The following is a 55717-nucleotide window of genomic DNA, read 5'->3' as shown; positions in this document are numbered from 1 at the left end:
AGCCATAAGAAGATCATGTCCACCCTTGCTGGCCAGCGATTTCTTGTGATGGTGAGGGCAGCTGGACAGAATGGAGCCTAGTGTCCTGACACAGAGTTGTTGTTAGCCATTGTAGCTCCAACTGTGTTGTTCGTGGACGATCCATGGCTCCGACCATCCTTCCGATCTAAAGTCATTCTTCGATGGTGAGCTATCAGCAACCCACTTGAGTTCGGGATTCGAGTCGGATGTGATCTCTTGGACTTGTTGAGGACGGTTGACACAACTTACGTATAAACACGGGTACTTCTTACTTTATTTTCTTTTAGTACTTTGAACTTGGTGCATGAACTATTTTTGGATAAGGACTATTTTACCTTGACTCCACTCTTATTTTTCCTGCGCTTGATACTTCCACGTGATCTTTGAGATATTTGTTTCCAAATCTATACAGTTTCTTGTTGTTGTCCATGATAAGTAGCAGATATTAGATATCATGTTTATATGCTTTGACTGTTGTTTATTTATGTACTATATCGAGTATGCTGGTTTCATGTAGCATACCTAATTTCTGCTTATGTTTGTATGATGATTGTTGCATTTGGCGCATCATATCATGACATGCATGTCAACGACCAATTCTCCCTTATGGTCGAGAGAGTCATTGACCAAGGCCGCATCCTCAGCCATTCGAGAAAGTGGTAGCTGGAGTTGATGTCGCTTGTCCTGTCGTGCCGCACTCAGCCACTCATGGGTAGTGGTAACTGGAGTTACGAGCAGCAGGGACCCCCGTCGCAGATGTAGATAGTTAGCTACTATGCAACTATCCCCTCGGCCACTCGTGAGAGTGGTAGCTGGAGTGGTGTACAGTATGTCACTGACCCGACCTCTCGACCATATAGGGGTCATGGTGCAGAGAGGTCGGCGGGAGTGATCATCCGTGCATATGTTGTTATTATACTTGCTTTGGCTGTTGCTGTTTACATATGCTGTTATTGCTTACTTACTATTATTGTTCACTTATGCTGATATGCTTCCTTATGTTGAGATATGCTCTCATTGTAGGTGGTTAAATATTGGTTTATTTATTGAAAATGTTTATATACCTTACATGTTACCTCTGTAGCTATGAGCAGTACTGTAGCAGATTAGTATTACTTCTGACTTTCTATTACTAGCCTAGGATATGGTTTCAGGTATGAGTATTTATTATGGTTTTATTTTAGTATCTGCTACTTCCCTTATAAGATTGTATTTCTTTTGACATTCTCTATTTGTTTATATATGTTCAAGCACTATCTTTCCTTACCCGCTGAGTTCCAATACTCACCACCTCGCAAACTAGTTTTCTTTCGCCAGGTAGCAGTAGATGATTCATGGATGCTTGGAGGGATGCCGGCTGCCAGTCCTGGGTCCTGCATTATATCAGTTTTATGTTTCCGCTTTACTTTTTTTTAGTATACAGCGATTTTGGTATTGTATGAATTGGTCTATGTTTGGAGTTTGGTTCGTGGTGTTTTGCTTTCGTGCTCTTGTGGTTGTGTAAGCCTAATTGGCTAGTAAACTTTAGTTGTGGATTGTGGGTTTTCTCTTCATTTTTCCGCTGTGTTTTTTATACAGCCGTATGGGTTAAATATTAACTGCGTGGTTGTTTATTCATTTATATCCAGTCGAGTAGACTGCGTATATTAACTGCATGGTTATGTTGTTTCTATTTTATATATGTTCCAGCCGTGTAGGCTGATGAATATGTTATTATGTTGTGTATGTTTGTATCTATTGTTTCATATTGTCACCGGTATAGGGGAGATGCTGCCGGATTTTTGTCTAGCAGAGACTCCTCTGGGGCATGACACAGGATCCTATCTTAGTGACTGTTAGGTCACCTGTAGATGTTGGACCTATGCTGGCATCTTGGTTTGCATAGGATGGTGGGGTGCCAAAAGCACATGACTTCTGTTGGGACCTTGAAGCTGCTAGAGGGGGGTGAATAGCTCGTCACTCAAATCGTCGCTTCCTACGCTTATTAGTGCATAGCAGAAATACAAAACTAAACTGACAAATATAAAGCTAAACCTAGAGGCAATGACCAAAACAATCACACCTCTAACACATTTATATAATATGGTTCAGAGATCACTTACTCCTACTCCACGGCTGTTCATAAGGTGGATGATCCCAATCCGCCGGTTGATAATTCCTGAAGAACTTCTGGGTAGCTCGCGTAGTTCCTTGTAGGTAGAGAAACCTCACCACAACTCGTACAAGAACACACTAGATCACTTGAGCACTTGGAGACTCTAATTAGAGTTAACCACCACTAATTTCGTCACCTTACTTAGGCATTCCGAGCTCCATTAAATAAAGCTCGAATGGAAACATCGAAGCAATGTTTCCGCCACCAGTCGACTGCCATACTTACCAGTCAACTGGCCTTTGTGGATTTCGACTGTTACAAACTAATGGCTCAATACAAGTCGACTGATAAAACATTAATCGATTGCAACAGTAATGCTACAATAATGTTATAGTAACCTAGAATTTTATCCTAAGTACAACCTCTCATGCACTTGTCCTTGCCCGCACAACCAAGACATAACCTTCTAGCCTCCTCCATCAGTCTTGTGTCTCTCGAATGCCTCCTCATCCTTCACGCCTTACCTTCTAGAGCTTCCATCAGCCTTGTCATTATTGTCGGATCTTCCTTTGCCAAGAGGCCATACCTTTGGGACTTCATCCATTGCCAAGTCACACTTGGACTTACGTTGTTGAGACTACATGTCAGAGTGAAAAATGAGGAATATGAGAGGGTACATAAGGATTATGGATTTAGAACGAGAAATGAAGAAGGGAAAACTATATTAAATTTTATGATAACATATGACCTTATATTAGCTAATATATTTTTTAAAAAAATAGAATAATACTTAGTCACGTTCAAAAGTAAAAATAATAAATCGTAAATTGACTTTCTTATGATTAGGAAGAAGGATAGAAAGATTTGTAAAGATTACAAGGACATCCCTAGAGAAAACTTAACTACCCAGCATATGTTAGTAGTGTTTGATATACGCCTCAAGAATAATATCAATAGAAAGAAAGTATATACGACTCCTATAATTAAGTGATGGAAGTTAAAGGATGAGAAACAAAATATATTTAAGGAGAAGATAGAAGTATGTATAAGCATTAGGTGAAATATACGTTAACTATAATACGACATGGGATAAGATAGTATCAAAGTTTAAAATAGTAACTAAGAGTGTACTCGGTGAATCAAAGGAATATGCACAACTAAGTAAGAAATCTTGGCAGTGGAATGAGAAAGTATAAGAGAAAGTGAAGGAAAAATAAACAGTTGATAAGAAATTATATATTTGTAAGAACGAGAAAAACTTAAAAAAATATACAATAGTCAAGAAAGAGGCTAAGAAAGTAGTGAATGAAGGAAAGAATAAAAATTTTGAATGATTATATCAAAAATTAGATGCAAAAGAAGGGAAAGGAGAAATTTATTGAATAGCTAAAGTGAGAGAAAGGAAGACAAGAGATCTTATCAAAATAAAATGTATTACTAGTAAACGATGGAAAAATAAAATAGTGATGGAAAAGGTATTTTTCATCAATTTTTAACGAAGGTTTAGGTAAATAACTTAACTTAGGCAATTTAAGTGGGTCAAATGAGTATAGAAATTAAAATTTTTATCATAGAATTCATATTCAAAAGCAGAACAAGTTTTAAATAAGATGCACAATGAAAAAACCGCTAGACCATATAATATTTTGATAGATGTATGAAAGTACCTAGGGAAACAAGGCATTGAATGATATAAAATTATTTAATATGATATTGAAAAAGAAAAAATATCTGATTAATGAAGGATTAGCACATACTCTAGTTCCTTTATATAAGAACAAGGGAGACATACAAAATTATGTAACTTATAGGGATATTCAACTAATGAGTTATATCATAAAATTTTAGGAAAAAGAAATAGAAAAAAATATTAAGGAAGAAGACAGCGGTAACTGAAAATCAATTTAGATTATGTAGGACTGATGACACGTGAGAGGGGGGTGAATCACGTGTATTTAAAAACTTTTCTTTTGTTTTGAAATTGAGTAATTAGTGGAATTAAAAATAAACTAAGATGAGAAAAGACATGATCGATTTACTTGGTTCAGAGCCTTCGGCGACTCCTACTCCAAGACCCAGGTTCCTCCGACTTATCGATGGACAATCCACTAAATTCTCTACCAATAAACTTCCAGTAGAGTATCGAATACAAGAGTAGAGAAATAGAAAATGGAACAATTCTACACTTTTCTTTTGCTAGTATAAGAGATATGTAATAAATGAAATCATTAACAACACTTATAAAAATAGAATTTGATCGAGCTCGTGTGTTGGTGTTGGTCTGCCGATAACAGTTAGATGTCATAGATTTGTAGCACGACAGCAATACAGTGAAATCAAAGTAGCAGAATGGTTGTATGAGCTTGTATAGAAGTTGTCTACAAGTGGCTAGTCAAACTCTACTTTTAAAGAGTGTAGAGGGCTCCTTCAACCTCATTCGACGCACCTCCAACCTTAAATATAATCTCGTAAAGCTTGAATTCTTATCATCACCAAAGTCCTCGGTCTTTATCCTCAGGAGGGAACCTCCTAGCACTCTGAGGCGTCTCCAATGCACTCTGAGGTGCCTCCAACGCACTCTAGGGCACCTTCTCGTAGCAAACTTCGATCCCCAAAATTTTCTACATGAGAGCATCTCCTCCCTAGCCAGGATGCCTTCATTCAAGCTCCAAGGCACCTCCCTGTAGCTCTGAGGCGCCTCAGATAGTATTCATCCGAGGTGAACTTTTGTCATTTAACCCTGCAAGTTCATGTTAGCCTAATAACAAAAAATAACTTGTAAAATAGCATTAATATATTTATAAAATAGCATTATTGATTAGATTTTGTCTTCCCAAGACCAGAATTTAGTTATGTTCTCAGCATAAATATCTGAAATGGCTCTAAGCTGGATCATGCCTATAGTTCTATCGGAATTCGTCCTCACTGGATCACTCTCCTCCAGTGACTTACCTTTACTTATCATTCACAAACACTTGACTTGCCTCTTGACCCACCAGGTCTTTCCACCAGTTGTCAGATCCGCAGACCCAATTGGACTTCATCTAGCTGTCAGATCCCATAGGCCCAACTGAACTTTCTTCCAGATATCAGGTCACACCTTTGTTGGTACCCTAAGGTTGTTTTAATATAATCAAACAAGTTAAGTTAGGACCTGTTGTGTTTACCCCTGTATCTAAGTGTATAGGAGCTTAGGAGCACAGGAAGTTGAGCAAAAGACGCAGCTAGCGAGAAGGACGGCACAAGAGAGAACCGACGGGCTCGGTGCATCCGAGGGACAAGGTGTTACGGAAGAGTACACGGGCGGACGAGAAGAAGGCGCAAGGCATTTCTGAGGGACGAGAAGCCGGAGCGAAAGCTTGCTCGAGGAGAAGACTGAAAGTTAGGTTCGGGTGAGGCCTATTCCTGATGGCCAAAATTATCCAAGCGAGCAAAGCCAGAGTGGAAGACCCGGACCGAGGCGAGCAGCACCGGAGCAGAGGGTCCAGACCGAAAAAAGACAACATTATTGACTTTAAAGGTCCAGACGCTCGGAATGCGGTATTATCTAGATCGCGTTTGACCATGATCCATTGCAAAGGGGATAAAGTTTTATCCCCTTCCAAGCACCCTGACCAAGGCTATAAATACAGCCTTGGTCCAGAAGCTGAATAACAACAAGAAATTTGAGTTCCAACACTTGTGCGCTTCACTTTGTTAGTTTAGCTTCTTCTTTTTGTGCTTTCACTGCTGTAAGAGGCTTCTCCACCTGAAGGAGATACTTAGTGTGATTCATTTCCTTGGATTAACAACCTCTCCGGTTGTAACCAAGTAAAATCTGTGAGCCTCGTCTTTTATTTTATATCTTTATTTATTTTATGCAAGTGTTTTTTTAAATCCGAGAAGAGTTTGTTTTTTTTATTGTGCAGGGTTATTCAACCCCCCTTCTAGTCGGTCAACGGGTCCCAACAAGTGGTATCAGAGCTAGGACGCTTCAGGAAGACTAACCGCTGATCGAAGCATAGAATTAATGGCTAGACCGAGCATATTGTTAGGATCGATGATCGCGGCTAGAGAGGGGGGGTGTGAATAGCCGTCCCAAATTCTTCGCGTTTCTTCCTACGATTAGGGTTAGTGCAGCGGAAATGAAACCGTAGAAACGAAAAAGAAGAAGACAAACCTCAAACTTGATGGATGTAACGAGGTTCGGAGATATACTCCTACTCCTCGGCGTGTCCGTAAGGTAGACGAGCCCTATCAATCCGTCGGTGGATGAGTCCCCGGAGAACCGGCTAATAAGTACTCCTTGTGGGTGGAGAAACCTCGCCACAATAACTTGCAACAGCAATATGGAAATACAAAGAAGAGCAAGAATAAAATACACAATGAATGTACAAATACTCGCTTGCCTTCTCGTCGACTGAAGTCCCGGATGAAGCACCAACTTCACGGACGAATGCCAACAAGCAACTCAGTAGAAGAAGCTCACCCGAAGCTTCGGAGCTTAGCAAAGCTCAAGAGCACAGCAGTGAAGAAGCAGAAGCTTCGGACCAGAAGAAGAGTGAGAACGTTACTTCACTGTAGAAGCCCTCAGCCCTCTTATACCTACATCCACCTGCGAAGAAGAAGCCAGAAGACAGAAGACCGTTGGCTCACAACAGATAGTTCTGGACCGATCAGGCTGAAGCCTGATCGGTCCAGGAACCTCTGATCGGTCCTGGTGACCGATTAGAGCTTCCTCTGATCGGTCCAGGGACCGATCAGCATGCATTCCCTTCCTTTTCTTCCGAACTTCTGGCCTTCTGATCGTTGTTTCCTGATCGGTCTGCAGAACGATCAGATAACACTTAGTAGGCTATTGTTTGGTTACTGATCGGTCACCAGACCGATCCAGATATCCAGTGTATCACTGGATCGATCCACTGATCGATCCAGAGCTTGGTTTTTGCCCAAACCAAGTTCCAAACCTTCCAAACCAACATCCGGTCAACCTTGACCTGTTGGCACATCATGCTTAGCATCCGGTCACTCCCTTGACCCGCTAAGACTCCCCACTAAGTGTCCGGTCAATCCCTTTGACCCACTTGGACTTTTCTCTTCGTGCCAAGTATCCGGTCACTCCCTTGACCTACTTGACCTTCACAACACCAGATGTCTGATCACCCTTGATCCATCTGGATTTTCCCTTGCCCGGCTTCACTCACCAGGACTTTCACCTAGCTTCACTCACTAGGATTTTCACCTGGCTTTACTCACCAGGATTTCTAATCTGCCCGGCTTCACTCACCAGGACTTTCCCACTGCCTGGCTTCACTCACCAGGACTTTCCCACTGCTTGGCTTCACTCACCAGGACTTTCACCTAGTTTCACTCACTAGGATTTTCACAACTGCCTGGCTTCACTCACCAGGACTTTCCCACTGCCTGGTTTCACTCACCAGGACTTTCTCCAACTGCCTGGCTTCACTCACCAGGACTTTCACTTTCACCTAGCTTCACTCACTAGGATTTTCACCTGGCTTCACTCACCAGGATTTCCCGACTGCTTGGCTTCACTCACCAGGACTTTCCGAACTACCTAACATCCCAGTTAGGACTTCCCAGTCAAGTATCCGGTCAACCTTGACCTACTTGACTCTTCTTCATCCAACCTGATCAGACCCTGATCAGTATCTCTCCGCATGGACAACTGCACCTGCATTGTCCATGTCTACATGTCTTTCTGTATTGTCAAACATCGAAACCATGACCAAGGTTTACGCTTGGTCAACTAGGTCAACCTTGATCTACTGGAAATTGCACCAACAATCTCCCCCTTTTTGATGTTTGACAATACCTTTAAGTTAGGCTAATCCAATAGCCTCAACTTTCCTCATGCCACTAGGTAATGAAACATAAGTTACAACCTTACATTCTCCTTCTAAGAAGGCAACTTCCTTCTTAGATAATGAAGGCCTAACTTAAACCCTTCATTCTCCCCCTATTGGCACACATCAACAAACTCTCCCCCTGAAGAGTAAGTTACCGTTGTTCACAACTTCACTCGTTGTAGTCAACAAACTCTCCCACTAACTCCAATGTTCTTCCTTGAACATTCTCTAGACATTCTCCATTTTCCCCCTTTTTGACACACATCAAAAAGAGTGAATCAAGGTCAAGAGTTTCTTCCTAATGAAAGTCCCATACCTTTCATTGAAACCCTTAATTTCCCCCTTGATACTAATGTCAATAGTTAACTTAGTGATAATCCCATATCACTCAAGTCTTTAGGAGTAAAAACTCTCCCTAAAAGTCAACTCCCCTTGACTAATAGGTAAAATTCCCCCTAACGGTCAACTCCCCCTTGACCATTGCACTAACAATGTCTTGGAGAGTTCCAAGCCTTGAGAAACCTAAAACACCACTTCCCAAGCTGAAATTTCAGACAAACAGTCGAAATTCAGCAGGTTGGCACGCCCTGATCGGTCACCAGACCGATCAGGGATTCCCTGGATCAGTCACGGTGACCGATCCAGGCACCCCTGGACCGATCAGAATCCCCTCTGATCGGTCCACAACTCTGATTTCTGATTTCTTCTCCCGAAATTCAGAAACCTCTAGAAAATCACAGAAAATTCTAAAAATTGTAAAATTTTGAGGATACACTCCTCATAACATATACTATCATGGAAAAATAGTTTTCTATGAAAATAAGTTCCATTTTCAAATCTTGATACAAAGTTCAAAAGTCTTTAAAATAGCTCAAAGTTACTTATCTTTGTATCAACTTGTTCAATGATGAATGCTATCACTAGAAAAGCTTCATCAAGGTTTTTCAAATCAATTTCAAAATGATTTTAAACCATTTAATTTAGGACCACAATCTTAGGGCTAAATGTACATGACTTGTACACAAGCTTTCCCTATGATCCCCAATCTCGAATTAGGCTCATCTAGGTACAAGAACTATGCACCTTGATCCTAACTCATGATCCTAATATCTCACACACATCTAAGGTGTATCAAACACATCCAAGTCAACTTTGATGTGAGATATGGGTTTAGGTCATCTTAGGCTAAGTTCTCATGCATTTTCTAAACATCAATTTGATCTCCATATCAAATTGTGTTTTTAACCTTAAATCAATTTCATTGATTATAAATGCAAGAAATGATGACATGACATATAATGATATCATAAGTAAAAACATGTGTCAATGTCATGATGTCATGGCATATGAAACTTAAATAAGGCATGACATCTAAATAATCTAAGCATTATCATGACATTTCAAATGATACTAAATTAAATATGATGTCATGACATGGCATATGGCAAACAATATATGGCAAATAACATGTAAAGGTATAGAACATACCTAATTCTAGCCTTAATTTCCATTTTTGATAGTTTTGATCATAAAATCCATATTCCTAAGTGTATTAGACCTAAAATCATATACTAAGAATTTTTATATCACTATGCGCCAATTAGATTGACCCTAGAAAACTCTTCAATTGTGATTGGCACATCCTAAACACCTTAGGAATAATTTTCCATTTCATTTCCAAGGTTTGATTACACCTTGAAAATTCCTAAAGTGCCACCTTTTGCCATGATTAGGTTAACTACCTATTCAAGTAAGGTTGGCATACCCTAACTCATCTAGCGTGATGAAATCACGCTCCTAGGAACCCAATACCTATTGGAACTCATTGGGTTCACTAAATATTCACTAGGGATGTCTTCCCTAGCAACCCTCCTAATGACCCTCCTAGGCTTTAAAGCCTTGGTCATTTGGGACTCATCAAGATTCACTCTAGGGGTGACTCCCCTTGTGACTTTGGTGATGGTCTTCCTTGCCCTAGATTTTGTTCCATAATCAAATGGAACATTATGATAAGTGTGCTTGACCACTTGGGACTTAGGTTTGTGACCCAAACCTTTCTTGTCCTTGGACATTGGTTTTTGACCCTTAAACCCTAGAGATGACTTCTCCAAGTTCTTAAGAGCCTTTTCCAAAGTATCAAGTCTGGACCTCAAGACTTGATTCTCCTTCTCTAATACCTCAATTTTTAATTTTTCATTTTTCTTTGAGGTATTCCTAGGCATATGTCTAGTTGATTTGGAACTCCTACCTAGGTTTTCCTTAACCTTAGATGGGTTAATTCTAGGGTTGGCTTTCCTACTGTTATCCTTATCTAAGCTCACATGTTTGGCACCTAAGCATGTGTATCGATTGTTGGGTTTTTCGGGCCGCGAAAACCGCTTTTCGCGTCGCGAAAACCCCGAATCGCCCAAGCCACGGATCTCGTGCAAGGTAAAACTTTTGAAAAATACGAGTACGAGTTTAAAACACGATCGACTCTTAGATCTACGAGGGAAAAACATTTACCCTTGATGCGTGCCCTTCGCAATCCCGCAACGTCCAAAGGTAGCCGGATCTCGAGACCATCAAGCGAACGGTCCTCTAGCGGTATCCACACGAACAAGGAGTGGTCTTCTACCACTCAAAGATGGAGAGGAGAACCCACAAGTGTGCTAGCACTTTCTAGGGCTCTCGAATTGGATCTAAAAGGTGAGAAAGGAGAGAAGGGAAAAGGAACTCACACACTCTTCTTGGTACTCTCCTTTTGTGACCTTCACACCACCTAGTTGCTTGGAATCAACTCTCTCTTCTTCTCCACCATGAAGCCACGACCATCAGCAAGCTAGAGAGAGGGAGAAGCACCCAAGGAAGAAGAAGCATTGAACACCATTCAATTACCACCAAATGAAACCCTTTCCTCACTTAGTGTGGCCGGCCACCACATGTGTAACCCCCACATTAATGTGGCCGGCCACATTAAGAGGATTAATGGTGTGTAACCTCCATGAGGTGGCACACCATTATATAAGGGGATGATGTGGCATGTCATGTAGGATGAGTCATCCTCATGATGTGGCAATTCATCAAGTCAAAACTTGATGTGTCAACCTCTATTTGGTCAAGTCAAACTTGACCAATGCTCTTCCTTGTTGAGTTAAATCCAAGCTTTGATTCAAGTCAATTTCAATTTAATGAATCTCAATTCATTAATATAAATTGACTCATGAATCAAATTTAAATTAGACTCATTCAACAATTGAATCTAATTGAGTCTAACTCAATAAGTCTAATTTGAATCCAATCTTTGATTCATCATATGAATCTAATCCTATTGGTTCATCATATGAACCTAATCTCCATGCACATGTTCTTTGTGTGTGACCCAATAGGTTCTTGTAACGTTGGCAATGTTATAAACTCCTTTAAAAACATAAGCAATGAGCGGCATCTAGCAATACATCATTGCTACCCAAGTTACAAGAAATGTTGAGATCCAACATCACCTTGTGACTACTAATTGTGACTCCTCACAATATATGACAAGTGTCCTTCTATCCTAGACATCTAGATTGATCATTGTGAGGCATAGACCGTGTCATCCTCTGACCAATCTAAATCTTGAACTCCGAGTAGACTCACTCAATCAAATGAGCTCAATATCTCATATTGACTCATTTGGGTATGGTCATACACTTCGTGGTCTCACTCTATCAAGAATATCGATGTCTCTCCCGTCATATAGGAGGGATAGATCCCATCTACATCACTCACATCCCTCTGCATAATTTGTTATATACCCAGTAATCGCCTTTATAGTCCACCCAGTTACGGGTGACGTTTGACGAAACTAAAGTACATAACTCCTTATGTAGGGATCCATGGTGACTTCAGGTCTAAGGACTAATAGTCATACTAATAGCCACATGAGAAAGTATATGACACTCATATAACGATCCATGATACTTTCTCATGGCGGGTCATTCAGTATACATTCTCTAATGTATACCCATGTGTCAGCTTGATATCTCTATATCCATGACTTGTGAGATCAAGTCATCGAGCTGACCTACATGCTAGTCTTATTGTATTAACATTGTCCCTGAATGTTAATACTCGACTAGGAATGATTTAGAGTAGTGTTCCCTATATCATCTCACTATCGATTCAACTAATCGATTGATATAGGTATGAACGTTCTACTCAAGGACGTTACTATACTTATTTTATCTGACACTAATACAAATAAGCATAATAACCAAAAACCAATACCTTTATTAATATATAAAAAAATATGATATACATGAGTCCATACAATCATCAAATGATTGGCTCTAGGGCTCTAACTAACAATCTCCCACTAGCACTAGTGCCAATCAGTATAGGCTCTAAGGCCTAATGACCTAGTGTGACCATCATGCTTTCTCTGTGCCAAAGCCTTGGTCAAGGGATCTGCGATGTTAGCCTCTGTAGGTACTCTGCAAATCTTCACATCTCCTCTATCGATAATCTCCCGAATGAGATGGAAGCACCGTAGTATGTGCTTGGTCCGCTGATGTGAGTGAGGTTCCTTCGCCTGTGCTATAGCTCCATTGTTGTCACAATAGAGCTCAACTGGGTCAGCGATACTAGGAACCACCCCAAGTTCAGTGATGAACTTGCGGATCCAAACTGCCTCCTTTGCTGCCTCTGATGCTTTAGAATCAGCTACTGTATCCTACTTCGAACTCTTCCAGCTGACAGCACCACCATTAATGCAAAATACGAACCCCGACTGCGATCTATAGTCATCCTGGTCGGTCTGGAAACTAGCATCACTGTAACCCTTTACAGCTAGCTCATCATTGTCTCCATATATCAAGAAATATTTTTTAGTCCTTCTTAAGTACTTAAGAATATTCTTGACCGCTATCCAGTGACTTTCACCTGGATCAGACTGGTATCTGCTCGTCATGCTCAAAGCATACGAGACATCAGGTCGAGTACATAGCATGGCGTACATGATCGATCCTATGGCTGAGGCATAAGGGATCTGATCCATGCGGTCTCTCTCCTCTCTAGAAGAGGGACTTTGAGTCTTCGAAAGACTCACGCCATGTGACATCGGCAGAAATCCTTTCTTGGAGTTCTGCATGGCAAACCTTAGGAGTACCTTGTCAATGTATGTACTCTGACTTAGGCCAAGCAATCTCTTAGATCTATCTCTATAGATCTGTATCCCTAGAATGCGGGATGCCTCACCTAAGTCCTTCATTGAGAAGCAACTCCCTAGCCAGGTCTTGACAGACTGAAGCAAAGGGATGTCCTTCCCAATGAGTAGTATGTCATCCACATACAATATGAGGAAGACAACTATGTCCCCTACAACCTTCTTGTAGACACAAGGCTCATCTTCGTTCTTGATGAAATCAAACTGTTTGATCGCATCATCGAATCGAAGATTCCAGCTCCGAGAAGCTTGCTTTAGTCCATAAATGGACCTATGCAGCTTGCATACTCTACTAGTATGCTGTGGATCTACAAAATCCTCAGGTTGTGTCATGTACACATCCTCGAGTAGGTTTCCATTTAGAAACACGGTTTTGACATCCATCTACCATATCTCATAGTCATGGTAGGCTGCAATAGCAAGCATGATCCGAATGGACTTAAACATCGCTACTGGAGAAAATGTTTCATCATAGTCAATACCATGAATTTGCTTGAAACCTTTAGCTACCAAGCGACCCTTATAGATAAGTCCATCCATGTCAGTCTTTCTCTTAAAGACCCACTTACACCCAATGGGTTTTACCCCTTCAGGTGGATCAACCAAAGTCCATACTTGGTTGGTGTACATGGAATCCATTTCGGATCTCATGGCTTCTAGCCATTTCTCGGAATCTGGTCTCATCACAGCTTCCTGATAGGTGGTAGGCTCATCTTCTATGAGCACAATGTCATCATGGTCAGACAAGAGAAAAAAGTATCTCTCAGGCTGACGATGTACCCTATCAGACCTGCGAAGAGGTATGTCTACTTGAACCGGTTGTTGTTCCTCAACTCCTTGTGGAACAACATCATCCACAACACTTTGTGGTTCCGGTTTTCCTTCTTCATCCATTGGAGGAGCGAAACCTACTTGGACACAACTCCAATTCTCAAGATTAGTCATAAGAAAATATTTCATTCTTACCTTCCAAAACGCGAAGTCGTCGCGATCGTAGAAAGGTGGAATCGTGATGTCTTCTCCAAGTAAATCCATTCTCTAGCTTGTGCTCCCTCGGGTGTTAATCCGGCGAAGAGCAACCTCGCTCTGATACCACTTGTTAGGATCGATGATCGCGGCTAGAGAGGGGGGGTGTGAATAGCCGTCCCAAATTCTTCGTGTTTCTTCCTACGATTAGGGTTAGTGCAGCGGAAATGAAACCGTAGAAACGAAAAGGAAGAAGACAAACCTCAAACTCGATGGATGTAGCGAGGTTCGGAGATATACTCCTACTCCTCGGCGTGTCCGTAAGGTGGACGAGCCCTATCAATCCGTCGGTGGATGAGTCCCCGGAGAACCGGCTAATAAGTACTCCTTGTGGGTGGAGAAACCTCACCACAATAACTTGCAACAGCAATATGGAAATACAAAGAAGAGCAAGAACAAAATACACAATGAATGTACAAATACTCGCTTGCCTTCTCATCGACTGAAGTTCCGGATGAAGTACCAACTTCACGGACGAATGCCAACAAGCAACTCAGTAGAAGAAGCTCACCCGAAGCTTCGGAGCTCAGCAAAGCTCAAGAGCACAGCAGTGAAGAAGCAGAAGCTTCGGACCAGAAGAAGAGTGAGAGCGTTACTTCACTGTAGAAGCCCTCAACCCTCTTATACCTGCATCCACCTGCAAAGAAGAAGCCAGAAGACAGAAGACCGTTGGCTCACAACGGATAGTTCTGGACCGATCAGGCTGAAGCCTGATCGGTCCAGGGACCGATCAGCATGCATTCCCTTCCTTTTCTTCCGAACTTCTGGTCTTTTGATCGTTGTTTCCTGATCGGTCTGCAGAACGATCAGATAACACTCAGTAGGCTACTGTTTGGTTACTGATCGGTCATCAGACCGATCCAGATATCCAGTGTATCACTGGATCGATCCACTGATCGATCCAGAGCTTGGTTTTTGCCCAAACCAAGTTCCAAACCTTCCAAACCAACATCCGGTCAACCTTGACCTGTTGGCACATCATGCTTAGCATCCGGTCACTCCCTTGACCCGCTAAGACTCCCCACCAAGTGTCTGGTCAATCCCTTTGACCCACTTGGACTTTTCTCTTCGTGCCAAGTATCCGGTCACTCCCTTGACCTACTTGACCTTCACAACACCAGATGTCTGATCACCCTTGATCCATCTGGATTTTCCCTTGCCCAGCTTCACTCACCAGGACTTTCACCTAGCTTCACTCACTAGGGTTTTCACCTGGCTTTACTCACCAGGATTTCTAATCTGCCCGGCTTCACTCACCAGGACTTTCCAACTGCCTGGCTTCACTCACCAGGACTTTCCCACTGCCTGGCTTCACTCACCAGGACTTTCACCTAGTTTCACTCACTAGGGTTTTCACAACTGCCTGGCTTCACTCACCAGGACTTTCCCACTGCCTGGTTTCGCTCACCAGGACTTTCTCCAACTGCCTGGCTTCACTCACCAGGACTTTCACTTTCACCTAGCTTCACTCACTAGGATTTTCACCTGGTTTCACTCACCAGGATTTCCCGACTGCCTGGCTTCACTCACCAGGACTTTCCGAACTACCTAACATCCCAGTTAGGACTTCCCAGTCAAGTATCCGGTCAACCTTGACCTACTTGACTCTTCTTCATCCAACCTGATCAGACCCTGATCAGTATCTCTCCGCATAGACAACTGCACCTGCATTGTCCATGTCTACATGTCTTTCTGTATTGTCAAACATCGAAACCATGACCAAGGTTTACGCTTGGTCAACTAGGTCAACCTTGATCTACTGGAAATTGCACCAACACATATACCCATCAAAGTTCGAGGGGGAGTTCGCTAGCTGAAAAAAGCGAATGCATGTATTTTTTAAAACTGACTTTGAATTACTTTTAATAATGAAGTTCGGTTTTGTAGCACCCGAGGGTAAGGAAGAATACTAGTGGACAAAAAAGGAGTAGGCCGGCTATGTGGCAAACGACAAAGCAGAATTCCATCTGCTGAGCGTCCTTCCTCCACAAGAATTCAACCAGGTCGGAACCTATAACTCAGCAAAGAAGCTTTGGGAGAAGTTCTTTGAGCTACACGAAGGGACGTCCGAAGCCAATCTCGCAAAACGGGACCTACTTCGCAACCAGCTCACCAATCTACGATTAAAGAACACAAAATAATTGCACATCTTCACTCGAGGATAAAAGGAGCTAATCACCAGACTTTCAAATCTCAGAGAAAAGGTAAGCAACCGAGATTCGCTAAGGTACGCTTTTAATGTCTTCCCTAGAAATACAAAATGGGCATCACTAGTAGATGCATTCTATATCTCTAAGGACTTAAAATCTATTACCTTAGAATAATTATTTTCAACTTTTGAAGTGCATGAATCGAGATGTGTAGGTACGAAATAGCCGAAGCACAACATCGCCTTCAAGGCAACGAGAGACGAACATGAGTCAGAATCCTCTCTTGACGACGAAGAAATGGTTATGATGGAAAGACGTTTTCATAAAAAAATTTAAATCAAGAAAAACTAACCATCCGCATAGCAAAAAGAAATGGACAATCAGATGCTATACTACTGCAATGAAGAAGGGCACGTTAAGGACAACTGCCCTAAGCTAAGGAAAAGGATAAAGACAAAGGAAAGAAGCCTGTCCAAATGAACAAGTACAAGACTTTGAAGGCAACGTGGGATGAAACATCGTCCAAATTGGAAGTTGAGGCTTTCTCCGGGCTTGTATTGATGGCATGTCATCTAGACGAATACGAAGAAAGCTCTTCTAAAATGAGCATCAAGAGCATCGATGAAGGGGGAGCAACATCGAAAGAAAGCAGTAATTCAAGGGGAGACACAGACAACGAGATCGACAAGGTAAGTCAGGTACGAACTCTTCCTCTCGATAAAATGTTTAAATTCATAAAATTATTATCTAAAGATTGTTGTAAATTAGAAAAAGAAATTAAAGAACTAAAAGTAATTCTGGCAAAATCCTGCTCATTAGAAGATTTTGATAAATTAAAGCTAGAAAATGATAATCTACAAAAAGAAATAAAAGACTTGAGAAATCATACGTGCACATATAACACAAATTTTAGAAGATATAATTTAAACTGGTATTTTAAATATCATAAAGGGCAAATTAGAAATATTTCAAAGAAATATATCCCTAAGAAATTTCTAATTAACCCAGTTGGAAGGAACCTTTATTGGGTTCCAAAGTCTTGTCTTAATTAAAAGTTTAATTGGACTTATAACTTTCAGAGAGTATATTAAACATTTAATTTCTTATGCGGCTTTGTCTAGAAGTGGTTGATGATCCAATAACCAAGAAGGTCTAGTGCCTTGCCACAACCTGGAAGCCAAATATTGAAATAAAATGTTTAATTGACTAACTAATAAAACATTAAAATTGAAATTAGATAATGTTTTGAATAGTTATTCAATTTTTTTTGGAAAACTCTAAATTTTTCTATGCAAAAATGTTTGAACTTCTTTTTTTCTTAAAGCTTTTTTTTTTGTGCTTTATCGAAAACATGTTTTAACTTAGAAAATTTTCCTTAAAATTTTTTATAAGTTTTTTTTTACTTTACCAAACTTTCTATAAAAATTAATTCTTAAAAATTTGTTTAACTTAGGAATTTTTTCATTTTTACTTAGAAAATGTTTTAGCGCTATCAATATTTCCAAAATCAGAGTTTACTTAGAAATTTTATTTTTTTGAAAATTTTGTTTGGAAATTCAGAGTTTTATAAGAGTTACCCTTAAAAAAAAAAATTTTGTACCCTATTTTCATGTGATCAAAGGGGGAAAAGGAGAGAATTAAGTCTAGGAGGTGATAACTTAAATTTTTAATATTTTTAGGTAACTTAAATTTTTAAGATTTTTTCTTTTTACACTTTATTGCAAGATTTATTGTTGTAAATTTATAGTTCTTTTTTACCCTATCTTAACTTGGGTTGCTCACATCAAAAAGGGAGAGATTGTTAGTACCCTAAGGTTGTTTTGATGTGATCAAATAAGTTAAGTTATATCCTGTTATGTTTAACCCTGTGTCTAAGTGTGCAGGAGCTTAGGAGCACAAGAAGTCGAGCAAAAGACGCAGCTAGCGAGAAAGACGACACAGAAGAGAGCCGACAGGCTCGGTGCGTCCTAAGGATGAGGTGCTTCGAAAGAGTGCGCAGGCGGATGAGAAGGAGGCGCGAGGCATTTTCGAGGGACGAGAAATCGGAGCGAAAGCTTGCTCAAGGAGAAGATCGAAAATTGGGTTCGGGTGAGCCCTATTCCGGATGGCCGAAATCACCCAAGCGAGCGAAGTCGAAGCGGAAAACCCGGACTGAGGCGAGCAAGAAAAGTCAACATTGTTGACTTTAAAGGTCCGGGCACCTGGAATGCGGTATTATCCAGATCACGTTTGACCGCGATCCGCTGCGAAGGGGATAAAGTTTTATTCCCTTCTAGGCGCTTGGAACCCTTCTAGGTGCCCCGACCTAAGTTATAAATACAGCCTTGGTCCAGAAGCTGAATAACAACAAGCAATTTGAGTTCCAACACTTGTGCTCTTCGCTTTGTTAGTTTAACTTCTTCTTTTCGTGCTTTCACTGTTGTAAAAGACTTCTCCGCCTGAAGGAGATACTTAGTGCAATTCATTTCCTTGGATTAACAATCTCCCCGGTTGTAACCAAGTAAAATTTGTGAGCCTCATCTTTTAGTTTATCTCTTTATTTATTTTATGCAAGTGTTTTTTTAAGTCCAAGAAGGGTTCATTTTTTTTATTGTGCAGGGCTATTCAACCCCCCCTTCTAGCCGGCCAACGAGTCCCAACAACCTTGACCTATTTAGACTTCGTGTTAGTTATCAGGTCCTAAGACTTAACTGGGCTTCAGCCTGGTGTTAGGTCCTCTAGACCCATCAATTCATATACACTTGGTAAAGAGGTTAACTCACACAGAATCTAACTTTAACCATTTATCATTCATCAAAACCAAGGTTTGATTATTAATGTCAACTGTACTAATAGGTTCATGCTTGGAAGATCAACAATAAAAATTATATATCTTCGTAGACAACTAATTAAAAAATATTAAGAGCAAAAATAAGATCTACACATAGTATTCATTGACTTAGAATAAACTTATGATAAAGTTCTAAGAGAAATTATATGGCAAAATCTAAAAAAGAGAAGTATTATCGTAACATCTATTAAACTAATTAAGAATATGTACAAAGATATAATGACCAGAGTAAAGGTTTCGAACAGAGTAATTAATGCATTTCCAATAAAGATAGGGTTATATTAATGATCAGCCTTAAGTTTCTATCTTTTTATACTAATTATGGATGAATTCACTGTACACATTCAAGATACAGTACCGTGGTGCATGTTATTTGCATATGATATTATTTTAGTAGATAAAATATGTGAAAAAGTAAATGTTAAATTAGAAAGTCTATTAGAAAATTGATCTATTAGAAAGTCTAAAGGTACAAAATTGATCTATTAGAAAGTCTAACTATATATGCAAATTAAAACTGATCTATAGTGCAGCACTACAGAAATCAAGGGTGGTCCGTAGTTGAGTGAGAATTGTCGTCGAAATCCAACGAATTAGTGGGAAATGAAGAATCTTAGGCATTGCGCGTGGAGGTGTGGGGGTGTGGGGTGGGAGAAGGGGGAGGAGGAGGAATTCTTGAATTTAGTGGAATTGCTACTAATGTCTGGACCTTGATTGTACGATGATGGTCCTTGAAATCTCACAAATTAATGCTGCCTCAGGGTGGAAAGTAATTAACGTGCGATCCGAGAATGGGTGGGTGGTCCTTAATCGAACGAAAGTTGTCCTTGAAATCCTAGGAATTGGCGTTACTAATTCTCTCTGTAATACTGATCCGATCCAGTTTTAAAACCTTCTCAACGACTTTTTATCAAACGAGTGCGGCATCCACCTTTTTTTTTTTTTTTTTTTTTTAGTGGGAGCTAAAAAAATCCACTTTCTGTACGCCGGCCACCTTTATTATTTTTCCCAATAGAACCTGATTAATCATTTTTTTTCAAGTAATTAATTAATTGAAAGATTCGAGGCTTAATTTCTTTGCATTTCCCTCGCCACTCGATCGCCTAGCCTTCTATATAAGTCAAGGAACCCTCTTCCTGTAGCTCAAACTCGATCATTTGATCAATATAATAGACATGTCTAATTTTACAATGATCCACATGTTAAGAGTTGATAAGTTTTTTGTCCGAGTCTTCTGTAGATAAAAGTTTGTCCGGGTTTTTAGTGTTGTCCGAGTTTTTTGATTTAATTGTTTGCTGCGTGGTTGAACGTGGAGTTGAATAGGTTCATTGTAAAAGCCTATATATAGGTTTGGTTTTTTGATATCAAGTGAAGTTTTTTTTCCATTCTGTTTCTTCGTTCTTCTCCTCCTCTAGAGTAACAGTGGTATCAGAGCTTTGCACGAGGAATCATAACACCGGCACCGGCGTCACAAATTGGAGACCAGAGGCGATCGTCAGCGAGCAGACACGAGGAATCATAACACCGGCACTCGGTATCAAAACTTTTAAACAGTTTTTTGCACTTCGACGGTGGTGATTTATTAAATTGCTCCTATTTTGTGTGATAAATTATCTTCTTCAATGGCATTTGAAAATAATTTTGTGCAACCTGCGATTCCACGCTTTGATGGTCACTATGACCATTGGAGCATGCTCATGGAGAATTTTTTAAGGTCCAAAGAATATTGGACGGTTGTGATTTCTGGAGTAGCAGAATCGATAGAAGGTGTTGCGCTAACAGATGCGCAATTGAAAGCAGATGCGCAATTAAAAGATCTTAAAGCAAAGAATTATCTTTTCCAAGCTATTGATCGCTCAATCTTGGAAACCATTCTCTGCAAGAATACCGCAAAAGATATCTGGGATGCTATGAAAAAGAAGTACCAAGGTACAACAAGAGCTAAGAGGCAGCAGCTTCAAGCACTTCGTTCAGAGTTTGAAATGCTCCGAATGAAATCAGGAGAATCAGTTGCAGAATATTTTTCAAGAACGATGGCAATCGTCAACAAAATGCGAATCCTTGGCGACAAGACAGAGGATGTTCTCATCATTGAAAAAATTCTTCGATCTATGACACCAAAATTTAATTTTGTTGTCTGCGCCATTGAAGAAGCAAACGATATAAGTCTACTTTCAATTGATGAATTACAAAGTTCATTATTGGTTCATGAGCAGAAAATCAATCAAAATGAAAAAGAGGAGCAAGCATTGAAGGCTTTATCAGAAAATCACTCTACAAATTATAGAAGTGATAGAGGACGAGGAAGAGGCAGAGGTCGAGGAAGAGGAGGTAGAAATAACAACGATCGTGGAAACCAACAACACAATCAACATCAAGAGAATTATTTTCAAAAAGGAGGGCGTGGAGGTCATTATTCAACGACGAATAGAACAAAGTCAACAGACAAGTCCAATGTTGAATGTTACCGATGTCATAGGTATGGCCATTATAGATCAGAATGTTATACTAATTTGAAAAGGCAAAATGGAGATCAGACTAACTTTGCAGAACAAGAAGAAGTGTCTCTTTTGATGGTGTGTCATGAGAAAGAAAAAACACAACGACATGTATGGTATTTGGATACAGGCTGCAGCAATCACATGTCTGGAGAAAAAGATACATTTTCTGACTTGGATGAAATCTTTCGCAGTTCTGTCAAATTTGGCGATAACTCTACAATTTCTGTTATGGGAAAGGGAAAGGTAACCATACAAGCAAAAGGAGATACTACCCATACTATCTCTAATGTTCTTTTTGTGCCAGATTTAAAGACTAATTTGCTTAGTGTGGGTCAGCTACAAGAAAAAGGATATGAAATTGCTATTAAAGAAGGAGTTTGTCGCATTCAAGATGCAAAGTTGGGCTTAATTGCGCAAGTTAATATGACAGCTAATCGTATGTTTCCGCTTTATCTTCATACTACATCTCATTCATGTTTTTCAGCAAAATTTGATGATGAAGCATGGTTATGGCACTTTCGCTATGGACATTTAAATTTTAGTGGGTTAAAAACACTAAAACAGAAGAATATGGTAGTCGGTCTCCCTCAAATTACAACTCCTTCTCAAGCTTGTGAAGAATGTGTTGTTAGCAAACAACACCGTAATCAATTCCCACAAGGAAAATCTTGGAGAGCAAAGGCGGCATTGGAGCTTGTGCATTCAGATATTTGCGGGCCAATAACACCACATTCTAATGGAGGTAAAAGATACATAATTACCTTTATTGATGATTACAGTCGCAAAATATGGATTTATTTTTTGCAAGAAAAATCCGAAGCTTTTACTGCTTTCAAAAATTATAAAGTACTTGTCGAGAAAGAAATTGGGAACTCGATTAAAGTTTTGCGTACAGATCGTGGTGGAGAATATAACTCACATGAATTTGCAAATTTCTGTGAGAATCATGGAATCAGAAGGCAACTTACAGCTGCTTACACACCCCAACAGAATGGTATATGCGAGAGGAAGAATCGCACTATTATGAATATGGTGCGAAGCCTTCTGACGACAAGTGGCGTTCCTAAAAATTTTTGGCCAGAAGCAGTTAATTGGAGCATCCATATACTGAATAGAAGCCCCACATTATCTGTTCAAAATATGACACCAGAGGAAGCTTGGAGTGGAAGAAAACCAACGGTTGATCATTTTCGGGTTTTTGGATGTATCGCTTATGCCCATATTCCAGATGAAAGGAGAAAGAAGCTAGACAGCAAAGGTGAAAAATGCATTTTTCTTGGTATAAGTAATACATCGAAAGCTTATAGATTATATAATCCTTGCACTAAGAAAATCATTATAAGCCGTGATGTTGTTTTTGATGAAAAAGACACTTGGCCATGGAATCAAAATGGCGTTAAAAAAATTATTCCAGCAGATCTTGATGATAATGAGAAAGTACAACAACCTATGGAGGATGAGCACCATGAGGAAGTCTCTCAAAATATTCCTATAACAGATCAAAGTCCAATGGAAGCAGAATCGCAAAGGTCACAACATGTTCGAAGAAGACCAGCATGGATGTCTAATTACGAGGTGACTGGAATTGATCAAGGTGATGATCCTCTTACACATTTTGCTTTATTTTCAGATTGTGATCCGACAACCTTTGAAAGTGCTGTCAAAGATGCAAAATGGCGTAAGGCGATGGATGATGAAATTGAAGCCATTGAAAGAAACGATACTTGGGAGTTGACTGATCTTCCGAAAGGGCACAAAACCATTGGTGTGAAGTGGGTCTTCAAAACAAAGATAAAAGAAAATGGTGAAGTTGATAAGTATAAGGCGCGTCTGGTAGCTAAGGGATATAAGCAAGAGTATGGGATTGATTATACAGAAGTTTTTGCTCCCGTTGCAAGACATGACACAATCAGATTGGTGATTGCATTAGCGGCACAAAACTCGTGGTCTATTTACCAGTTAGATGTCAAATCGGCATTCTTGCATGGAAACTTGGAGGAACAGGTATTTGTAGAACAACCCCTTGGTTATATTAAGATCGGAAATGAGCATAAAGTATATAGATTAAAGAAAGCTCTCTATGGATTAAAACAAGCTCCACGAGCTTGGTATAGTCGCATTGAGTCTTATTTCTTCAAAGAAGGCTTTCACAAATGTCTATATGAGCACACACTCTTTATTAAAATTGGAGATAAGGGAAAATTGCTCATTGTCTGCCTATATGTAGACGATCTCATATTTACTGGAACTGATGATTTCCTGTTTCAGGAATTTAAGAAATCCATGATGGTTGAATTTGAAATGTCTGATCTTGGAATGATGCATTACTTCCTTGGCATGGAAGTAGTGCAATCAACTAAAGGAATCGTTATTTCTCAAAAGAAGTATGTGCAAGAAATTTTGGACAGGTTTCAAATGAAAGATTGCAATCCTGTAAGCACTCCAACTGAGTTTGGCTTGAAGCTAAACAAGGATCATGAAGGGAAGAAGGTGGACAGTACAATTTATAAGCAAATTGTTGGCAGTTTGATGTATTTAACTGCGACAAGGCCAGACATAATGTATTCTGTGAGTTTAATAAGTAGATACATGGAGAATCCAACAGAAATACATCTGTTAGCTGCCAAGAGAATCCTTCGTTACCTACAAGGAACTAAAGATTTTGGACTATTCTACAAGAAGGGTGAAAAATTGGAGTTGTTCGGATTTACTGACAGCGATTATGCAGGAGATCAAGATGATAGAAAAAGTACTTCAGGCTATGTATTTATGCTGGGCACAGGAGCCGTATCATGGTCTTCTAAGAAGCAACCAATTGTTTCCTTGTCAACTACAGAAGCTGAATTTATTGCTGCAACAGCTTGTGCTTGTCAAGCTATCTGGTTGAGAAAAATTCTTGAAGAGCTTCAGTTCAAACAAGTTGAAGCTACTACAGTTTTTTGTGATAATAATTCAGCAATCAAACTCTCTAAGAATCCTGTGCTACATGGCAGAAGCAAACATATCGATGTGAAGTATTATTTCTTAAGAGATCTCAGCAATGATGGAACAATCAAACTGATTTATTGCCGCAGTGAAGATCAAGTTGCAGATATACAGACCAAGCCTCTCAAAATTGCTACATTTGTGAGGTTACGTGGTCTACTTGGAGTTTGTTCGCGTACTGCTATTATTTTTTCTTAAACTGTTTTCTGCCGACTTCAGTTTAAGGGAGGGTGTTAAGAGTTGATAAGTTTTTTGTCCGAGTCTTCTGTAGATAAAAGTTTGTCCGGGTTTTTAGTGTTGTCCGAGTTTTTTGATTTAATTGTTTGCTGCGTGGTTGAACGTGGAGTTGAATAGGTTCATTGTAAAAGCCTATATATAGGTTTGGTTTTTTGATATCAAGTGAAGTTTTTTTTCCATTCTGTTTCTTCGTTCTTCTCCTCCTCTAGAGTAACACCACATCTTCTCTCTCGTTCTTGTCTCTATGGCCGTTGTCGCGATGGCCGGGGGAGGGGGAGGCAGAGACCAAGATAAATGTGCGCCGCTACCCACGAGCGGGCTGCCAATTTACCCCTTCGACAAGGACTTGATCCAGTTAGCCCTCAACCTCGAGTTCCTCGAGGCTGAGTTCTACCTGTTCGGCGCCCTCGGCAGGGGCCTCGACTCCGTCGCTCCGGAGCTGGCCATGGGCGGTCCGCCGCCGGTCGGCGCCAGAAAGGCCAATCTTGACAATATCACAGAGGCCATCATCGAAGAGTTCGGCTACCAAGAAGTCGGCCACTTGAGGTTAATGATCATTGCACAGATTGATTAATTAATTAGTTAATCCTCAACCGAACTTAATTAATTAGTAATTGCTTCCCGATGATAACATAACTATATGTACTTTGTTGCTAATTAATTAAGGGCGATCGAGAGAGCAGTTGGTGGGTTCCCGAGGCCGATGATCAACTTGAGCGCCGAACTCTTTGCAGACGCAATGAACGATGCCTTCGGGTACAATCTGATCCCTCCGTTTGATCCCTACATCGACACAATCAAGTTCCTCATTGGTTCCTACGTGTTCCCCTACGTGGGCGTCGTCTTCTACGTTGGTGCAAATCCCAGCATTAAGGGTCATGAGTCCAAGAGGGTAATTAATTGAAGAATGAAAGGGCCTTCTTAATTAATTAACATATTTAATTATCGACTTATTTATATATGACTACAAATTTAATTATATATGCAGCTTGTGGCGGGACTGTTAGCTGTGGAAGCTGGCCAAGATGCGGTCATAAGATCGTTATTGTATCAGCGCAAGGATGAGATGGTGCCGCCGTACAATATAACGGTGGCCGAGTTTACGATCAAGATATCGGAGCTGAGGAACCGGCTGGCGATGTGCGGCGTCAAAGATGAAGGCCTCATCGTTCCGATGCCGTTGGGCGCCGAGGGAAGGCTGACCACCAACATACTGTCGGCCGACAAAGATTCCCTCGCCTACTCGCGAACTCCGCCGGAGGTGCTCCGGATTGTGTACGGTACCGGAAATGAGAGCGTGCCGGGAGGGTTCCTTCCCCAAGGCGGGAATGGAAAAATCGCAAGGGGATTCTTGGAACCTCGTTGAAAAATGAAACTGATCATCGATATCGATCGCTGCATGCACTATTAACTAACTAAATAAAACTGCCATGTAGCCTATATATCAGTTGAATAATGCCGGCCGGAACTGTAAGCTGTTCTTGTTATGATCTTCAAAGCAATGCAATGAAGAGTATCTCAAATTATGCATGTTTGGGTTTTAATTTTTATTTTTAATTTTTTTTCTTTTTTCATGACAAATTGGAAAAGTAGTGATCGTTAAAGCTAAATCTATAGCAACACTAAATAATATCATTCATCCGGTCTAAAACTTCTGGACATGGCGTGCTAGAAAGGTGACTATACAGTTGAATAGAAGAAGACTTTGGATAAAATGAGAGCTTACAGAATATTAGAGCGAGAAATAGGGAAGAGGTCCTGACGCAATACTCCAACGTTCAAATCAAAATGGCGTGGCCTGGCGAAAAATGAAGAAAAATAGTAAATGTGTAAGCATAAGTAAGATTGTTTTAAAAGCGTACATCTTCAACGGAGAGAACCCCTTTATATATCACCTCTTATAATCTTTGCAATCATGATCAGGGAGCAGAATATCAAGTGTCAGAAGTTGTTCAGTAAAGGAAGACATACGGTCCGAGAGATGTACAATCGTCCGAGGAATCTTTCGTTTCCCATATGCATACCGCTTTTATAACTTATGTGATTAATGAGGCGGTTAAGAGAATATATTGTCATAGTGTGTCCCATGATGGAAGGCCTATAGTTATCTTTGAAGAAGGTTCCATTAAATGCATATGTTATACTAGAAGAGTATTTTTCTGACGAATAGTTATTACTCTCTGACAAGTTATTGTGATTCTATGACAATATTCTCCCCTGAAAATATCCTGACCAGAGCTTTAGCCGACTGATTGTATATTATACTAGTAGATCAATATATAAGAAGCAGGGCATCAAGCCTTGTAAGGTCGTCTGACTCCTATGCCTTTCGGATACATATTGTGGGATGCTAGTGATCTATTATTGAAGCAATAAGGAGCCAAGTCCCCTGAGCCAGGTTGGTTTGATGACCAACTAGCCATATGTTGGAATATTTACCTCTGATGAATGGGGAACCGAGTCCCGAGAAATCCGATTGATACTTTTAGCTGATCGTCCTTATGTTAGGAGACCTCCCCTTAAGATCTGGAAGTCCGGCCGGGTTTATACTGAGAGTTGCCTTGTAGATTATCTTGTGTACATATAGGAGACAGGAATATTGAGCTGTGTAAACCTGACCGGCATTATATCCGACCGACTATCTGAAAGAGAACTGGCATATGAGAGGTGAATCAAGACTCATATGTTCTACTGGATGTTGGGTTGACCAGCTATATATTGAGGGTTATACTATAGCAATTGGGAGATGTTTCGTATACTCGACCACCTATACGATAGTACGACCCTATGGTAGGTCGATCATCTCTTAAACCCGATTGCTTATGGTTGACCGGATATATAATAGGTGTCTTAGCACCGAAAGTAAATCACTAAGTCCCTCTAGTCCAGCCGACTTGTGGGCCGATCTCCCTCGTATCAAAGGTCTTAGTGTTAGATAGATAACAAAGTCTTATTGAGAGTCACACATTGACTGTCACATTTTCTTGACTTTAACCGTCACTTCAACTTAACTTTGACTACTACGTTATACCTGAATCCGCTTGTAACACCCCCATATCAATTATCATATGGATTTAGACAATCCAAATTTTATTTTATGGTTCTCGAAGTTAATTTCAAATTGGCAAGCACTTATTTCTTAAATCAATATTTAATTTATAATGCTTAGCTTAGTTGTGGCTAATCCATTTACTACGGAATTGAGGATAAAACGATAACAAAGTTAAATATTTCGTTAACTTACTTATCATTATATTAAATAATTATTAATAAATCAAAAGTTTTTTTTAAAAAAAAATAATAATAATTAAAAAACAGAGAGGTAATTAAGTTCAACTCTCACTCCTTGATTTTCGGATTTCCTTCCGCTCATCCATCCACCGCTCGTCTTCTTCTTCTAATTAAATGATCCTTCTTCCTTGTGCGATCCAACCCTCTGCAACTGCAACAAGATGATGATCGAAGGTAGGCGCATGCATTCATTTCTTCGATCAATCCTCTATTAGCAATGGTATTTATGGTGTATTGATCAAGTTAATTGTGGTTTTTTAATTAATTTTTTTCATTGTTCATCTCAGATACTACGAATGGTCAAAAATCAGAAACTACGATGGATTTGCCATTGCCGGATCCAGGGCCGGACAAGGAGGCGCCGCCGCCGCTCTTCTGTTGCAACCAATGCGACAAGGAGACGGTGCACAAGATCGCCCAGCTGCTGAACCCCGGGCTCGCCGCGGCCTGCGTCGACAACACCACCGGCCTCTTCCGGGGCCCCGCCTCCGTCGCCGTCCCCTTCCGGCCGGAGATGGTCGACTACCTCACCCAGCGCAGCGAAACGTACGTGGCGGAAACCATGGCCCAGCGCGACGAAGCCGCCGACCCCGCCGCCGAGGAAATCTCCGACGATCCCGCCGACATCGTGTCCGACCTCATGGAGGACTTCGCCAGCTCCAAGCGCAACTTCTTCAGCCGCGTCTCCGGGTGGATCCTCAGCGACAACCGCGAGGACAAGGTCGACGACTTCGTGCTGGAGATGGAGAGGAACGCGTTCTGGCCGATCGACCGGCGGGAGGCGGTGGCGGAGACTCTGCTCCGGAACGTGGATTTCAAGAACGCGTTCCACTGCCCGATGAAGTTCGAGGCGGAGGGGCAGCTCGCGGCGCACCGGGACGAGTGCGGCTTCCGGATCATGGAGTGCTGCAACGAGAGGTGCAGGACCAAGTTCTCGGCGGCGCACGCGGCGAAGCACGACGAGGAGTGCCCCTTCAAGATCCTGCCCTGCGAGCAGAGGTGCGAGAAGAGCCTCATGAGGCGGGAGATGGACCGCCACTGCGTCACCGTCTGCCCCATGAAGCTGATGAACTGCCCCTTCTACCAGATCGGCTGCCAGTCGGCGTTCCCGCAGTGCACGCTCAAGGATCACTGCGCCGATTTCCTCAATGCGCACTTGTCCTGCGTCGTGCAAGTCATTCACCGGCAGGAGTTCTCCGACGAGGAGATTGACCAACGAGTCTTACTTCTTCAACAGGTTTCTATCGATAATATATATAATTATATATAATTAATCACAAATTCTTCATCCGATATGATTGTTTGATTTTGCAGTCGGAGTGTCGAAGCCAACTAAGTGAAGCCTTGGACGTTAGATCTCTCACGATAGCAGTGAGGGATCAAGAAGCAAAGATGAGGAAGTCTGACCGGGGACTCGGTACAGTTTATGAAGTCGATTAGAGCGAGCTTTGATATTTAAGAAGCTCCGACCAAGAAAATAAAACACTATATATATATAGATTCCTCTCTCTCTCTTTTTTTCTCTCTTGTTTTTTGGCCTCTGTTTTGCCAAAGCAAAACGTTGGAATTCGTAGTCTTTTGCGATCTGTTCTTGGTTCCAGTTGAGAGATCGATCGTTTTCTGTTCGTTTAATTTTTTGGTACTTAGATCAAAAGCATAGATATATATACCAGAGGACATTGCGAAGTTCAATTTTTATTAGAAATAAAGGTATAAAATAATGAAGAACAAAAATTCATCATTGATACGATGAATAGGTAGAGTCTCTAAAATAGGGATCGAAATCAAAGTGAAGGAGGTGTCAATCCTTGGAGTTCGCATGGTTAATTGCATTGCACTACATAATGGTCTAGCCGATCGGATTGCGAGGCCCCCTGACTAGATAGAACCTTAAGTCGTATTAGTTCGATTCGGAGTTGAGTCCTCTCGGTTTGATCGGATATGATAGACGTATAGCCCAACCGGACTCATTGGCCGAGCGGAGGTTAAGTCCTCAAGGTGGTCAACATTCCTTAGCCAACCTGATCCCATCCGAGAATGAGATCCGACCGGACTCCTTGGATGAGTGAAGGCCGAGTTCTCAAAGAGGTCAAGCTCACAAGATGGTCAGACTCCATTTGAAAATGAGATCCGACCATAGATTAAAGGGGACTCGATCAACGAACCATCAAAGTGTATCCAAGGCCCACCAATTGATATAGGAGAGAATCTAAAATTGAAAATTTTTAAGTAGTTATCCGTTAATTAAGTTTAGTTTATTTTTATATTTAATTTTGTCCTAAATCTTAAGAACCGAGTCTTGATAATTAATTTATCCTAAATCTTAGGGAATAAGTCTAGTTGATTATTTTTCTGTTTAGATTTTTATGAGGGTTTTGAGAGCTATATAATTAAACCTATGCCTAGATGATGTTTGGAGACAAGTTATTTTGATATTGAATCAATTGGTTTCACTTAAGCCACGTTACGATTGCATCTCTTTTGTTTTTTATTTCCCGCCCTTATTTTCTCAAGAAGGTTTTTTAAAGTCTATCTTGAGTTATTTCTTATTTCGTTATTTCTCTCTTATTTCTTCTTAATCTCTCTATAACTTCACGCCCCAGAATAATTTATATTCTACTCGACGTCAGTTCGTATCAAAGCTCATTAAGATCCAATGGAGGGTCGTTGTGGACGTGGTCTTGATCGTGAAAGGTAGGTTCCGACTGAGGAATCCTCACATTGTGGTCGTAGCACCTAAGACGAGATTCAGTATCTACAGAGACAAGTCACAAAGTTATCTCAACGTCTAACGACACGAGAACGTAAATATCGTAAGTTCCTTTATTCCCTTTTTGAAAAATCTCTAATTTCCAATCGAGAAGAGTTGTCCAAACACAAGTTTGGTTTCAAGAAATATGAGTGCAACCACCCTACCACCTACAACTTCAAGAGAACACCAACTCTCAGTGCCTCTATGTCCCCCCTTCCTCTCACGGCAACGGAGACAACCATGAGGATGCGGACCTCGACAACATCAAGTACGACCAGTCCTACTCTCTTGATCATCCAATTGTAGGAGGCAGCAAAGACGACGACAAGATCGAATTATTCGATGATCCAATTTACGACGAAGACGAGATCGAAACACTAGGTGAACCGATATTTGATGATGAAGTTGATGAGGTACTCTATGGTGATGACCATGAGATTTTGGTCTTATTTAAGGATGCAGTTTGTGCCGTATCGGAAGACAATGCGAAGAAAAGGGAGACTATGGATGTTGAAGATATTATTTTGAACTCGATGACGAGTTCTTTTCAACCTTGGGTGCTTGATTCAGGAGCATCCGGTGACACAATCATCTCGTACCATCCAACATGGCTATATTCCCCTTGGAGTTGTTACGAGAAGAAAATAAAGCTACCAACTTTCCTTTTGAATCTAGATGAAGGACGATCGAGGAAGATGATGAGTTCGTGGTCTTTTGACGTGGTTGCACTCTATTCAGAGTCTGGACGTGATGGAATCCCTTTAGATTTGGTAACTAATAACTCTACACTACTTTCTATGTCCAAATTTTTGAACAAGATGAAGCACGAAGACATGATCTATACTTTGCTTCCTTACAAAAGCTATAAAATAGACTTAGACTTGGATCTACCAGCTGAGGTGCAACAACTCCTATCCGACTTTGCTAATTTGATTGCTGAATACCTTCCTCCGGGACTTTCCTCTAGAAGAGACATTCAACACCAGATTGACCTCGTTCTGGGGTCAATCTTACCTAACTGACCGACATACTATGTTAGCCCTAAGGATGCTGAAAAACTACAACGACAAGTTGTGGAGATATTGAGACTAGGTTATGTAGGATCGAAAAGAATTTAGATATCTCTACAATTGCATGATATTGTCCACTTTGGGCCTAAGCTCTCATGGTTTTGCTCTCGGGCTCTACCCAAAAGGTTTCATGCCAATGGAGATATCTTTTCTCTTGGGCTATACCCACCAAGTCTTCCTACCCCTCGGTCCACCCGACCTACTAGGACTTCCTGTCTAGTGTCTGGTCCTCTTGATCTGAACATAGGAGTCCCCTTTCTTTGTTCGAGATCAATATTATACTCACATGTCTCAATCATATCATAGCTCTTGTGCACAGTCGGCGGTTAAATCTTCTGGCAGTCCAGTCTCTGATACCAATTGTAGGATCGAAAAGAATTTAGATATCTCCACAATTGCATGATATTGTCCACTTTGGGCCTAAGCCCTCATGGTTTTGCTCTTGGGCTCTACCCAAAAGGTCTCATGCCAATGGAGATATTTTTTCTCTTATAAACCCATGATCTTTTCCATGTGTTTTCAATGTGGGACTATGTTTGCAACCTTGCAACCCCAACAGGTTATACTTTCTGGCAGTCCGGTCTCTGATACCAATTGTAGGATCGAAAAGAATTTAGATATCTCCACAATTGAATGATATTGTCCACTTTGGGCCTAAGTCCTCATGGTTTTGCTCTTGGGCTCTACCCAAAAGGCATCATGCCAATGGAGATATCTTTTCTCTTATAAACCCATGATCTTTTTCATGTGTTTTCAATGTGGAACTATTTTTGCAACCTTGCAACCCCAACAGGTTATACTCGTGAGAGTATGAGCCATTGTGCAGTCTCTTCCCTACTTACTACCATGAGTATTAAGGTTACCGACTTTGGATCTTTCTCAGATATGTATGTTGATGATCCCTCCTTTGGCAAGATATTTCAGGAGGCAACTAATGGACTTTGCAACAACTTTATTTTGCACAATGATTATCTATTTCGTGGACTACGATTGTGCATTTCAAACTGTTCCTTAAGGCAACACATTATCAGTGAATTGCATAACGAAGGACACTTTGGCCGAGACAAGACATTAGCCTCAGCTCTTCTGACTTCTATTGGCCCAAGCTAACTAGTGGCGTAGCTCATTTCATGGATCATTGCTTTAATTGTCAGCAATCTAAGGGAACCCTCACCAATGCTGGTTTGTATACTCCCTTACCAATTCCCGAAGCTCTTTGGTATGAGGTTAGCATGGATTTCGTATTGAGTTTATTCCGCACCCAACGGACTGCAGACTCTATTATAGTTGTGGTGGACTGATTCTCCAAGATGGCTCACTTTTGTGGCATGCAAAAAAACCATGGATGCTATTAGGATTGTCACTCTCTTCTTCAAAGAGATTATGCGTTTACACGGTATTCCTCAAACTATTACTTCGGATCGTGATACTAAATTTGTCAGTCAATTTTGGAAGACTTTATGGGAAAAGCTAGGGACAAAACTAAATTTCAGTAACACCTATCACCCTCAAACAGATGGTCAGACCGAGGTAGTAAATGATAGCTTAGGAAATCTTCTGAGATATCTCACAGGAACCAAACCAAAGCAATGGGATCTAGTTTTATCTCAAGCAGAATTCGCATACAATAAATCAAAGAACAGGACCACTGGTTTGAATCCTTTCGAAGTTGTTTATGGATGAAACTCATTTAGAGTACTGGATTTAGTCCCTATTGTTGGATCGAAAGCGCTAGAGGGGGGGTGAATAGCGCTTGTGGCTTTCACAGTCGATTTCGTAAAAATATCGAGTTATAATGCAGCGGAAATAGTAAAATGCACAAACACACAGAAGACTCAAGAAGTTACTTCGTTCGGAGCCTATCTCGACTCCTACTCGAAGGCCCGCGGTCGCTGACCGCTTTCGGTGGGCAACAACTATAGTTCGTAAAAACTATTACAATCTAAGTACAATTCAAAGCAGTAATAAAAATTATACCGACAACAAAAGACTAAATCTGAAGCTCCGGGTTGTCGACGTCGAGTTGAGGCTTTGTCGGAACATCTCGTTAGCAGCAGGTTGCAGAAAGATTGCTTGTGCGATGTTATGGAGAGCTGTTGTTCGAAGTCCCCTTATAAATAGTGCTGGAGGCGCCTCCAAGCCTGTCCGAGGCGCCTCCAGGCCGCCGAGTCGTACGAGTGGATCAGCTCAAACCTGGCCGCATCTCATCCCTCTGAAGGCGCCTCCAAGCTGCTCCAAGGCGCCTTCAACGCCTGCTCCAAGGCGCCTCCAACTTCCTCCGAGGCGCCTCCAACTCTTCTGGACAACTGACTTCGGCTAGCACCCGAGGCACCTCCAAGCCCCATGGAGGCGCCTCGGACACTGTTCATCCGAGGTTAAAGATGCTCCTTTGTTCCTGCAAATTATGTTAGTCCACCAAACACACACATACTCTACAAGACAAAGTTAGCACAAATAAAATATAGTAAATCAAGTGATTGACAGTCATCGGACTGTCCGGGTCTGACTTCAGATTTCCGACCAAAAACCCTAGGTCGACCCGACGCATACTGTTCCCTCTGCGGGGAACGCGTCCTCACCTACTCCCCTCAGGAGAGATTACCTGATGTCAGTACGGTCCTCCAGACCGACTGGACTTTCCGCCTAGGGTTACCACCCCCTACAACCTAGGGTTTTCTCCACCTAGGGTTACCACCCCCTAGGACCTAAGGTTACCCCCCTTAGGATTTTCCTCCACCTAGGGTTACCACCTCCTAGGACCTAAGGTTGCCGCCCCTTAGGGTTTTCCGCCACCTAGGGTTACCACCCCCTAGGACCTAAGGTTGTCGTCCCTTAGGGTTTTCCGCCACCTAGGGTTACCACCCCCTAGGACCTAAAGTTACCCCCCCCCCCCCCTTAGGATTTTTCCTTCACCTAGGGTTACCACCCCTATGACCTAAGGTTAACCCCCCCCCCCTCTCTTAGGTTTTCACCTTGCCTAACCGCAGCTAGGACTTTTGTCTAAGCATCACTTAGGACTTTCCTGTAAGCTCCATGAACCTTTTTAGATAACACCACAGCTTAACTTTGAACCCTTTGCCATAATCAAAACTCAGGTTCGATCATCTGGTGTGGTCACTGCACCAACACCTATTTCGCGTCCCAGACAAACTAACCCCAAGGCTGAGGAGATGGTCGAGCATCTTCGAGTTATTCATGAGCAGGTTAAGCAAGCTATTCAAGAAAGCAACACTGAATACAAAATCAGGACAGATCGACATTGACGTCAGGTTCTTTTTGACATTGGTGATATGGTTTGGGTTGTATTAACTTATGATCGTTTCCCTATTGGTGAATACAACAAGCTCAAAGATCGAAAGATTGGACTTTACGAGATACTAGAAAAGATTAATAACAATGTCTACATATTGCGACTTTCTAGTCATTTAAAAACTTCTGATGTTTTTAATGTAAAACACCTAAGTCATTGTGCTCTGGAGCCGGATACACCCACCCTAAACTCGAGGACGAGTTCTCTTCAACTCCAGGCGACTGATGTAGGAGAGAATCCAAAATTGAGGTTTTTTTAAGTAGTTATCTGTTAATTAAATTTATTTTATTTTTTATATCTAATTTTATCCTAAATCTTAGGAACCGAGTCTTGATAGTTAATTTATCATAAATCTTTGAGAATAAGTCTAGTTGGTTATTTTTCCATTTAGATTTTTTTGAGGATTTCAGAGCTATATAAACCTATGCTCAGATAATGTTTGGAGACAAGTTATTTTGATATTGAATCAATTGGTTTCGCTTAAACCACGTTATGACTACATCTCTTTTGTTCTTTATTTCCCGTTCTTATTTTCTCAAAAAGGTTTTTTAAAACCTATCTTGAGCTACTTCTTATTTCGTTATTTCTCTCTCTTATTTCTTCTTAATCCCTCTGTAACTTCACGCCCTCGGCGTCACCAACCCAATGGCCCAATATTCCCTTTTTGATGCTTTATATAACTATTGTCAGATAATCTAGGGAATATTCCCTTGCAATCCCTACGAAGAAAGCTTCTAGCCTACAAATCACAAAAATTATGGGTCTATTTTAGGAAAGTTATCATAATACCAGAGTAGTCAGTCTTTTTTGGAAAATGTATTGATATTCATGCATAAAAGAAAACTAACAATATATAAGAGGTCTCCTCCTAAAGGCGCAACTTTGTAAGATTAGGCAATCAGATATCGTTATTCATTATCACATTCTATTTTTCTCTTAATCACTTGCTTGATTTGAACATCTGAGTGCATTTTTACTATTTGTCATATTCTATTTTTATCATGATTACTTGCTTGATTTGAACGTCTGAAGTGCTTGTGCTCGGTTATTCATATTTTCTTCCCTGATCTATATATTTTTTTTTCTAACACTCAAAATCGCTCAGGGCCATTGTCCTTTAGTCCAAAGTATTCTCATCATCAACATAAATATCATCTAAAATTTAGTATCTATCTTCGATTTTAGACCGGATCAAAGTTACATCTTAGCTTTTTTTAAAACAAAAAATCTAATTTTAATCCGCTGGGAGCAGAACGTACCTTCTGTTCGAATAATTATATATCCCTATGCCTGCATGTTATTATTCTGTGAGCAATCAATATATATATCTAATAATATATATATTGTGCCATCAAACATTTTTGCTGGTGTCATAATCCATGGAAAGAAGATGAGCATAGAGCAGCTGATTCCACGTATCAGGAACTCCGGGCAGGCACCAGTGGCTGCAGTCCTGAGGAGCATCCGCCGGCGTCCCCGGTTCCCGGTGCTTCGACGGATGGCCATCTCTTCTGAACTCCGTAAGACCCGTAATGTTCAGAAGCCGCGCTTTCTTCCCGCCACTCTTCATCCCTTCCACCGCGTCAGCGATGATCCAGTTGTTCCATGTCTCGGCCGGCCCGAGCTCGGAGGAATTCCTTTCCGGCTCTGTGTAGCTCGAGCATGTCCCTCCCTCATCCCACGTCCCGTTTCTGCATCGCATCCATCTCACTCCGTGTTGGATCGTTCGTAGATTAATTAGTTAATTTATGGAATTTAAGAAATTAAAGGCGACTTGCCTGAAATGAATTGGAGAATTGTTCCTGAAGAAAACAGAGCCCTTTTGCAGTTTGTTCAAACTCCAGAGCTTGACCGTATCAATCGTTCGACGAAATGCCTCCTTCACATCCATGGTCGTGTTTATTTCTCCGCCCGCCTGAAAATACATTCCCCTGAAGCATATTAAAGTCCAGCGATTAGTCCGATCGGTTGAGCAAGTGCACCTACGATCCAATCGTCTTCTTTTGGTTCCACCAGTGGCCGGCGTTGAGGACCAGCACGTCGGCGTCCACCCAGTGCTTGGATTGCCAATTGAGCTCGTCGAGGTGGATGGCGCTACGGACGCTGCTCGGGGCGGCCGGAGGCGGCCGGCTGACCGCGGCGAGGAACGGGGCGCGGTAGTACTCCACCGTGAGGTTGTGGTCGCTGAAGACGATGGAGAGGAAGCCCTTGTGCTTCGTTATCGGATTCCCGTACTTCTCGTAGATGCTCGATTGGTTGCGCACCGCTTTGGCCAGCATGCACACGAGCGACTCCCACTGGTTTCGCCCGATCGAATCCCCCACGAAGACTATCTTCCCGTTTCTGCTCCTCTCCAGCAACTCTGATGCGTTAAATCTGCATTTATTTATAGATAGAAATATAATTAAGAAAAATCAAAATCCAATCTTTTCGATTCCAAATGGAACCAAACGGCAGCAATTGAATCAATCATTGGTCAAAATTGGAACTTGGGGAGATTGCAGCCACGGGGTTGCCACCGCCAGTAAAGATAGCCGGAATCAGAGCGGCCATTTTGACGGCATCGGAAACCGGGGTCGAGGAAGGGGCAATCCTCGGTGTAGGCCTCGGCCCGGTGGGCCCCGTCCCAGACCCACCGACCGGAGGTGTAATCGCAGGCGGCGTCGGCCTCCGGCGGTGGTTTATCATACGTACCGCCGGCGATGCGGAGCAAAAGAAGTGGCTGGAAGGGAGTGAACCAGTGGAGGAGGAGGAGGAGGGAGAGGAGAAGGATGACTGAGAAGATGGAGAAAACAATTTCTGATCTCTTGAGGAAGAAGAAGCGCGGTGGAGGCGGCTTCTCCATCGATAACGGTGGAGATGGAGATGAATTCGGATCAGCAATTTTAAATTCTCACATAAACTTTTTTTTTTACAGAGGTGTAATTAAATGAGCCAGATCAAACTTAGCTGGTTTAAGATTCTTTATTAAATTTTTTATCTAAATCTATCCGAACTTAAATTTACTCACGAATATTTTCATAAACATTGTTAAGCTTTTAACCGAATTCTAACTATAAATATTTTTTTAATTTTATACAAAATTTTTATTTATTTCTTAAAGTTATATTATTTATTTTTAAAAATATATATACATTAAATATTACATTTGGAAAGAACATATAAAATCTACTTATCGATATATATCCCAGACAGAAATTTTAACTTAGAACAAAATCTCATTAACTTAAATCTATTATAATTCATCCCTAAATTTTAAAATTTTAAATCTTAAATACATATATTATATCTTGTAAGTATATAAAATTTTTAATCTGAAACACTATAAACGAAGAGAGAAGCTTAACCCTGAAAGAAAAAATTTATTAACTCAAACCCGTAATAAGCCAACTCCTAAATCCTAAACATATATAATATGTCCTATATATATATTAGTCATATGATGCGGTGATAAAAGGGGGTCCACCAAGTATGGGTTAAGGGCGGAGATAACAGCCAATGTAGAGGGCAAAGTCAAGACGGTCAACGCCAGGAAACCAACGAGCTCACCAAAAGTGGATCGAGCGGAGGTGTATTGCAGTTGTCGATCGGGCATGAAGTGTCCGATTGGTAAATGGCTTATCCGAGCAAAACGCCCGTACAGCCAAGTGCACTACGACAAAAATATTAGATGCTCATTACGGAATGGAAGAACGTTAAGACGACTGGAGTGCTTGTCCGGTCGGGCGGAAACAATCTACTGAACCAAGCCAATGCAGGTGATCCGGTAGTAAGAGCGGGCCCCCCCCTTTTTCTTGCAAAGTCAACGCCAAGTGAAAGTCACCGGAGCAGCCGCCCATCCGAGGAGAGTGTGGTCCGACCGGACGGACGACCGTAGACGGCCGGCCCGACTGGACTGCCGGCCGGCCCGACTGGACTGCCGGCCGGCCGATGGAATCGAATACCCGGGTGGGTCCGGGCGGCTCGCACTTATGGTTGGAAGACACCCTGTCAAATCGGGGTTCCGACGCTCAGTTAAAAAGGTCACGGACCGAGCTGACCTTTTGACCGGCCACAGTCATAAAGCGCCCCTGTTTATTAGTCTCCACAAAGCACAGGTAAACCACTGCGTATGTCCGGTCGGATGTTGAGGGAACTGTCCGCTCGGACGACAAGTTTGGAGCAAGGAAAAAGACCCGAGGATCTCTCCTCTGTCAACCGGTAGGTTTCACGTGTGTGTCATGCTCCAAATCTTGTGACAGGGGATTCTGCTGTCCCATCGAGGGCATGCTTTGACTGTAGCGATATGGGTCAGGTAAGCTTTCTGACAGCCACATACCTAGGAAAGGACAGAAGACACGTATGCACCTAGGTACGCGTGCCCAGACCCTTCATAGCTCTATATAAAGAACCTCATGTTTCGCCGTTGAGGTACGTATTCTGAGATTTTGGAAGCCACTTTGTTCATCGTAACTTACCTTGGGCGTCGGAGGGCCGTCGCCGGACACCCGGCTCGGTTTTGCTGCAGTTCACCGGAGCACGTGATCCCAGAGCGCGCCCCCAGCGTTCGTTGACTCTTGGTTCGAACAGGTCATCTGTGGGAACGCACTGCATTCGAACAAGAACAATGGACGGTGGACGACAACACACGGTGGCGCTTTCAACAGAACTCGGATGCTCCGGTCGAGATGAGGGCCGCCAAACTTATGGAGCAAAACAAAAGCATCAGCCGACGGCCCGAGCAACAAGCAACATCTGCGTCGGTGGCCGCGGACGCACCTCAAGCCACCGTCGCATTCCACCGGGCCTTATTTCAGCCGCACCAACTCGAAGAGATAGAGGCTCTTCTTGACGAAATGCCAAAGCGGGATGACAGAAAAGGGAAAGCCCCCCGGGCGGACTCATCTCCCGAGCGGATCAATCGCCAATTTTCGGAGGCTATTCTACAAGACCCTCTGCCCAAGCACTACGTGGCTCCGACGATCGGCGAGTACAACGGAACAACGGACCCAGATGATCATCTTGATAACACAGCTACACTCCATCAATATACAGATGGAGTAAAATGCCGCGTCTTCCTTACAACTCTCTCGGGATCGGCTCAACGGTGGTTTCGGAGGCTGCCGGACGGGTCCATCACTAGCTTCAAGGACTTCCGAACGGCCTTCCTCCACCACTTCGCTAGCAGTCGGCGTTATCAGAAGACAAGTGTCAGCTTGTTTGCCATCAAGCAAGAATCAAGAGAATCGCTTCGAGCCTACATCCAGCGATTCAACCAAGTGGCGATGGATATCCCAACGGCCACATCGGAGACGATGATGAATGCCTTCACTCAGGGCCTTGTGGATGGGGACTTCTTCCGGTCGCTCATCCGAAAGCCGCCCCGAGATTATGATCATATGCTACATCGGGCCAACGAATACATAAACGTGGAAGAAGCACAAGCCGCCCGGAAAAAGGAAACTCCCACCGAGCGGGCACCTATTCATGCCGAGCGGAAACAACACGCCTCTCAGCAGCCACCTAGGGGATCGAGAGCTGAAGCAATCCGATCCCCCCACGCCAGGTCGCACGTACAAGAAGTGGCGGCCGCTCGGCCCAAGCCAAAGAAGAGGTGGACCCCTTTGTTCTGCACCTTCCACCAGACGGATACGCACAACACGAGGGATTGTCGAAGTCTTCCCTTCGTGGTCAATCCCGTTCCCAGGAAAGCCGAGCGACGGTCTCCTCCCATCGACAGGAGACAAAGGACCCATGAAGCCGACCGGACCCGCACCGAAAGGCGACATCAACAGACACCCGATCGGCACAGATCTCCGAGACAGGAGAATCGCAGGGCGTCCAGAGAACGGTCGCGACCGTCCACTCGGGAAGAGGAAAACAGGAGCAATACTTCCAGGGGCGAGATCAACGTTATTGCTGGAGGGCCGACCGGAGGAGACTCCAACCAAGCCAGAAAGGAAGGCGTTCGGCAGCTACAGATCCACGCAGTCGGCTGTAGCCAAGAGCGGGCAAGTGGACTGGAAATCACTTTCGGTCCCGGAGACTTGGAAGGAGTGGAAGTGCCCCACGACGACGCTCTGCTCATTAAAGCGGTAATAGCAAATTATACTATTCACCGCATATTTGTTGACACAGGGAGCTCGGTCAACATCATATTCAAGAAGGCGTTCGATCAGCTGCAAATTGATCGTGCCAAGCTGCTGCCCATGACGACCCCGCTCTACGGGTTTACGGGCAACGAAGTTCAGCCGATCGGACAGATCCGACTGGCTACCTCACTGGGAGAGGAGCCGCTCAGGAGGACCACGATAATAAATTTCGTGGTGGTCGACTCTCCCTCGTCCTACAACGTCATTTTGGGACGGCCGAATTCCGGCATTGTCTCAACTTTCCACCGAAGATAAAATTCCCGTGGAGGACAAAGTAGGAGAAGTACGTGGAGATCAGCTAGCGGCTCGGCGGTGCTATATAGAGATGGTCCGATCCGCTGGGAAGGCGCCCGAATTGAGGTACACGCCATAACCGAGAAACCTCCCGCTTTAATTTAATGAAAAGGAGGAAGTTCAGATCCATCCGACCCGATCGGAGGCCACGACTTTTATCGCTTCTGATCTGGAGGAGGAGCAGAAGGAGGAGCTGATCCAATGCCTCCAACGAAATCATGATGTTTTCGTCTGGTCGACACATGAGTTGCCCGGAATTTCGCCGAGCCTAGCGCAGCATGAGTTGCATGTCCGACCGGACGCTCGGCCAGTGAAGCAGAGAAAAAGGGACTTCAGCGCCGAGCAGAATACCATCATCCGGGCGGAAGTAGAAAAACTTCTGGAGGTCGGCCACATACGCGAGGTGCAGTTCCCGAGCTGGCTGGCCAACGTGGTATTGGTCTCCAAGCCGGGCGGCAAGTGGAGAGTCTGCATCGACTTTCGGGACTTAAACAAAGCATGCCCCAAGGATTTTTATCCCTTGCCCCGGATAGATCAGCTGGTGGACTCTACAGCCGGTTGTGAATTGATTTGCATGCTCGACGCATACCAAGGCTATCATCAGGTGCCGCTCGCTCGCGAAGATCAAGAAAAGGTTAGCTTTGTGACTGCCGACGGCACGTACTGCTACAATGTGATGCCGTTCGGATTAAAGAATGCTGGGCCCACCTATCAACGCTTGATGAACAAAGTGTTCAGGGAGCAAATCGGGCGGAATCTGGAAGTCTATGTGGACGACATTCTTATTAAATCCGCCCGAGCGGCCGATCTTTTCAAGGATATGGAAGAAACCTTCCGAACGCTGCGCAAATATGGAATCAAGCTAAATCCCCAGAAGTGCCTGTTCGGAGCCAAAGGAGGGCGTTTCTTGGGGTACATAGTGACCGAGCGGGGAATCGAAGCAAATCCCAGCAAGGTGAAGGCTCTGCAAGACATGCCGCCCCCAAGAAATACAAGAGAAGTGCAAAGGTTGACCGGTCGGATAACTGCTTTGTCCAGATTCATCTCCAAAACCGTCGACCGGAGCCTTCCATTCTTCAAGATTCTGCGCAAGGCTACTAAGTTCCAGTGGGATGAAGAATGTGATCGAGCGTTCGGAGAATTGAAGACATATCTTAATTCTCTGCCAGTGTTAGCCAAGCCGATCGGGGGTGAGTCACTTTATATTTATTTGTCGTCAACTGAGCATGCTGTAGGCTCAGCACTTGTGAGGGCAAGCGGCGAAGAGCAGCCGGTGTATTTTCTAAGTCACATTTTAAAAGATGCTGAATCTCGTTACACCGGGCTCGAGAAGTTGGCCTTTGCTTTGGTTCTAGCCGCTCGGCGCCTTCGACCGTATTTCTTGGCTCACACCATCATTGTCCGGACGAACAGTCCACTCGGAAGAGTACTGTTAAATCCAGAAGCGTCCGGACGGCTCATCAAGTGGACGACATAATTAAGTGAATTTGACATCCAGTATCAGCCCCGCTCGGCGATCAAAGCCCAATCCTTGGCTGATTTTGTGACCGAAGTGCAAAGGCCAGAGCCGGAAGCTATGTGGAGAATATATGTGGATGGGTCCTCCACTCGGCTCGGAAGTGGGATTGGAATATTGCTGCTCTCACCTCAAGAAGAGAAGATGCACCTATCCGTCCGGCTGGATTACAAAGCTACCAACAACGAAGCAGAATATGAGGCCCTCATAGCCGGATTGCAGGCAGCCCGGCATGTGGGTGCCGGTCGGGTGACTCTCTATTCAGATTCACAGTTGGCCGCTCAGCAACTTTCTGGTACCTTTGAAATTAATAGCGCTCGGCTTAAGTTCTACGCTGAAGCCTTTGAAAAACTCAAAGCCATTTTCCGAGAGGTCCTTATTCAAAAAATTCCCCGAACGGAGAACCAGGCAGCAGATGACTTGGCCAAGCTAGCAAGTTCTATAGTGCCGGTCACCATTCAGCAACCTATTGAAAAAGTACTGCTGGTAGCACACGTCGACCGGATGGAAAGCCTTACGTTTCCCAGCGACTGGAGGACACCCATCATAGAGTTCCTTCGCTCGGGAGTCACACCGGCCGATCGGGATGAAGCCCAGCTGCTCAGGAGGAGGGTCGGTCGATTCACACTTATCGACGATCAGCTCTACAAGAAGGCTTTCTCTCGCCCGTTGTTGAAGTGTGTGAGCTCGGAAGATTCGGCTTACATCCTCCAGGAGATACATCAAGAATCGTGCGGAGGACATCCGGGCGGACGATCACTAGCCAAGAAGATTTTTCTAGCTGGATACTTTTGGCCGACCTTACAAATGGACGCCGCTCGGACAGTATCTACGTGTCTTTCATGCCAGAAGTATCACAACTTCTCTCACCGACCGGCAGAGGAGATGAAAGCATCAACCGTTTCATGTCCGTTCGATCAATGGGGAATGGATATTGTGGGTCCATTTCCAATGGCGACCGGGCAGAGGAAATTTTTGCTGGTAGCGGTCGATTATTTCTCCAAATGGGTAGAAGCCGAGCCACTAGCCAGGATCACCGAACAGATGGTCAAAAAATTCATATGGCAACACATCATCTGTAGGTTCGGTATCCCTCGCCGATTGGTTTCCGACAATGGGCGACAATTCACAAGGAAGGTGCTGTAAGATTGGTGCAAAAGCTACGGCATCGAGCAACACTTCACGTCCGTGGCTTACCCCCAAAGCAACGGTCAAGCCGAAGTAGCCAATCGGGAAATTCTCCGTCTTCTGCGCGCTCGGCTCGACCACGTGGGAGGAAGTTGGCCGGATGAAGTGCCGGGTGTTTTATGGGCCATCCGGACGACTCCTAAAGAAGGAACGGGCGTTACACCTTTTCATCTGGTGTACGGCGGTGAAGCGGTCATTCCAGTTGAAGTCGGCGTAGAGTCCGTCCGGATCCAGTGTTATGATGAAGTCAACGCCGAGCGGAGGAATATGGAGCTGGATATGGTTGACGAAGAGCGTGCCAAAGCATCCGTTCGGCTGATGGCGTACCGTCAACGAATGAAGCAAAACTATAACCGACGCGTCATTCCCCGATCATTCCAGGTCGACGACCTTGTTTGGAAGAAAGTCAAGCCGGTAGGCGACGTCGGCAAGCTTGAAGCTCCGTGGGCGGGTCCCTTCAAAATCATCGAAAAGCTCCGCTCGGGCGCGTATTATTTGGAAGATGAGGACGGTCGGCAGCTAGATAGGCCGTGGAGCGCAAACCACCTCCAGCCTTACCGGGCGGGGTGAAAGGTGTGCCTATGTAAATCATCCTGTGTACGTCTTCCGACTGAATACTTGAAATGCAGAAATGAAAAGTCAAAAGAACGAATATAAGGCATCGTCATCAAGGAAAGAAGGCCCCGCGCCGCTCGGCCGGAGGTAAAAGGGTCGAACTGAGCGCGCGAGTATCGAAGGCCCCGTACCGTCTGGACGGAGGGAAATTAGCCGAGCCAAAGTGCTCGACGAAGCAGATCCTGAGCCGTTCGGCTAAGCGTACGTTCTCCAAGGCGGGCGAAAGGTGCGCTAAATACAAATTTATATACTTTTTGGTCGCCTATGTACTTGCGATACAGGAAGTAGAAAGAGGAAAGCACATTGAGTATTCTCTGCTGAAAGGAAGGCCAAGGTCGCTCGACCTGGCAAGGAGTTAGCCTTAAAGCCGTCTAGCCCAGACGTTAAACCGTAGAGCCGCGCCGACCGGCTATAAATATCCGCGCCGACGAGCTCCGTCGTTAAAGATCAAGAGACGAGCCGGCGTCTATAAACCCTCCGAGCGGAAGGTCGACGAGCTCCGTCGTTAAAGATCGAGAGCCGCGCCGACCGGCTATAAATATCCGCGCCGACGAGCTCCGTCGTTAAAGATCAAGAGACGAGCCGGCGTCTATAAACCCTCCGAGCGGAAGGCCGACGAGCTCCGTCGTTAAAGATCGAGAGCCGCGCCGATCGGCTATAAATATCCGCGCCGACGAGCTCCGTCGTTAAAGATCAAGAGACGAGCCGGCGTCTATAAACCCTCCGAGCGGAAGGCCGACGAGCTCCGTCGTTAAAGATCGAGAGCCGCGCCGACCGGCTATAAATATCCGCGCCGACGAGCTCCGTCGTTAAAGATCAAGAGACGAGCCGGCGTCTATAAACCCTCCGAGCGGAAGGCCGACGAGCTCCGTCGTTAAAGATCGAGAGCCGCGCCGACCGGCTATAAATATCCGCGCCGACGAGCTCCGTCGTTAAAGATCAAGAGACGAGCCGGCGTCTATAAACCATCCGAGCGGAAGGCCGACGAGCTCCGTCAAAGATCGAGAGCCGCGCCAACCGGCTATAAATATCCATGCCGACGAGCTCCGATGTAAAACATCAAGAAACGCGTCGGCGTCTAAAAATAATCCGAGAGGAATATCGTCAACACGGCAATTACCCGCAGCCGATAGTTAGACCGACGCTATGTTCCGCTCAGACTCAAGGTATAAAAGGTTCTGGTCAGCCTATGACGAGCGATTCTTGCTAGCAACGCAGAATGATATTCGGCCGCACGGAAGGGCTGGGGAAAACACTTGCAAGAATGCACCTCGAATGCCAAAGGGGTGATAGCGGACGAGCGGACAGCACGGGTATTAGCAAGTGGACAGTGCAATAAGAGAGTACACGAAAGGAAAACATTTCATTAATATTAAAAACCTTAGGCCGAGTGGCCTAAGTACAAAAAAAAAGATTCATGTTCAGCTGAGCAGCGAAATTACAAGAATTACTCAATGTAGTCGTAGAGGTCCCTCGGAATGTTGCTCAATAGCTCCATTTGATCGCCGGCCGGAATATTGGTGGACGCCGGAAGAAGGCCCTTCGACTTCAGATAGGTCATAGTAGCCTTCATGGCCAAGTCGAAAGCCGAGTACATCCGCTCGCAAATTTTCTCCGAGAACTCGGGCGATCGGATGTGGCTTTGTCGGAGAGCGGCGACTCGGCTCGGCTCAGCATCCTGGTATTCTTTGAAGGTCGCCTGGGAGCTTGTGAGGGCCTCATTCAGACTTCCAATCTTCTCCGCATCGGCCAAGCGGCCTGCCTTCTCCCGGTCGAGCTGCTCCGTCAGCTCCTTTATCTTCAACTCCAAGCCCCGAGCCTCTACGTTTTTCTTCTCCAGATCGGAGATGGCTGTGTTCTTCCGAGTGGTGGCCAGAGTTATCTTCGTGTCAAGCGACTTGACTTGTCGCTCGGACTCGGCTAGGGCGTGGGCCTGGTCAGCTGTTTTCTTCTGCTCAGCAGCCAGCAGAGTTTGAGCTTTCTTCAGCTCTTCTTGCAGCTCGGAGTAGGAAGGGCCTTGGGAGCCGCTCGGACCACCTGCCGCCTTTAGTTGCCTTATCTCTTCGTCTGCCATGGTCAGGCGGTTGGAAACTGCTATCTCTTCCACCCATCTCTGAAGCAAGAAGGCGCAGTTGTCGAAAGTCGAGCGGAAATATTATGACAAAACTTCAACAAGCTTACCCCCGTAGCCGCTTGCATGTGGCTGTTGGCTAAGTTCCGGAGGGGGATCAGTGCTACGCGCGCCCGAGCGTCGGCCCACATCTCGGCGAGGGGCCCCTTCAAAGTAATGGTATGCTCGGGCACGGTTGGCTGGTCGGCTTCTGGTAGTAACTCTTCAGTTGGAAGATGAAGAGTAACTCGTATTGTGCGGCCGTGACCAGGGATCGCCCGACCGGGATCAGAAGCTGGCGCAGAAATTCGCGAATGGACGGTCGAGCGTTGGACTGAACGGCGAGCAGGGGGAGAGTGTCGACCGGAGTAGCCTCAACCGGAGTAGGCAGCTCGTCCCAGTCAGAAGGCGTCCGATCGGACGAGATGGTCTCGGGCACTGGCGTCTTGCCTTTAGCAGTCGCAGCGGCCCGGTCGGAGGGTTGGACCGCGGAGGTAGTCGAGCGCAGCGGAGTCTCCACCCGGCGCCTCTTAGGCAGTGGCTGTTCCTCCTCCCGAACGGATCCTTCCTCGGTGGCCGTTGGTTCCCTGGAGGGGCAGCTCCGCTGGCCGCCTGCTGTTGAGAGGTCGGAACGGCCGATTCAGCCTGAGTGCCGCTCTCTCCTTCGTGTGAACCGACCGGCTGAATGCCCAGCTCCTCCATTTCCTTGGCCGCCGGGCCTCCAGCGCCGCTGTTTTTCTCTTTAGAACACCGGACATCACCGAGTCCATGACGATTTCAGCTGCATGAAAAGAAGAAGAAATCAGTTAGCAATTAAAGCAAGTACCCAAGCAAAATTCTTACCGAAGCCGGTCAGAAGTGGGGTCCGTATAGGGCTCAACCCAAAAATGTACATCACTCCCTCGTGAAGAAGTTTGTTGATGTCAAGCCGCAGACCGGCTAGTACATTTGCGGCGTGAAGATAATCCGGTCGGGTCTTGAATTTCTTCAACTCGGGAGTAGGAGGTAGACTGACCTGCCACTGGGTCGGGAAGTTTGGCTGACTGGGCATGCGGATGTAGAAATAATAGTCCTTCCAATGTTTATTGGAAGTGGGTAGTTTATTGAAGAAGATCAGACAGGGCCGAGCTTGGAACATAAAGGTGCCCGGCTCGGCTTGCTTAGGGTAATAGAAGTAAAAGAAGACCTCCGGTCGGAGGGGAATGTTATGAATCTTAAACAAAACGACAACACCGCAAAGGAGACGGAAGGTATTTGGTACTAAACTTCCGAGCGGCACGCCAAAATAATTACAAACGTCTACTATGAAAGGATGCACGGGGAACCGCAGACCGGCGGTAAATTGGTCGCGGAAGACACAGAAACCGCCGCGCGGCGGTCGGTGTGGCCGAGCGGCGGGACCAGCTAGGCGAACTTCGAAATCCTCGGGAATTTCGAAGTTGTCAGCCAAAATATCAAAATCCCGTTGTTCGAAACGGGACCGCATGCTGGTATACCATGGGCCCAGGGATTGCTCTTCGGGGTGAGAAGAACTGGCCATGATCCAGACAGAAGAAAGCAAAAAGGAAGTCTCAAAGACGAAGAAAGGGAATTTCAAAGACTGGAGCTAGGGGAAGAAAGGCGAATTCGATACCGAAAAGGAAGGAGGAAAGCTCTAAAACCTTACTGGAGGGAGATGGATCGAGGAGAGGCGCCGGAGAGCGTCAGAGGGCAGCAACAAGATCGCCGGAGCTCCGAAGCGCAGAGAGCAGCAGTAGAGGTAATGGAGGCGTGTGAAGGTGAAAAGGAAACGAAGAATTTATAGGGTGAGGGTCGGGCGGCCTCCACCGTCGGATCCAGGTCACGGGAATCAAAGCACACATCTAGCCGTTTATTTCGAATTGCCTCGATCACATCACAATATCATGCAACCGCCTCCGTACTCTGGTGGCCTTGCTCCACGTGGCAGTCAATCATTCGGAGCATTTAATGAATGTATGATCGGCCTTGATGGCGAAGATTGGCGCAGAACGCGAGGAGATCCGGTGAAGGCCATCGTTGATGCATGCAAGGATATTTCTACGGCTGACCGAGCGGAGAGTATTAGCATTGAGGAGCCGTTCGGCTAGACTCACAGTCCAGTCAGTCGGACTATTAGCCTCCTTCGACTAGACTTGAAGGGGAGGCAAGTGATCCGGTAGTAAGAGCGGGCCCCCCCTTTTTCTTGCAAAGTCAACGCCAAGTGAAAGTCACCGGAGCAGCCGCCCATCCGAGGAGAGTGTGGTCCGACCGGACGGACGACCGTAGATGGCCGGCCCGACTGGACTGCCGGCCGGCCGATGGAATCGAATACCCGGGTGGGTCCGGGCGGCTCGCACTTATGGTTGGAAGACACCCTATCAAATCGGGGTTCCGACGCTCAGTTAAAAAGGTCACGGACCGAGCTGACCTTTTGACCGGCCACAGTCATAAAGCGCCCCTGTTTATTAGTCTCCACAAAGCACAGGTAAACCACTGCGTATGTCCGGTCGGATGTTGAGGGAGCTGTCCGCTCGGACGACAAGTTTGGAGCAAGGAAAAAGACCCGAGGATCTCTCCTCTGTCAACCGGTAGGTTTCACGTGTGTGTCATGCTCCAAATCTTGTGACAGGGGATTCTGCTGTCCCATCGAGGGCATGCTTTGACTGTAGCGATATGGGTCAGGTAAGCTTTCTGACAGCCACATACCTAGGAAAGGACAGAAGACACGTATGCACCTAGGTACGCGTGCCCAGACCCTTCATAGCTCTATATAAAGAACCTCAGGTTTCGCCGTTGAGGTACGTATTCTGAGATTTTGGAAGCCACTTTGTTCATCGTAACTTACCTGACTTGAGCGTCGGAGGGCCGTCGCCGGGACACCCCTCCCGGCTCGGTTTTGCTGCAGGTTCACCGGAGCACTCGAGGATCCAGCAGGGAGCGCCGCATCCCCAGCGTTCGTTGACTCTTGGTTCGAACAGGATCAGCAGGGAAAGCAAAAGAGGTCGACCGAGCGGAGGAGTTCCAGCCGAGCAGCTACCCTGCTCGGCATAACAATGGGACTATTACCATATCTCTTAATATCCCTTTGAAAGGTAATACTGCTAATAACAAGGCATGGTCAACAGACGGATCGTACGACGGAAGCTTCAATTGTCTCATCAGATATTTGCATGTCTTGTTAAGGTATAGTGTTAGAAATACTTTTTTGACATGTCCTTTCATAGAATAGTTGGGAAAGCGTGCTCGTGCCTTGAGGAGTGTGCACGTCACCCACCGGGGCACTATATAAAAGGGGTTCATGCATCAACGGAGGTACGCGTTGTCTACTACTCTCGCTTGTATTTTGCTACTTTCACTATTGCTCCATCTTCTTCTACTATTCCGGTGACTGATTTGAGAGTCGGAGGGTCAACGCTGGGGACCCCTTTCCTCGCCTAGCACTGACGTTTCTTGTGTTGCAGAGCGGAGCAGAGTCTTCACGCGGTCAACCAAAAAGTCACATTCCCAACTAGCCTTCTTCATGATTTTTAGACATAATCATCATATTTTCATAGTAATACATAGGCATATTTGGGGGATCATTGTTTGATTAAATAATATCGTCAACCAATAAATAACACTTTATACCGTCATATAGTAGGGGTTACAATTTGAATCAAATTTGGGTTAGTGAGTTCGGATTAATAGGTTAAAGAATTAAATTAAAACATTAAAACTCAAACCCGATCTGATTAATATTTCAGATCAAATTATTCCACCTAAATCTGACATGTTTATCTCTATTTAATCCGAACATGACCTCAAATGACCTATAATCCGAACTTGATCCAACCTAAAATGACTAATTTATAGAAACATATTCATCTTAACCTAAACTTATCCTAATCCGACCCAAAAAGACTCATTTTATAAAAATATACTTATTTTAATCCAAACTCAATGAGAATCTGACCTAAACTCGACCCAAAAATATTTATAAATGGATCATTTTAGGTTGACCTGAATCCGATCCATTTATTAATCGTGTTAATCAAATTGACTCAATCTGACCCGAATCTAATATGACCTAACCCTAACTTGATTTTTTTCGTGTTCGATTTAAATCGTGTTTTCGTATCGGATCAAATTGTCACCCCTACATATAGACATTGTATATAACCTTTGAGAAATGTGGACATTATGAAACAATTTAGGTTTGATGAAATTGATTGTGCGGTTTCAATTTAGAGGTATAAACGAATCGAATCGAGCTGAATATGTTGAAAATTTTAAGACTTGAATTCGGCTCAAAATAGATATATTTGAGTTCGAGCTCGATTCGAATCTCGAAAAATTTAAAATTTTGTGTTCATGCTCGGTTCAAATTAGGGCTCGAGTTCGAGTTCAGCTTGAAAATTTTGAATATGTTCGCAAATTATTTGAATTATTGGTTGAAAATATGTACTCGAAATGCTCAAAATTTATTTATTTAATATAATATTTAACTTATATTAATAAAATATTGAGGTTCGCGAGCGGCTCTGAACTATCGAATAATATAATTTGGGTTCGAGCTCGGCTTAAAAAAAGTTCGAACATATTCGAGTTTGGCTCGAATTCGATAAATTTGAATACTAATCGAATATGTTTTAAGCCGGCTCGAAAAACTCACAAACTGACTCGATTTGTTTGCGGTCCTATTTTTATTGATCAAGGACAAGGAGTTTTCTATGTTCGAAAGTTTAAGAATCATGTTAGATACACTGTTAGTGTTTTGAGAGTACAAACATTTATAAGGGCAGATGTAATTATTCTTTAGATTTGAAATTACTTACCATATCTTAATTGAGGATCAATATACATTAATTCTGTTCTTACAAGGTGGGTTAACATGGCTAATATATATTCGATGAGGAACCAATAAATCTATATATGGTGATAGTTAAATCGAGAAAGATTTTTCAATTAATTTTTTAAAATGTATTATTTTAGAAATCACATAACACTTAGACATGGCTAATACAACGAACATCAATTTGAGTATTATAAATTTTAAATTATGATTAAAAGAACATAAAATGTATGTCTACATTGATGGCTTAGATAACTTTGATGGGATCAAATCTAAGTCCTATAATTTTTCAGAGAACTCTTAAGTATCATCGAGATCTAAAGTTTCATATTCAAGGTATACCTTCCTAGTCATGCACATTCTATTTTAAAAAAAAAACATATAGATGGAGATGCTTTGATGAAATCAACACCAAAGTGACGATGCTTTAAAAAAATCAATACCAATGTGGTGATGCTTTAAACAAATCAACATAAGGTGGTAATGCTATGACGAAATCAATATTAGGATGATGATATTTTGATGAAATCAACATCAATCGGATGATGTTTTAATGAAATATATCAATATTAGATGGTGATATTAGGTACTCAAAATTTCAAATAACCATAGTGCAAGAAAGAAGAAATAATTAATCATCTAATCATTGATGAAGCTCTTAAATCTGCCAAATTATATTGTCTATGTTTTTAAGCTTATTTTGTTTATATAGTTAGTAATTTAAAATTATTGTTTTGAATTATTTTTATTAATTTTTTTTATATATCATCGTGCCCCACTAATAAAGACAAAAATTCCATCATAGTTTTAAATTTAGTTTAATTATGATTCATTAAAAAAAAAAGCTATCAGGAGCACAATTATTGTACTTGCATCGTGTTATAATTGTGTATTTATCTCCATTTTATTTAATTTATCACGTTCCTTTGTTTATAACTGATACTTAGACAAATTAACCACCCAAATTTCATACATAAATTACAAAATATATATATATATAAATTAAATTTTAGATGTTAAATATAGTGTTTAATTTTTCCATGTACTTTTAAATCTATAAATAATATGCATATATCATGATAATGTCTGAAAAAGAATCCTAAAAAAAATTCTTGTTTGATTCGATAAAATTGAAAACTATTTTACTTAACATTAATTGAATGAATCCACCAAAAAAAATATTATATTAGTGCTCGTCCAAACCATTAATGATCATAACGAACAAGACATTACATGTTGACAAAAAATAAAAAGATAAACTCTGATAACATTTTAGAAAATTAAAGTTGTTTAATAACACCTAATTAAGTGATCTCTTTGAAAATATAATTTCAGTAGAAGCTACTATGAATATGATCCCTTTGGAAAATCATGGACATGACAAGGACTTATAAATTTTTCTTTGCACATATATTTCCCATAAAAGTTAAAGAGTTTTATTTTCAATTTGGCAATTAAATCCATATGAGTAAATGCACTTTTGTAGTTTTATTAACTATTTGTCACTAAATTTCATGATCGTTGAAATAAAAGATCATTCATCCTTAATATTATCACTTTCATATTCTAAAAGTAGTGGTCATTGTCCTTTTGTTTTGTTGAATGTATTACTCTTGAATGTTTATAAGTTTTATTTTAGATTTAACCCGTCCTGCTTTGTTTTTATTCAGTAAAATGGGTAAAAAGAAAAGAGACAAATAAAAGATTCAAAATAACGACAAAATTGATCAATTTCATCACCTTTTTCAATGAAGTAGAATTAGCTATATCAAGTAGTTCCTTAGACAACTCAATTAGAGAAAATAAAGCATGAAGCAAACAGAGATTTGACAGGGGGTGACAGAATTTTTATGATAAATGTAGATAATAATAATACAGAGTGTGTTGAACTAAGATAAGAAAGCATATTGGTCCACATCTTCTCTTTGCTACTGCTGTGGCGTATGCTGCTGCAAGTAGCAGCGGAAACAACAAGAAACATTTATCACCAATCCCCTGCTTAGCTTTTTGTTCCTGTTCTTCACCCAATAATGCAGCAACTCACCGAATTGAAGCTATTGCACAGAAGTAAAATACTCCCTAAAATGTTAGATATCGACACATTTATTTCACCAATCCTATTAATTAATTATTCCTATCAGCTAGCTGCTTCTCCTTTTCTTGTTGGCTTCTCTCCTCCTCTCCTCTCCGGCCTTGGCCTTGGCCTCCATTTTCCTTAGAAGTTCTTCCGCATTGTCTGCCGAAATGACAATGTGACTCGCAGAGTCCTCGATGAACCCTTCTCTCACTCCTTTGTCAAACAGTTGGATCAAATCGTTGTAGTAACCGTCCACATTCAGAATCCCAACCTGCTCAAATCAAGCAAATTGAGCTAGGGTGGTTTAATTATATTTTTCCAGCTTTTGGAATTTGATAGCTAAGTGCGTGTGCATGAATGACTGAGAGAGGAGCTGTGTTCATTACTCACTGGTTTGTGGTGGATGCCAAGCTGAGACCAAGCTATTATCTCAAGAAGCTCCTCCATGGTTCCATAGCCACCTAAGAGTTTGGGGATTATAAGTCGACTTGAGATTGTTTCAGATAATTCACTTGGGTCTCACCTGGAAGAGCAATGAAGGCATCTGCATTCTTAGCCATTTCTGACTTCCTCTCGTGCATGTCTGCAACTCTTTTCACCTCGCCGATGCTTTCTCCTAATATCTGCACACAAAAATTTCTTTGCTGCTTAGCCGTTTTCTTGTAGCCAAAATAAAAACAGAACTATATATATAGAGGGGCATCATCTGGAACTGCACCTCACTTGGCAGAAGGGCTGTTGGAATGACCCTGTAATTAGATATGGCACAAGAAGATTTCTTGAATGAACTATGAAATATAGTATTAGGTGAGGAAATTAATTAAACAAGTTGCATAAGTCTCACCCAAGAACATGGCAACCACCATCATAGACTGCTTTAGATATTAGACCCATCAGACCAACACTTCCACCACCGTACACCAGGTCTATCTTTCTCTCTGCCTGAAAGATGGGAGGACAATTAAAGAGGAGGAAAGAAATAGGAACGATTGATAGAAGGATTATTACAACAAAGCTGCTTAGATCGAGATTTAAAATTTAGTAAAGCCCTCACCAGTTTCTTCCCCAGGTCAAGAGCTGCTTCACTGAATGAAGTCCTGTTACCTGACCTGCTTCCGCAAAAGACACATATCCTCTTAAACCATTCTCGGCTCCCGGTCTCCGCTGCATTCACCAGGTTTTCTTCCATCCCCTTGAGAATGGAGCACATAGACTCAGAGAGAGAAGCTAAATCTAGAGAAGAGGAATGATTCAAGCAAGCAAGAAAGCAATCAATCTATCTCAAAAGAGGTAGCCCACATCTTTATGGCCAACAAGCAACTAGTACTTGGTATTGGGGGGCCAAGGCAGCATGAATCCTCTCCCATTCTCCCCTTTTATGCATGTCCCATCCTCTCTCTATCTCTATCTCTGGCAAAATTACCATAAGAACATTTCTCCTTTTGGGCCAATCCAATCAGTCATTTGCTTACCTATGTTGTTTGCTTCCTGCCACTTGCACTGCCATCTTTCATCTACTTGTAGCTTGTGTCCCTACAATCCTAGATCACACCACAAATTCCGAGACATATAACTAGATTTCAGTTACCAGAATGACAATCTTGTAGCTCGAGATTGGGATGATATGTGCACCTTTTGCTGGAATTGACTAGT

At 43.0% G+C, this 55717-nt stretch overlaps 5 protein-coding genes across 5 annotated transcripts; 2 read left to right on the top strand and 3 right to left on the bottom strand.

Annotated features, from left to right (window-relative positions):
• The first annotated feature begins 25138 nt into the window (after window positions 1-25138).
• LOC122039034 (desiccation-related protein PCC13-62-like) lies at window positions 25139-26245 on the top strand. Its single transcript, XM_042599049.1, has 3 exons — window positions 25139-25425; window positions 25546-25771; window positions 25868-26245. Exons 1-3 carry the CDS (start codon window positions 25139-25141, stop codon window positions 26243-26245), a joined length of 891 nt encoding a protein of 296 aa, XP_042454983.1.
• A 2244-nt stretch (window positions 26246-28489) lies between these two features.
• LOC122039033 lies at window positions 28490-35255 on the top strand. The gene is made up of 6 exons (XM_042599047.1): window positions 28490-29407; window positions 29485-29587; window positions 31103-31501; window positions 32786-32919; window positions 33147-33218; window positions 35088-35255. The coding sequence occupies exons 1-6, from the start codon at window positions 28490-28492 to the stop codon at window positions 35253-35255; spliced, it is 1794 nt and encodes a 597-aa protein (XP_042454981.1).
• A 1398-nt stretch (window positions 35256-36653) lies between these two features.
• Window positions 36654-37193, bottom strand: LOC122039032 (protein trichome birefringence-like 8). The gene is made up of 2 exons (XM_042599046.1): window positions 37081-37193; window positions 36654-36993 (listed from the first exon to the last, which is right to left on the bottom strand). Exons 1-2 carry the CDS (start codon window positions 37191-37193, stop codon window positions 36654-36656), a joined length of 453 nt encoding a protein of 150 aa, XP_042454980.1.
• On the bottom strand, window positions 37087-38147 carry LOC122039031 (protein trichome birefringence-like 9). Its single transcript, XM_042599045.1, has 2 exons — window positions 37792-38147; window positions 37087-37678 (listed from the first exon to the last, which is right to left on the bottom strand). The coding sequence occupies exons 1-2, from the start codon at window positions 38145-38147 to the stop codon at window positions 37285-37287; spliced, it is 750 nt and encodes a 249-aa protein (XP_042454979.1). The 3' UTR covers window positions 37087-37284.
• A 15666-nt stretch (window positions 38148-53813) lies between these two features.
• Window positions 53814-55429, bottom strand: LOC122014207 (probable cytokinin riboside 5'-monophosphate phosphoribohydrolase LOG4). The gene is made up of 6 exons (XM_042570385.1): window positions 55119-55429; window positions 54909-55006; window positions 54783-54813; window positions 54588-54687; window positions 54455-54525; window positions 53814-54335 (listed from the first exon to the last, which is right to left on the bottom strand). The coding sequence occupies exons 1-6, from the start codon at window positions 55272-55274 to the stop codon at window positions 54129-54131; spliced, it is 663 nt and encodes a 220-aa protein (XP_042426319.1). The 5' UTR covers window positions 55275-55429; the 3' UTR covers window positions 53814-54128.
• Window positions 55430-55717: the final 288 nt, after the last annotated feature.

This window comes from Zingiber officinale, chromosome 1A (assembly GCF_018446385.1).
Source record: "Zingiber officinale cultivar Zhangliang chromosome 1A, Zo_v1.1, whole genome shotgun sequence".
Lineage (NCBI taxonomy): Eukaryota > Viridiplantae > Streptophyta > Magnoliopsida > Zingiberales > Zingiberaceae > Zingiber > Zingiber officinale.
The sequence above is the reverse complement of the archived record's forward strand: the minus strand, read 5'-3'. Positions and strand labels throughout refer to the sequence as shown.

What these genes read in the sequence shown, in the direction of transcription:
- LOC122039034 (XM_042599049.1), top strand. Translation starts at nt 25,139, where the DNA reads ATGGCCGGGGGAGGGGGAGGCAGAGACCAAGATAAATGTGCGCCGCTA. An exon ending in CAAGAAGTCGGCCACTTGAG is followed by an intron (nt 25,426 to 25,545) that starts GTTAATGATCAT and finishes TAATTAATTAAG; the next exon opens with GGCGATCGAGAGAGCAGTTG. An exon ending in AGGGTCATGAGTCCAAGAGG is followed by an intron (nt 25,772 to 25,867) that starts GTAATTAATTGA and finishes TTATATATGCAG; the next exon opens with CTTGTGGCGGGACTGTTAGC.
- LOC122039033 (XM_042599047.1), top strand. Translation starts at nt 28,490, where the DNA reads ATGGATTTGCCATTGCCGGATCCAGGGCCGGACAAGGAGGCGCCGCCG. An exon ending in GAGTCTTACTTCTTCAACAG is followed by an intron (nt 29,408 to 29,484) that starts GTTTCTATCGAT and finishes TTGATTTTGCAG; the next exon opens with TCGGAGTGTCGAAGCCAACT. An exon ending in CCGAAGCTCTTTGGTATGAG is followed by an intron (nt 33,219 to 35,087) that starts GTTAGCATGGAT and finishes ATCAAAACTCAG; the next exon opens with GTTCGATCATCTGGTGTGGT.
- LOC122039032 (XM_042599046.1), bottom strand. Translation starts at nt 37,193, where the DNA reads ATGGATGTGAAGGAGGCATTTCGTCGAACGATTGATACGGTCAAGCTC. An exon ending in AATTCTCCAATTCATTTCAG is followed by an intron (nt 36,994 to 37,080) that starts GCAAGTCGCCTT and finishes GATGCGATGCAG; the next exon opens with AAACGGGACGTGGGATGAGG.
- LOC122039031 (XM_042599045.1), bottom strand. Translation starts at nt 38,147, where the DNA reads ATGGAGAAGCCGCCTCCACCGCGCTTCTTCTTCCTCAAGAGATCAGAA. An exon ending in CGTGGCTGCAATCTCCCCAA is followed by an intron (nt 37,679 to 37,791) that starts GTTCCAATTTTG and finishes AAATAAATGCAG; the next exon opens with ATTTAACGCATCAGAGTTGC.
- LOC122014207 (XM_042570385.1), bottom strand. Translation starts at nt 55,274, where the DNA reads ATGTGCTCCATTCTCAAGGGGATGGAAGAAAACCTGGTGAATGCAGCG. An exon ending in TTGACCTGGGGAAGAAACTG is followed by an intron (nt 55,007 to 55,118) that starts GTGAGGGCTTTA and finishes CCCATCTTTCAG; the next exon opens with GCAGAGAGAAAGATAGACCT. An exon ending in TTGGCATCCACCACAAACCA is followed by an intron (nt 54,336 to 54,454) that starts GTGAGTAATGAA and finishes TGATTTGAGCAG; the next exon opens with GTTGGGATTCTGAATGTGGA.